This window comes from Nicotiana sylvestris, chromosome 12 (genome assembly GCF_000393655.2).
Source record: "Nicotiana sylvestris chromosome 12, ASM39365v2, whole genome shotgun sequence".
NCBI classification, from domain to species: domain Eukaryota; kingdom Viridiplantae; phylum Streptophyta; class Magnoliopsida; order Solanales; family Solanaceae; genus Nicotiana; species Nicotiana sylvestris.
This window is the reverse complement of record NC_091068.1, coordinates 138,750,103-138,822,191: the sequence shown is the minus strand read 5'-3', so window position 1 is coordinate 138,822,191 and position 72,089 is coordinate 138,750,103. Positions and strand designations below refer to the sequence as shown.

Here is a 72,089-nt window from a genome sequence, read left to right as displayed (position 1 = left end):
CAGAAATTTTGTTGGCCGATCCTGTATCGAAAATCTGGTAGACCCAAGGACCTTTGTCATCAGCGGTCTCTATGAAAGGTACAATGGCTCCGCCCATGGTGCACGTTGTATCCTCGCCGTGTAACACGACCTCTTGTCTTTCCCACTCGAACTTCACTATCTGATGTAGGGTGGAGGGCACTGCCTTGGCTGCATGAATCCATGGTCGTCCTAACAGCAGGTTGTAAGATACTGCGGCGTCTAATACCTGGAATTCCATGGTAAACAGGACTGGACCGATGATCAGTTCAAGTACAACATCCCCTACAGTGGCTGTTCCGTTTCCGTCAAACCCTCGGACATAGATAATGTTCTTGTGGATCCTTCCGTGGTCGATCTTTAACTGGTTCAAGGTAGATAGTGGGCAAATATTGGCGCTTGAGCCGTTATCCACCAATACTCGAGTTACCACTGAGTCTTCACATTTGACGGCTAGGTATAGAGCTTTGTTATGCTCCGTACCTTCCACTGGCAGGTCATCATCTGAGAATGTTACCCTGTTCACCTCGAAAATCTTGCTGGCAATGGTTTCTAGGTGGTTTACAGCAATCTCACTGGGTACGTGAGCTTCGTTCAATATCTTTAGCAGGGCCCGACGATGCTCCTCAAAATGGATCAGTAACGACAACAATGAGATCTGGGCCGGTGTTTTTCTCAGCTGTTCGACCACAGAATAGTCATGTACTTTCATCTTCCTCAGGAACTCTTCAGCCTCTTCTTCGGACACAGGTTTCTTGGTTGCAACTGGGTTGGTTCTTCTTAGCTCCACCGGAGCAAAACATCGACCTGATCGAGTCAGCCCTTGCGCTTCACAACTGACTTCTTCCACCTGTTTTCCTTTGTACATCACCACCGCCTTTTCATATTTCCAAGGCACAACCCTGCTGTCAATCATCGGCAGCTGGACCACAGGCTTTATGGTCACCCGTTCTCTACATACCCCTTTCAACACGACCGCCGGTGTGGGCGGGATCCCTGGTATTACCAACTTGCTTGGCTCGGGTTTGCTTGTTATGGCGGACGGGCTCTTTCCCAATATCACTACCGGCTTGACGCCTTCTCCCTGCGACTGTACACTCGTTCCTCCACTGGTTGAGACTTCTTTCGGGGCGGCTTGGATCATCATCACTGTTTGTGAGGGTTTTCTCACTTCTCCTCCTTCACACACCAACTCAATCATGTGAGTTTCGTGGTGCGCTGGCAGTGGGTTTTGGTTGATGTTAGGAGCTTCTGGTGTCTGGACCTCGATCTTATTGGTGTCAATAAGATCTTGTATGGCATGCCTTAATTTCCAGCACTTCTCGGTATCATGCCCGAGCATCCCTGAACAGTATTCACAACTGATTGATCGATCCAAGTTCTGAGGTGGGGGATTTGGTTCTCGAGTCTGGACAGGACTAACCAAACCCAATTGCCTCAGTTTGTGGAACAAAGCGGTGTAGGTTTCTCCCAGCTCCGTGAAAGTTCTCTGCTTCCGCAACCTGTCATTCCTAGCATCTGAATTTCCCCGAAAGCCTGCCCCTGAAGGGTTTCTATACGCCCTTGGTGGAGGGTAGGTGTTTTGTGGTGGTGCATATATGTTCTGGGGAGCCGGTGCGCGCCATTGTGGGCGAACCGGAGGCTGAGTGTATGCTTGGGCTTGGTGTACGGAACAATGTGGTTCTCAAGGCGGATAGAAATTTTGTGGTGGGTTGTATGGGTAGTTTGACCTGTGAGGTCTGGGTTGGTTGTAGTACGGCCTGCCAGCCCTGGACCAACTGCCTGCCTCGATCGTGGCAACCTCTTCTTTCTTTCTTCTCAACGCACCTCCCGTGCCGTTTTGAATAGCCTGGGTTGTGGCCTTGAGTGCCGAATAGTTCAAGATCTTGTCAGACCTCAAACCCTCTTCTATCATGACCCCTATCTTGACCACCTCGTTGAAAGATTTTCCAACCGTTGTCACCAAGTGACCAAAGTAGGTTGGATCCAATGTCTGCAAAAAATAGTCCACCATCTCTCCCTCTCTCATGGGAGGATCGACTCTAGCTGCTTGTTCTCTCCAGCGGAACCCGAACTCGCGAAAACTTTCCCCGGGTTTCTTCCCAGTTCTCAATAATGTGAGACGGTCAGGGACTATCTCTAGATTGTACTGGAAATGACCTGCAAAAGCCTGCGCCAGATCATCCCATGTGTACCACCTGCTGAAATCCTGCCTGGTATACCATTCTAGTGCAGATCCGCTCAGACTTTGGCCGAAATAAGCTATCAACAGCTCATCCTTGCCGCCTGCCCCTCTCATTTTGCTACAGAATCCCCGCAAATGTGCCATGGGATCACCGTGCCCTTCATATAAATCAAACTTAGGCATCTTAAAACCAGCCGGGAGTTGGACGTCTGGGAAAGGACACAGATCTTTGTATGCTACACTGATTTGATTGCCCAATCCGTGCAAGTTCCTGAAGGACTGCTCCAGGCTTTTGAACTTTCTCAACACTTCATCCTGTTCAGGAGCCTTAACTGGCTTCTCAACCTCTGCCGGAACTTCTAAATGTGGATTGTAAGCTTGAGGCTCGGGTGCATGGAATGTAGGCTCAGGGGGATAGTATTGTGTATCGTGAGCCTGAAACAATGGCTCACTGGTCGTTCTCTGCAAAGGGGCTGATGTAGGTCCCACAAAAATGGGAATATTGGGTGTTGGGAGAGGTTGGTGGGGTGGTGGAGCTTGGGAATCATGAGGGCTTCTTTCTTGATGATAAAGGGGATTTGGGCGGCTTGTGGAAGGGCCGGAGTGAGGGTATTCTGGCATGTGTCCCAGTGTTTCAGGGCTCTTTTGTGTTTTGGCTATGGCTAGCTGCATTGCATTCATCTCTAGTCCCATCCTTTCAATCTTTTCCATCGCTTCTTTTAACAACTGGCTCATCGGCCTCTCTTCCTCATTACTATTCTCTGAAGTAGTCATGCTTGTTGCTATCGGTCCTTTGGATCTGGTTTGATAGGAGTGTGTTGCCAGAGTTCTTTAACAACTAACTTGTCTGGTATCAGACAACAACAAACTTTGTTAGCGTTAGAGCTTTAACATATTTGATCATAACACATATAGGATGCAATGCTCCTAGGCAGTTAACCGTTTCTACATGCTTTGCTTCAAACAACATGCGTCATCCCGGCTTGCTCAGTTATCCCTTTTTTATTCTTATTTTGTATTTTCTTTTCTTTCTTTATTAAAAGCGGTCGAATCTTATGGGGATTGCCTACGTATCACGTCCCCGCGTGAATCAGACCAGGCGTAGTTCTGCCTCAAAGTAAAGACACATAGAAATTCTTCCGGAGTCACTTAATTTCATTATCAAAATTTGCTATTACACATTGCTTCAAACAAAATAGCAACAGTACAGACTCCACGGTTCTTTGACCCTATTTGATTGAAGGAAAAATAGAAAACAACATATGGGAAAACATCAAAGCTCAACTAAAACAAGACTCGACCAGAGGTTAATTTTCCAACTTAGGGACCCGCGAGGCATCATTCGGCCTTTTCGCGGTTCTAGGTGCGAGATCCCTTTCGAGCTGCTCCAACTCGTGCATGGTCTGTTTGACATAACCCATCACTGCTGGGAGAACGGTAACGCAGGTCATGTTTTCGCACCGCCGACACCGTCTAATGATGGCATGAGCAATGGCCCTGATCTTATCTCTGGTTTGTTTCTTCTCTATGAGTAGGTGTCTTATCTGATCACTGCACGTCTTGAATACCTGTGAGTCTTGTATATGCTGATTCTTCAACTGCCGTACTTCTGTCTTCATTTGGGCCAACAGGTCGTAACAACATCTACTCTCCAATTGGAAATCCCTGGCCCGCTTAACTGCTTTAAACTCAAGTGTTGCCATCTCTCTCTTTATTTTGGCAACAGTCTTCTCGTGGTCATGTTTCAATTGGTTCAAGCATCGGCGATGCTTATCTACTCTTGTATCCCACTGTGCCCTGAGCTCTGCTATGACGTTTTCGGATTTCTCCAAACCATCTTGCCATTCCCTGATTTCACTTTTTAGCCTTTTTATCAGCTGCTCGTCTGATCGACGCCTTGGCTGTTCATCCGCATCCATCCTTATCTGTTTGATCTGGGCTCTGAGCATTTCGTTTTCCTGAATTAATCTGTTCCGCTCTCCCAGATTGGCAGCAACCTGCACATTGTGCTCATATTTCAAGCTTTCCACTTGTTGTTTCAACCTGCTGATTTCGGCGCAATAGCCTCTTTCTTTTGCTAGCCAATCCCATTGTTTTTGCGATGTTTCAGCGAAATTCAGGATGTGGGGTCTCTTAGCCGGCCTTTCATGCTCAAGTTCCCTTCTATACCACGCGAGGTAACCTGGTGCCGTCTCACCTTTGGCTCGATCCCGTACGCAAGTATCTGATTTCAAATATTGACACTCACTCCAGATTTGGCGAATCTTCGCTTCTGGGAATTGTCCGTTAGGACTTATCTCAACTGCTTGAGTGCTAAGATCTTCCTCATGAGGTACTGTCTGGCATCTTCCGAACTGTCTCAAAACTCGGCAGGGTGCGTAAGGTTGAATGCTCTTAAGCCCCATCAGTAAGAAATGAGTTTTAGCTGCCGACATATATAGGATCTCATCAACAGGCAGCCATCCTAGTGTCCATTGTATTTGGCCGACAGTAAGAGCTTGAAAGAACGAGGTCCATGCCAGGACTCCTTTGGGCAAACTGATCTCTTTAGTTCTCGTGTAAGATTCTTCTATGCAAGTTTTTTTTGGAGAACCATGGCTCAAAATCTCGGAATGACGGCAAAGGTGCTCAGTCATCCATATCTGTAGGAGCAAGTTACAACCTTCGAAGAAATGTCCCCCAGCTTTACAAGTCGTAAGAGCTCGAAAGATGTCAGATACCACCATTGGCGCGAGAGTACTGTCACTTTGCGTGAGTAAAGTGCTGACAACCCCGGATATCTTCAAATCAATGTTTCCGTCTTTCCTTGGAAATACCAGAAGGCCCAAGAACATCATCATGAAAGCTACCCGTCTGTGTTTGTCCCACTTCTGACGAACACCTTTGCTGCACAGTTTGTTGATGGGATTATTGAATCCCCCCTCATGACCGTACCTATCATATATGAAGCTTGGAGTGCAAAATCCGGCTGCCAGATCTGGGTTGTGGACCGTTCTGGGTATCTTCAATGAATCTAGGAACCGATGTACCGTGACAACTCTTGGGGCGACCAAGTATTTTTGCCTCAACGGAAGTTCAGCATTCCCGATGTACCCGGCCATTTCTTCCAAAGTCGGGGTGAGTTCAAAATCAGAGAAATGGAAAACATTGTGCGCCGGGTCCCAGTAGGTAACCAAAGCTCTTATGATATCTCCCCGAGGCTGGATTTCCAACAAACCCACAAGACCTTTCAAATATTTCTTGACCTCATTCTGTTCTTCAACACCTAGATCATTCCACCATAGCCGTAACTTGGCAGGGATTTTGGTCATTATTGAAAAATGTTCATTTTGCATCGTGCTCATCCTGCACATTTATTAAGGTGATTTTAACAAAAAACGACTTGACTCCAAAATATTTTACAAAGGGGATCAAGTTTTGAACACGGCCTGTCAACGTCTCGGGGACGAAGATTTTTAAGGCTGTGTGGGTCAACTGGACCAAATCTTAAAATGACCCAAAGGTGGCTGTTTATGCAAAGTCAGCCTTCCGGCGTCCCTTTCGGGAACATTCGGCTATGTCTTGATAAAACAGCGTCACCCGACTTCTTTATGACAAAAACTAAAATTTGACATGTATTTTTTTGTTATTATTATTATTATTTGTTTTTTTGTCTTTTTAGCAAAAGGTGGGGTTGGACCCGATGAGGGTTGCCTACGTATCTCACATCCGGTGAGAATCAAACCCGCGTAGTTCGGGCTATCGTGAATAGAGAAAATCAAATAAACCTAGAAATCAAGAACACGTATTTTTATCATTTTTTGAAAAGAGACAAAGACTAAAGAAAATATTTATATTTTTTAGGAAATATTTGGACTATTAGTCTGAATTTATAAAAGGGGTACTATGAAAGAAGCAACATTTTTTGAATTATGAATTTTTTCAAAATAAATACCCCTTTTTTGATTTTGAAAGTGATAAAAGAAAAATTTTATATTTTTTTTTTTTAATAACTCTCAATACGAAGACAAATTTTGTCTTCATTTTTTTTTTTTTAGAAAAATTCCTGCGAGGTTTTGACACTACTTGGACATTGGTTTTATTTTTCCAACATAAGTAATTATCTCCCCTACGCTGCTATTTTTTCCTTTTTAGGAACCGGTCGACATGCGGAAACGAAGCAAATAGATGCACAACACAGATAGGAATGCAGCATGATGGTCCTTTCATTTCAAGTTGCCTGTCCTAGACGGACTCAACCCCTGTGTTGAGTCCCCTAAGTCAAATGCAACATGATGCAAATAAGCGTTCCTACTAGGGATCCGGCATGAAGTCAAGTTATTCTAGGTTCGTAACCTGGGTATTTATTCTAGACTGTGTACCCGAGCGGACAACTCGAGTCGAGGGGGGGCTACGTACCGGGGACCCGCGGGATCGTCCGGCTTTGTAACTTGTCCGACCTCTTTCTTATTTCAGGTATTGACATTAACAGAATAGGGAGTCTCGACCAGCGAGCTTCTCCCCGGAGGTAAGAAGTGAATGGTTTCGGCACAGTTTATATGTACAGTTCAAATAATATCAAAGCGGTAAAGACAGCACTTAGCACATTAGGCTCAAACACGTGAAAAAAAAACAGATAATAAATAAAGCCAAATGATAACAATTATTTCAAGCTCGAATTCTTAACCCTGAACCAGTGGTTCTGGGTTACAAATCCCCAGCAGAGTCGCCAGAGCTGTCACACCTCCTTTTTCCGCACCCGCTAGGGGGGCGCAGGGGAGTTTTTTCCAATTAAAGGACAATCGAAAAGGGATTTGCTTATTTATTTCAGAGTCGCCACTTGGGAGGTTTAGGGTGTCCCAAGTCACCAATTTTAATCCCGAATCGAGGAAAATAATGACTCTATATTACAGTCTGCGTACCAGAAATCCGGATAAGGAATTCTGTTAACCCGGGAGAAGGTGTTAGGCATTCCCGAGTTCCGTGGTTCTAGCACGGTCGCTCAACTGTTATATTCGGCTTGATTATCTGATTTTATACAAGTGTGAACTTATGTGCAAAATTTAACTTTTAACCGCTTTTATCATTTACTGTTTTTATCAAGAATTGCAACGTTGTGAAAATGTATCTCGAACCGCGTTACAATCAATGTACCCGTGGTCGTCGACACACTTTGACTCCGTTGAGATTTGGATTTGGGTCACATCAATGTGCACCCGAGTTTAAGGAAATTAAATTATTAAAGGCGCGCCTAAAGCGACTAGCGTATTTATTTTGGGTAGGACCGTGGAATTTTACTAAACGGTCCATCCCGAAGCCTAAACAATTTTTAAAGCAATATTTATTGAGGGCCCCGCAATTTGTATTTTTATTTGGCGAGGCTCACCTCGTTCTTTATTTCTAGGAATTTGCGACGTCATGGACATACATTTCGAACCACGTCACAATCAATGTACCCGTGATTAGAAACGCATTTCGAATCCGTCGAGATTCGGATTTGGGTCGCATAAATGCGCACCCGAATTTAAGAAGGTAAAATTATTAGATACGCGCTTAAAGAGACTATCGCGTTATTATTCTGGGAGGGCCGTGAGATTTGCTAAACGACCCATCCTGGAAACTGAATGCTTCGATACCATACGTTTAACGAGGGCCCCGCAGCCTGCGTGTTTTGTTTATTTTCGTTGAGGCTCATCTCGTTCTTATTTTAAAAGGATATCCTATAGCCACTACGTTTCTTGTCGTGTTTGTCTCTATCAATTGAAAACAGTAGATAGTCCTAATTAATTACATGCTTGCAAGTTATTTATAACAGAATTCGGAAATGCTTAAAAATCAGGAACGAGGCTGCGTGCACAGTCAGTCGAATAAATAATCACGGGCCCAAATCCAACCCATGCGTGATGGGCCAAACCTGGGCCACTGCTTGCTCGAAGCAGGCCTGCTTGGCCTGTTTTGACCTGAACTCGACCTTCATGAGGTTGATATTGCAAGTTTGTGTTCTTTGTCTTAACATGTGGTTTACTAGTTATATGAGACCATTAATCAGAAAAGGAAGAACTTAACCCATGATGTACAGTTTTCATGCTTGGCATACATTACAGCATATACTGCAAAGTAAACTAAATCTGAGATGCAACCTAATTCATTGAGAATACTTTTATCTAACAGCATACATATACAACTATCATTCGATCCCCTACATTGACATCAGCTAGGCTTGTAAGCTACCTTCGGTATCCAAAAAATGTGAGCTATTAGACACTACATGACATTCAACACAACATTACATGTATATAAACAACATCTGCAGATCTTCTCTTTTACACTCATTGCTCAAACTTTCGAGTTACATTGGTAGTGTAATTGTGTACCTGGTATAGAGGACAAAGAAGAAAGGAATGATCAGCTGGGCAGTGTGCAGTAAACACAGCAACAGCAGATACACAGCAACAGCACAACAACAAACCAACAACCAAATGTTTTCCACAGCCCACAGACAACCAACAATATTTCCCAGAACAAAGAGAACCAGCAGATAGTCGAGTACCAAACCAGCAATCCCAGGAAAGAGTAAGGAAACAACAGCAATAACAGAGTGTTCAATGCAGCAACACCAACAGTTCGACAACCACAACAACTCAGTCAATGCAAACAACCGAACTCGGCCAAGACAGCTCGACCAATATAAATTCTTATGCAACTTTCAGACAGTGTTTGGTTACAATGTTTACTGGAAACTACCTTATGTTTTTCAGTTTTCTTTTAAACTCACTAGACCTCTCTCAAGACTAAAAATTCCAGCCCTTTTAAGTTCTGAAATGGCCTATTTGTAAGCCAAACGACCCAGTGCAGCTAAGCTGCCTGGATCCTTCCACTTGGAGACTGCCCATACTCTTTAAACCCATGCTTAAGCATCTTTTGATGCCAGCCATTGGTTCCCCACGCCTGGTTTTCTTTAATCAAGAGTTATGGGCTCATTTTATTATCCATTTTAAGCCTCATACCCTTGTGTCTTGTTCCCCATTGGTATTAGTTTAATCCCAAATTAGTACCCTACTTGTCAGCTCATTTAAACTAATCGTTTTGTCCTTTTCAACACCCCAGAATACCCTTGTTAACCCTTGATTATTACTGCCCTGCCCATTGCAGTATCAGGGCATTTTTGAACTTCTGAAAGTTCAATTTTAGAATTGCCCTAGCCTGATTCTTTTAATTGTTTTTTACAATGTAGTTACAAACTAGCATTCATAGATAGTGTCCAACACTCAAATCACAATACAGGTCCATTCAGTCAAGTGAGGTTGTACATATTAGAATATTTGAACATTCAGTCGCAGGAAGTTAATCGACGACATTTATCAGGTCGACTATACTAATTATAACAGGTAGTAATCAGTCGCTCATATAAACAATACGTTCAGGGACCTAAAGGGCTTCAGACAACTTTGGTCAATCACTGGGAACCTATATAAGTCAACTTATTTGACGATTAATCTAATCGACGAACATGTATATCACAGAGTACATTCAGAACACACACATAGAAAATCAATCGACCAAATAAAAGGTCTTTGCTAGAGATGGAAGAAAACAGAAAAAGTAACAGACAATAACAAATACTCACAACAAAGCATGATGCTGACAACTTAATTAGAACTAAACAAAGGGACATGAAAACTTACCGAAAAATGTTTAAACCAAACAGACCCAAATCAGACTCAACTTTGACCATTTGAGGCCGAACAAATTTTAACCAGGGTGTTCTCACATGAGAACACCTTGGTTAAGATCCATTAAACCTCAAACCCCTTTCAAGACCGGCCGGATTCCCCAGGTGCATGTGTTCTAAGGTCTGGATTTTCAGATCTGGTTTTTAGGAGTTGTGGGTAGATTCGGACTAAACCAAGTCTGGTTTGGTCACGAGGAGGGTACGGGGAGTGTCTGGTACAAAGATGGTGAGGTTTGGTATAGATCCAGTTTTGTCTCGAATCTTCAAATCCAGATTCGAGACGATAGGAGGTGATTCGAGGTTCATGGTTAGTGGATTCGTGTTCAGGGTGGTTGGATGCTTCAGGGGTGTGAAGGGGGTGGTCATCGGCGTTCATGCCGCCGGGTTCTGGTGGAAGGGAAACTAGGGCGGCTTGCTAGGGTTTGGGGGTTTCAGGTTTGAGCTTGGGGACGATGGGATGGGGTGTTGGTATAGGGGGCGTGGGGTGTAAGGGAAGGCTTATATACGGAGTAGGGATTGGATCTGAGCCGTTATATCAGATGATCTCAACGGCTTGGATCTGATGGTGAGAAATGAGACGGGGTCGTTTGGGTTTTGGTAGTGGGTGAGGCCGGGTAAGGCTGGATCGGGTCAAAACTGGGTGGGTTTAGGGGGGAAAACCTGGGTCCGTTGGATCAAGTGGTTGGACGGCTCAGATCCATTGCCTAAAGCGACGTCGTTTGGGGTTGAATGAGTGGCTTGATCAGGACCGTTTGTTTGAGTCAGATCAACGGCTCCAATAAGGGAGCTGATACGGCGTCGTTTGAATCAGCGTTTGGGCAGGCCTGACTTGGGCTGGATCAGTGCTTTGGTTTTGGGCCTCGTTTTGGGGCCCAATCAGATTTTCCTTTCCCTTTTTATTTCAACCAATTAACCAAAAATTCCTAAAAAACAAGGTAAATAATTAAAATAAAATTTACACACATATTGTGTAACACCTACAACAATAAACACACATAAATAAAAATAAAAAAAAATGGTTAGATCACAGCCTAGAACGCACGATGTACACATACATATATTTTTTAATTTTCTTTTAACGACATATATTTTTGTATTTTGTTTGATAATGACTAGATGCGAAATGGACAGACCCACAAATGACTAACAACACATGTCACGGAAAAATCGAAAAATTGTACAGCGAAGTCATTTGTCATTATTTTTATTTTCTTTTGGAGCGATTGTCCGTGAAGCAAAAATCACGTGCTTACAGACAGAACGCAGAATGGGTAGTATACTATATGTGAATTATTCTCTTTTTTGCTTAGCTCCGGTGAATTGTCTTCTCTTTTTTGCTTAACTCTAGATTGGGTTATCTTATCGGGTAAACTGATAACTGAACTGATAATGTTCGATAATCGATTAACCAATAACCGATATCTTATTGGTTCGGTTATCGGTTTATCAAATTTATAAATCGATAATCGATATGCTAAACCGATAATATTTATAACCGAACCGAACCGACTGATGTCCACCCCTAATCGCAAAAGTAAAATGGTTAAAACTTCAAAAATCATTCTGCAAAAGGAAGCTGTTTCCTCGTCCCGGCTGGTCTGCGAGCAACCAGCGGCAGAGCCACGCCCTGAAGAGTTTGTTCCCAGAGAGTGCGTCCTTGAATCTGAAGTCAAGGTTGAAAAGACCCCCTCGGTCGTGGGTCTATGCAAGCCAATGTCGAGGTACATATGCACGATCACCAGTGATCTCCTCGACCAAGTAAAAGAGGACTGCAACTGGGTTGATAAGCATGTGGTGGTGCCCTCGCCTGAGGAGTCAATTACTACCCATGTGGAAGAGTTTCTAAGTGTTTACACTTACCCTTTCATATTGGGTCCTTTGGACCCCGTCATTGTAGACTTCTGCAAGAAGTACGAAGTGACCCTTGGTCAGATTCACCCCTCTTTCTGGAGTACAGTGATATTGCTCCGCTTCTTTGTAAGCCAAGTCGATGGGCTTCCCTTTACCCTCAATCACCTTGTACGCCTATATAGCCCCCGACTCTATCGAGGGGGACTACTAAAGCTTCAATGTCGGGCCTCCAAGGCGCCTTTCTCGAGCATAGATGAGGACAAGGACTAGGGCTGGATGGGCCGATTTGTCCGAGTGAAGACCTCAGACTTGATCCCAGCTGAGAGTATGCCATTTTCGTAGAAATAGAATATGAGACGTAAGTATAACTCCATCTTTAATTTCTGCTTATTTTCTTCATTTTTTCATCCTTTCTTATCGGTGCTTTACTTGGTGCAGTCGTTGCTTGGATGCTGGGTGTGATTCCCCAACTTGAGAACTGGGTCAGGAGCCTAGTATCAAAGTTGACACATGTTGAGCGCACATGGTGTGATTTGGCAAAGGGTCGATGGGAGGGCCGAAACCATGGTAAGTCTTCATTTTCCTTTATGACTCGACAGTTTTGACTATTGTTCAAATTTTTTCTCGATCTTACTCATCTTTCATCTGCAGATCTCGGGAAGGACGTGCCGATGAGACCCCTATCTGGCGATAAAGAAAATCTTCCCCAACCATCGGCTCCGAACCAGAAGAAATAGAGGAAGAGGAGAGGGGCTCCGAGCTCCACGAAGTTGGATGAGGAGAAGCCCAAAAAGAGGCGAACCCGTAAGGGAAATGTCATTCCCCTAACAATGAAATCAGTCTGTTGGCTACTAGATTAGCCCAAAGAGGATGAAGAAAAAATCGGGCTGGTGACCCGATCAGGGCCGACGCTGATGTTCCAAAAATCTCTGAGCGATAGGAGCTGAGACTGCTCTGCCTCAATTTGGTGAGCCTGAAGGGAAAGCCTCAGCTGAAGTCCTCGAGCCAGAAAGAACCAAAATTGCTTCCCCTCGAGGTGAGAAGGATATCGAAGAGGCGGCGGATGCTGATGTAGAAACCACATTTGTGGCTGCCCAAGATGAAGGTGGCGCATCAAAAGATCTACTTGGGGCGATAGAGATTGTAGATTCCCCTTCATTGCCTTCATTATTTGAATCAACGATCAAGAATGCTCAAGCTATGGAGAGTTTCCACAATGAAGGGGTCCATGGGGTCGAAGACCCTTTTCGTAGTTACTTTGTCGGAGTGGAGGACATTACCGGTCTGGGTAACTTGGAAGTACCGAGGAAGGGCTCGAATGAAGCCTCCTCGAGTTTTAAACTAACTGGCCAGTTCCCAACCCCTAACGTCGATCCCGAGCGTAAGCGATCAATCGTCATCTCAATCACGGAGGATGCTCAGGTTCTCTCTGCCCCGTAGTTGTGGCTAGCTACCTCCGATGCTTGATCATTGAAGAATACCAAGCCAAGATGGATGAGGTGGAGACACGTTGTCTTTTCAACGAGGCCCAACAAGCTCTGAATCGGGTGATCCCAGATCTCCCTGCCGATGTCAATTTTCATGTTTAGATTTTTCTCCTTTTATATAACTTCCATTTATGTTTTTGTAGGCTTCGTGCTTCATCATGAGGCTTTCCTCCGATTCCGAGGGGAGCTGAGCTAGTATGAGGCCGAGGTCCGAGGGCTTACTAAGGAAAATGATGCCTTCAAGCTTCTCATAGAACAAAGGGAAGTGGAAGCTAAAGGCCTCCGTGCTGAGCTAGAAACAGCTCAGAAAGACCACGCCGACTGGTCGAGCAGGTAAGAAGAATATTTGAAGTTAGTAACGGTGATTTTGTTGTGGTATCTAATGGTTCGAACCCATAGGTCCAACAAAAAGCTCAACGTGATCAGGCAACTCCGTGAAGAGGCTGATGTACTAAAAATCGAGGCCGAAGGCTGGAGGGAGAAAACGTACTGCCTAGCCTCAGAGAAGGAGGCTGCTCGGGCTCAGCTGGCCTCAACTAAAAAGTAGCTCCGGGGTATGAGAGAGGAAATCACTGTGCGGGCTAAGAAAGTCGAGGAGCTCTAGTCCCAGTTGGATTCAACAGTTTCTGCTCGGGAGAATCTGGTCGCGAAGCTCGAAGGGGCCAAATCTGAAGTTAAGGCAGCCAAGATCGATGATTATACAGTGGTGGCTATTTACCGGGCCGAAGCCACTCAAATTCAAGCAAAGGAGGTTGTCGAGGCTGCTCAAGTTCGAGCATAGAAAGTCGCAGAGCACGCCAAATGATAATCTCGAAGGGAGACCCTCGAGGAAATCTATGCTTGGGGCTTTGATCTCACAACCGAGATCGAGAATGCTAAGGAGCTTGAAGATTAGCTTTCCCCGACGATGATGATGAGTTTGGGAGCTTGAGCGAATCCGAAAGCGTAAAAGACCCCGAGGTTGGAGATGTCTCTCCTGGAGACGACTAGGCCACTTAAGCTTTTAGATAGTTTTTTGAACTTTTGTTGAGGTCGTTTCGGCCTTTGTAAAGAATTTCCTTCAGGCTGTGTTGCCTTTGTAAAAAGTTTTTTATGGATATATAATACTTATTCCTTTCCATGTCTTATGAATATGTTGTCTTTTTTGTTATTTCGTGTAAGGGTCAAAATGCCTTAGCAAGATCATGAAGTCGTATTTGAGGGTCCAAGGTTTGGGGAAGGTAAGGACCGATAATAAGCCTTGCCTTCAACCTTTTCTAATCGATTGACCCCGAATGATAACTCGAACTTGAGTTTATGTAGACCTTAAGCTTAATGATTGAGTGAGGACATGCTCGAACTCGGAATTAGGTAGCCCTCAGGCTTTCTAGGCGAGTGAGAAGGATCTCTTGAACTCGAAGTGAAAGTAGCCCTTAGGCCTTTGTAAATTTTGTATTTGGCCGATCTGGCCTTTGTAAAACAATCGTTTAATCATATATATAAGGCTTTTCTACCCTTTTCGGCTTTCAAAGTTTTCCCTTTGTTTATCATTCATGTTCACAAAGGTTGTAATGCCTTAACATGAAATAAGGAACTTGTTCGAGAGTTTGAAGAATTTTGTACTCATTAGAGTTTTCGAGGCTTGATATTATCGAAGCCTTAAGATTTTGCCGGGGTAGCCCTTTTAACCGGTTTATGAAATAATTCGAAGGCATGTTTTGTTACAAATTTGGACGTCTCCAAGCCGTGTTAAATTGGTCGTAGCCTCTTTAGTTCAGGATTTACCCCTTGGGCTTATTTTCCCATTTTACTCTGAGCTTGCCCGAAGTGTCAGCCCCCGAGTGGGGTGGTCGTGGCCTATAAAAATCGAGGGTTGCCTAAAATGTCTTATGATCTTGAAGTTTTAATAATTCAATCTCGTTTATTTTTCGGACGACATTCCTCGAGCGTGGGGGTAATTATTCGAACTCTGGTTATGGTCGGCCCTTAAGCTTGTTTACATAATAGATCAAGAGTACAAAATTGTAAATTAGAGAAATTTTTCTAAGGCATGAGATATTGCCAAGGAAAAAAACTTCTTTTTTGTTATTAATTATACATGCGTACATGTTTTGTGCCAGGGCTCGAGCAAACTACGCGGACACGGTTTGTTTGATTGTTTGGCCCTTACAAATTTTTTTGTCGAGACCCTAATGCCATAAAGTAATTTCCTCGCAACAAAGTTAACATTCAAGGGTAATGCCCCCAGTATCAAGGTTGATTTTAAATAAGCCTCGGATACTGTTGAATTGTTCTAAGTTAGTACGATCAATGGTTGCCTCATTAAAACCCTCACCGGAAAACCTATTTGGGACAAAACCCGTCTAAGAAAAAAGAGTGCAATACGTGCTTTTAGACCTAAAAACTTTGCGTTGAGGAGTCCATTGTCGCTTCTGATCGAACACCTACAAGAGTTAGTTTAAAATATAAATGAAAATGAATGGGGTCGTACCTCAACAGTAGTACCGTTTTAGGTGTGATACGTTCCAATTGCTCGATTGTTGTTCGTCGTTTATCGTGTCGAGCTTGTAGGATCCTTTTTCGATAATTTTGAGAACCCTGATCATTCCCAGTTCGTACCTAATTTCCCTTCATTCGAATTTTGGATGTTGAGGGTGACTTTTCTTAGCACCAAGTTCCCGATGTTAAAATGTCGAAGATTGTCTCTTCGATTGTAGTACCTTTTGATCCGCTATTTTTGGACGGCCAATCGGACGAGGGAATCTTTGCATCTTTTGTCCAATAATTCTAGGCTCGTATTCATGGCCTCGTTATTTGACTCCTCTGTTGCATATCGAAATTTGATGCTAGGTTCTCCGACTTCGATCGGGATTAGGGCTTCAACGCCATAAACTAACGAGAACGGTGTTGCTCCGGTACTGGATTTCGATGTTGTGCAATATGCCCATAGAACTTCGGGCAATATCTCTCTCCACTTCTCTTTGGCATTGGTCAATCTCTTCTTAAGGTTCTGATTGATGGTTTTGTTGGTTGATTCGGCTTGTCCGTTCCCGCTGGGATTAGAAGGCGTCGATAGGATTCTTTTGATCTTGTGATCCTTGAGAAATTTAATCACTTTGTTGCCGATGAATTGCTTTCCATTATCGCATACGATCTCGGAGGACATCCTGAATCAGCATATGATGTGGTCCCAAATGAAGTCTATGACTTCTTTTTCTCTGACTTTCTCGAAAGCCTGTGCTTCAACCCACTTGGAAAAATAATCAGTCATAATAAAATAAACTGAGCTTTACCTGGGGCCGATGGAAGAGGGCCGACGATGTCCATTCCCCATTTCACGGACGACCATGAGGATTAGACCGAATGGAGCTGCTTTTTGGGCCGGTGAATCATTGGCGCATACCTTTGGCATTGGTCGCATTTTCGAATGAACTCCTTTGCTTCCTTCTCCATATCGGTCCAGTAGTACCCTACTCTGATTACTTTGCAGATGAATTATTCGGCACCAGAATGATTTTCGCAAGTGCCTTCGTGAACTTCCCGTAAGATGTAGGGATGTAGTTGGTATCTCCTGGTCCCAAACATATAGCCAACGGTCCATCGAACATCCTTCTAAATAGTGTTCCATCTTCGGACAAAGTGAATCGTGTTGCCTTTATGCACAGAGCTCTCGACTCCTTTGGGTTTAACGAAAACTTCCTGCTCTTTGAGTACTCTATGTACTTGTTTCTCCAATCCCATGTCAAAATCGTAGAGTTTATTTCGGCATGGCCTTCTTCGATTACCGATATCAAAAGTTGTACGACAGTCCCCGAGTTGAGTTCGTTGTCTTCGACTGACGAACCTAGATTGGCAAGAGCCTCGGCCTTGCTGTTCTGTTCTCGAGGTACATGTTGCAACGTCCATTCCTTTAATCGATGTAGAGTCGTCTGTAGTTTGTCTAAGTACCTCTACATTCAGTCTTCTCGGATTCCAAAAGTCATGTTAACTTGGTTTACCACGAGGAATGAATCACACATGGCCTCTATGACCTCCGCTCCCAAACTTTTAGCTAGTTTATGACCTGCAATCATGGCCTCATACTCGGCCTCATTGTTAGTCAATTTTGTAGTTCTGATAGATTGTCTAACTATATTACTTGTGGGTGATTTTAGCACGATGCCTAGTCTGGACCCCTTCACGTTCGAAGCATCATTCGTAAAGAGGGTACAGACTCCCGAAGATGTACCTAATTTCATCAGCAATTCTTTTTCAACCTCGGGTCGGAGGGTCGGTGAGAAGTCATCCACGAAGTCTACCAGGATTTGAGACTTGATGGTGGTTCAAGGTCGATACTCAATATCGTACCCACTGATTTCGATGACCCATTTGGCCAATCGACTAGAAAGCTCGAGTTTGTGCAAAATATTTCGAAGAGAGTAAGTCGTCACAACACATATTGGATGACATTGGAAATATGGTTTTAGTTTCCTAGAGGTGCTTATTAAAGCAAGCACTAATTTTTCTAAGTGTTGATATCTAGTTTCGGCCTCACCTAAGGTCCGACTAACATAATAAATAGTGAATTGCATACCTTGTTCTTCTCGAACCAGGACTCCACTTACCGCTATCTCCGAGACTGCCAAGTATAAGTAAAGTTGTTCGTCCACTTTCGGGGTATGAAGCAACGTCGGGCTCGATAAATACCACTTTAGTTCCTCCAAGGCCTACTGGCATTCCGGAGTCCATGCAAAATTGTTCTTCTTCTTAAGCAGTGAGAAGAATTGGTAACTCCTATATGAGGATCTCAAAATGAATCGCCCTAGGGCGGCTATGCGCCCCGTTAGCCTCTGTACGACCTTTACAATATCCACGACTGTGATATCCTCGATAGCTTTGATTTTATCAGGGTTGATTTCGACTCCCCGATTAGACACCATTAACCCAGAAACTTGCTTGAGCCAACCCCGAGCGTGCACTTTTCTAGGTTGAGCTTCATATTGTACTTCCTCAGTATATAGAAAGTTTCTTGCAAATGATTCAAATGGTCCTCTGCTCGGAGGGACTTAACTAGCATGTCATCAATATAAACTTCTATAGATTTCCCTATTTGTTCTTCGAACATTCGATTTACTAGGCGTTGGTAGGTTACACCAGCATTTTTTATTCCGAATGGCATTATATTATAACAGTAGGTGCCATACTTAGTGATAAATGAGGTCCTTTCCTGGTCCTCTAGGTTCATCTGTATTTGGTTGTACCCGAAGTATGCATCGAGAAAACTGAAAGTCTCACGGCCGGCCGTGGCATCGGTCATACGATCGATGTTAGGAAAAGAAAAATAATCTTTGGGACATGCTTTATTCATGTCTTTATAATTTACACACATTCTAAATTTGTTTCTCTTCATAGGGACTACCACCACATTTGCTAACCATTCAGGATACTTTACTTCCCGAATGGATCCTATTTTAAGAAGTTTGGTTACCTCGTCCTTGATGAAGGCATGTTTAATCTCGGATTAGGGCCTTCTTTTTGCTTCACCAGGCGGAATTTAGGGTCCAGGCTCAGTTTGAGAGTGGTAATTTTCGGCGGGATCCCTGTCATATCGAGGTGGGACCAAGCAAAGCAATCTATGTTAGCTTTAACGAAATGAATAAGTTTTTTCCTGAGCTCGGGGGTTAGCCCCATGCGTAGGTATAACTTTTGTTCGGGATGATGTTCGATCAGTGTGACTTGTTCCAGCTCTCGATCGTTGTCTTGATGGCGTCATAGTCATTATGAATTATGAAGGATCGAGGGATCCAATAGTCGTTGTCCTTGTCGATCCCCTGCTTCTCCAATTGGGTCGAGGCTGGTGTCAGTGGTTGTTATTTGGCCTCTTGTTTTCCCTTCGAATCTGATCCCTTTGCTGATGAAAGTGCCGACACCGGTATCACTTCATCGATTGCAAACATCTCTTTAGCGACGGGCTGCTCCCCGTACATTATTTTGACTCCCTCAGATGTCAAGAACTTCAGAACTTGGTGAAGGGTCGAGGGTATGGATCCAAGGCCTTCCGAACAGGACGTTGTACCTCATGTCACCCTCGATCACATGGAATTTTGTTACTTGGATGGTTCCGATCACGTTCACTAGCAAAATAATTTCACCTTTGGTGGTTTCGCTTGCCATTTTGAAGTCGTTATGTACTAAGGTTGCGGGTACAATTTGATCTTGTAGGCTGAGTTGTTCTACGACCCTCGATTGAATAATGTTGGTCGAGTTATCTGGATCAATCAAAACACGTTTAGCTTGAATTTTACTCATAAAGACAGATATTACCAGTGTGTCGTTGTGAGGTTGTTCGATCCCTTTTACTTCCTCGTCATTGAAAGACAAGGTCTCTTCCGGTAAGTAGTCCCGAGTTTGCTTTTCCCTTGTGATCGTCACCTTGGTGCGTTTAAATACCGGTCTTTGAGGAATATCGGCCCCTCTAATGATTATGTGAATCATGTTCTATGGCTCTTCTTGCTCGTTCTGTCTGTTTGAATCTCTGTTTTAGAATGGTTCTTGGCCCGATCATTTAGAATTCCCGAAGGTGGCCCTCGTTGAACAATTGGGCTACTTCCTCCCTCAGCCATCTATAATCATTTGTTTTGTGGCCATGGGTACCATGATACTTGCATATTTGGTTTGGATATCTCTTGGACGGATCGGTCTGCAGAGGTCGAGGCCATCTGGTATCTTTGATGCGCCCGATGGCCGATAAGATGGCAGATGCATCTACGTTGAAGTTATATTCTGATAATCGAGGTGATTCTTTGGGCCCGACATCCCCGTCGAAACCACTCTTGCTCATGAGTCCTCGGGAGATCTATCCTTGATTATTCCTTTTATCATTCCGAACGAGTTGCATCCAGGACCATTGTTTCTTTGATCTCCACCGTATTGCTGATATCGATCTCTGTTCGATTGTGGTTGCCAGTCGATATCCCTTTTAACTCCGTCGACGGACCTATTTGGATAAACGAAACCGGAAGGAGCCCCTAGTTGATCATCCTCGACCCTAATCTTCGACTGATACTTATTATGTACATCGGCCCAAGTGACAGCTAGATATTCGATCAAATTCTGCTTCAACTATTGTGAAGCTATGGAACTCCCAGTGTTGAGACCTTGAGTAAAAGCTTGAACAACCCAATCGTAGGTGACCGGTGGCAAATCTATTCATTCCATTTGGAATCGAGATACGAATTCCCTGAGCATTTCGTTGTCTTTCCACCTTACCTTGAAAAGGTTCAAATTTCTTGTAGCGACCTTTATGGCTCTAGTGTGTGCCTTTACAAAAGAATCTGTAAGCATAGCAAATGAATCAATAGAATGAGGTGGTAAGTTATGATACCATATCATAACACCATTCGATAGAGTCTCCTCGAATTTCTTCAGCAATACGGATTCAATCCCGTCATCTTCCAAGTAATTTCCCTTGATGGCGCACGTGTATGAGGTGACGTGTTTGCTTGGATCTGCCATCCCGTTATACTTCGGAATCTCGGGCATACGGAACTTCTTAGGGGTTGGTTTCGGAGCCGCACTTGGGGGAGAAGGTTTTTGCTCAAACTTTTTGGAATCTAGTCCTTTCAATATCAGTGGTGTCCCCGGGATTTGGTCGACCCCGGAACTGACAAAGTGAATCTAGTACTTTTCGGAATATCGAGCATATTTACGATAGCAAGATTGGTTTCCGTTTCTCCTCAATTTGATCTCTTTGGCACCAATTCAGCCCTATGAAAAATTTCTTGTGATGGCTCGAGCTCGATCCTGCTTGGTGCACAATTCTGATTTTGGAGTTGTGCTATTGCAGCTTGTTGAGTCTGCAACATTTCGAATATCACTCGAAGGCTACTCCCGCCTTCTTCACTGCCCTGTACGTTCCGATCGGCTGGTTAAGCATCTCTGGGGATGCTACTTTTAGGATCGACGGCCAAATTCCCATTAATAGCAATATGGGAACTGATGCCGATTGGGTCTGCGGACGAGGCTCCATCGTGGTTGACTGGAGGTACTCCATTTCCTGTGGCGGCTATGTTGTCATTTTCACCATGGAGACCAAGGCCATTGTCTGTGTGTGGGGCTGCTGTTTGAGAGTTTGACATGTTGATCCTGAAACCAAAGACACTTCAAAGAACAAGCGTAAAATAGTGTGTGTTACAAAAATTGTACCAGACAATCACTATTATCCTTAGCCCCACGGTGGGTACTAAACTGTTTACCCTTAAAATTAGATAACAATTAAACTTATAAATGGTTTTAAGGATATGTGATTACTTGGCAGAAATCGAGAAATATGAGAATTAATTGTAAAATTAAGCAAACTAATATAATGAGCGGTTATGGCCCTCGAGCTAGATCGCCCTCGAACGAAATGAGTATGCTAACGAAAAGTATGAACTGAACAACAGAGCTTAAGAGAGAAAATGTAATGTATTGCTTTGTTATGCGTGAATATCATGATTAAAAAATGATTAGAACCCCCTTTATATAGTAGAGGAATTCCACTTATGGTACAATTCTAAATATATAAGCAAATCCCATGATTGACTAAATAATCGGTCTTGAATTGATACGTGCCGAAATTTCCGCCACGATCCTTGTCGATCATGGATATCTCGACTTTCTATTATTCGACTTAGCTGGCTTCCTTTGGTCTCGCTCGATCTCTATCCTGCTTCCGTCTCGATCACGGCTGGTTTCGATCTTGATCAATCTTGATAGGTCATTGATTCATGAGCTTAGCAATCCATCTCTGTGCCATGGTCCGATACAAATCAAAGTCTATCGCTGACTTATTATGCTCCAGCCTCAATCAGTCTCACAAAAAAGGCAAGCCCGATTTTAATTGTATACAATGATGAGCTTTCGAATATCTAATTGTATTTAATATGGTTGTTTTCTAGAAGATGCTGTCAAAAGTGAAAAATGATTTTTATGATTTGTTTGTAATTCTGATGATTGGAAAAGACAAATGTTTTCAAGTTCAGGACAATGATCTGCAATTTTGAACTAATTTTTTTTAACTTCAGAACACAATCCTGAAATTCAAGAATCGAGTCTTTGCTGTTGTGATTATTTTCAAATACAAATAATTGCATAAATACAATTTTTAATAGGTGGTCTTTTTTCCAAACCCCTGCATGCCACATGAGTAGAATTTCAAGGTCAAACGTTACAAGCGTTGCTTATGGAGAAAGCGAAGGGCAATATTTGTAAACCTGAAGTTCTGCCCATGAGGCAATCGGGGACAAAAATTCAAGACCTTCCACTTTGAGTGCTATTTGTGTACTTCAACCTTTCATATATATATTGCAAACGCTGGTTATATTTGAAATAGTAACCGTAAAAACCTGTGAAAATCATCGAACTTGAAGGCTTTAAGGCCTACTTGGATTGAAGGGTTAGGTCCTCTGGATTTCAAACATGGAAATAACACCAGGTAGCCACTTTTAAGCATGATATCTAAAATATATTCACAGTTTACAATATATTTAAATATTAGTCAATTTTGCCTAAACTTCAGGACACAACATCCTAAAGTTTAAACCTCAAAATTCAAACTTCAGGACATCGTGTCTTAAAGTTTGAAAATTATGTCCAGAAGTTCGAATCTTATGTCTTGAATTTTAAATTAGTAGTTCAAAAATTCAGGACACTTAGTCGTGAACAGTGTTTCAAAAGGCGAAGGCGTGAGGCGAGGCGTTTTACCCAACATGGGGGAGTAAGCCCCGAGACACGGGGCGTAAGTCCCAAAGATCTTTAATTTATAATTAATAAAATAAAATAAAAATTATTTTTAAATCTAAAAATTACATAATTCTTTTAGAAAATCCATAGAAATCACAAAAAATAGATAATTATTATAATTATATGAACTAACACTAAACAATATACTAATAAATGAGATACATCTTAACAATAAGTCAATAATGTTCTAACCGAAATAAGAATCCATATTCCAAACAAGATAAGCAAAATGTGTCATTGATTATTTGTAAGAAAATACAAAAATGAAATAAAATCAAACAAGTTCATGGCAATGATATGCAGTTCTAAACTATAAAGACAAACATTATAGATGCCTTAGAATATAATATTTCAAAATATGAGTGAGGATAACTTTCTAGTAGTTTAATATTAGAGAAAATTTTGTTGCAAACAAATTAATTTGGTCAGAGATATATTGATATCATTGCTAAGAGCACAAATGACACTCATTTTCAACAAAAAAGCAGAAATGCATGTTAGTGCTTTTTCACTATCTACCGAGGAGAAAGCTCAAGGTTCTATTGAGTATGGAGTGTGGACGATTATAACGAGGTTAATGCTATTTTTAATGGGGTGGAGACAGATTTGGGGTAAAACAAAAAAAGGGTTTTAAAAATATAAGGGCAATTGTCAAAATTATCCTTCAATTGGTTAAGTTCCCTGGGGCGTGAGTCTTAGTTCTGAGGCGAGTCTTGCGCCTAAGCGTGCGCCTCATCTCTTGGGGCGTGCACCCAAAGGATCTATGCCTCTCATTAACGCCCAGATGCATTTTATATACGCCCCGAATTTTAAATTAACAGCTAAAAAATTCAAGATATTAAGTTAGGAGTTTTCAAATTCAGAATACTTAGTCCTGAATTTTGGGTGAATTGATTAATCTTTAAATATGTTATGAACAATAAAAGAAGAAGAATAGTATTGCAGAGAAAAGCAGAGAGAGAATTCTTATTGATATTGGGATGAATTACAATGGAATAGAACCCTTTATTTATAGGGAGAGATTGGCTTAGCCACCAAGCAATAAACCCTAGAATCTCTCTAAATATAGACATTCACCTTAAATAGAATTCTATTTATAACACTCCTCCTTGAATGTCTATTCAACAGATAATGTGCCTCGTTAAAACCTTAACTAAAACAAAACCCAATGGAAAAAAAATCTAGAGAAGGAAAAAGAGTACACATATCTAACAATACGCCTTTTGGTTGCCTCATTAAAAACCTTGCAAGGAAAACCCAGTGGGACAAAACCTTGTAAGGGAAAAAGAGTGCAACGCGCATTAACTCCCCTGATGAGAGCATCAATTTACATCCTTGAGTCTTCACATTCCAATCTTGTGCACCATCTTCAAGAGATCGTTGGTAGAGATTTGATAAATAAATCAGCCATATTAACTTGAATGAATATATTGCATCTTGAAATCATCATTCTTGATAGAGATGTAATGTCTTCATAAACTTTCGTAGAATGGCCTTTTCGATATCTCCATAGAGGTATTCTCGCTATCACATTATCATGCTTATAGTTATAGCAAGATACATATGTGCACAAATTGCACTTAGGATGTGGTACTTCAAGACCAAGAATTGTATATGCTTTAAGCGACTTAAATCCTTCATGGATTGTCATATAAGTTAAGTCATATAAGCCATATAATAGACTTTAGATGCATATCAAGTTTTTATGTCATGCTAGACATATAAGATAAATAAAAGTGATTGCACACACCATTGACTTTATACTTTCAAGTGTTTGAACTGCAAGTCCAAATACTTGTCTTTCATATGAAACCAATTCTATTTGAATTGCGTCTCTTCTATTTGGCCAAAATTTTTGTGTCTATATTCGATAGACTTAAGATCCTCATCTATACTTTTCGCTATGATAGATGTCATCGACGAACATTTTATATCGATTCCAACATTTTTTCATAAAGACATAACATAGAGATCTCTTCATTCATATTTTCAGGTACCTAAATCTCTCATGAGATTTTATGAAGTGTTATGTCATGTGATCTTCTAGATCACTTACCTCCTTATTATGATCACTTTGATCATTTGCTCATCTTCTTTATCAAGAAATTTTATTTGAAATCGATTTGTCTATATGGTTTAAGCGTACCATAGACTTTGTCCTTCTAGGACTTAATAGGAGCATTTGCAATGAGAACATAGTTACTTTCTTTGGGTCAGCAAATACGTCTAGCATACTTTGCAATATATTGCAGATGAATTATCTTTTATGAACTTCAAGTTCATATTATCGTATTTGAGGATCTAGATATACAAATGATAATCAATTCCAAGTAACTTTTTCTCAACTGTTTATCATGTCTCCCCCTCATGTTAGAAAAACTAACTTGTTTCCTCAACTTTGAAAGTCCATCTTTGTGTGTCATGATGTTAATCAAAATATACAACGCACATCAATAATAATAAGATGGAATTATTTGGTTCCTGACCCCGAACCACTTGTGAGGGGATAATATAATATATTTTCGTATATGACCTATATCAAACTGATATAGATAACTTTGTTCTCATCAACAACAATTTAGCTATTAAGTGGAGGCACTCAATAAATTATTTTGCTAAACCAGCTGTGATGTAAACCAACTTATCAAGATGAACTTCGTGAATAAAAAATCTGGAAATTATGCTCTAAATCAAATTATTGAGCAAGTTACCTCGCAAACACCATGTTGCAGGTTAATAATAATTGCACATGTAATTATGTGGTATACATGGCAGGTGAATGGACCCATATTCACCTTTGATATTTCCAGAATTCATGGGATTCAATCCCAACTTTAGTTGGTCAATTAATTGATGAGAATAATCAATATAAGAGAATTTGTAAAGAACTTTCTAGTTCTTTAATATTTACCCATGTGAATTCTCTATTATTTTTGCACATCATACTTAAATTGATATGGCTAAACCAGCTATGCCAACTGGATATCAATAAACTCCAAATTTATTATGATATGGGTTTTATATCAATAAAGTTCTACTTTATTATGGTATTCTTTTATTTGTGTAGTACAAACTGAAGAATAAAACGGGTAACTTTTAGCATATAAATCGATTAATTATGAAAAAAAAAATGACTCTTTTATTTCTAGATTACCCTTTCAAGTAAATAAGAACCTCGAAATTTCTTCTAATTCCAACACGTCCAAACACAACCTTTTTGATATGCTCGGCAATCTTCATATCAATAATTATCTAAGAAAAGGCAATATTCTATATATAGAAAGAAATCTCGATAGAAAATATTTTGATTGGAAAATTATCCATTTTTCTCTTAGACAAAAAGAAGATATTGAGGCCTGGGTTAAGATCGATACCAACAGTAATCCAAATACTAAAATTGGTATTAATAATTATCAAATAATTGATAAAATTGATAAAAAAGGCTTTTTTTATCTTACGATTCATCAAAATCCAGAAAACAATCAAAAAAATTCGAAAAAAGCCTTTTTTGATTGGATGGGAATGAATGAAAAAATATTAAATCGTCCCATATTGAATCTGGAATTTTGGTTCTTCCCAGAATTTGTACCACTTTATAATGTATATAAAATAAAACCGTGGATTATACCAAGCAAATTACTTCTTTTAAATTTGAATACAAATGAAAATGTTAGTCAAAATAAAAACATCAATAAAAACCAAAAACAAAACTTTTTTCTACGATCAAATAAAAAAATAAAGAATCGAATTCAAGAAGCAAAAGAACCCGCAAGTCAAGGAGAAAAAGAGCGTGGATCAGATATAGAAAACAAAGGAAATCTGGGCCCTGTTCTCTCAAAACATCAAAACGCTCTTAAAAAAGATTACGCGGAATTTTGGAAAAGGAAGAAGGCGCTATTTCAATATTCTTTGATTTCAAAGGAACATTATCAATCATCTAAAAAATGGAATAAAAAAAAAAGAATAGGGAAAAGCCGGCTATCGGAATCGAACCGATGACCATCGCATTACAAATGCGATGCTCTAACCTCTGAGCTAAGCGGGCCCACATAACAGAAATCTTATATGCATAGTAATTGACTAAACTATTGGAATTGGAATCTTAGTTATTAACTATTCAATATTATATTGAATATTCTAGAACATAAGGATTAATATAGCGATATAGAATTTCGATTTATCACAATTCTAATAACAATTCTAATACTAATATTATTAAATAGTGATTGTAAATATTGTTAATATTCTTTTTTTTTCATTTTCCATTTGAATGGTAAATGTTCTTTTTCATTTCTTTTTTTGTCATTTGAAATCCTTTTGATTTTTTATTACAGTTCTATATTTTATTCTATATCATATATATCTCTCATTCTATATTTATTTCAAATTCTAATTGTTTAATGGAATGGTTAGTTATAACTAATGAGACATTCCTCCGCTTTCAGGCGAAAGTGAAGATAAAAAAAAAGAATCGACCGTTCAAGTATTCCAAATTGAATGGCAAAATGGCAGGAAGAGAGACATATAGATGGGGTATATATCCATCTATATTGAATTGCGGATTCCGAAATGATAAAATCATTTTTGATTGGACAAAAAAAGGTCTCCTATAGAAGATAGTTAAGAAAATCAAAGAGGAGAAAACACGTTTTCGAGATAGGAATCGGTATCTAATGAATTCAATGGTTCCAGTATAAATGAAAGAAAAAGAAAAAGGAATGACATCACAACGAGATCCTAATCTCAAAAAGAAAGGGGATTTACTATGACTTTGCTTTACTATTACTTTATTTTCTTGATTTTAATCTTTTACTTTTAGAATTGGATTTCAAGTTAGTAACTTCTATTTTATCCTTTCTTCGTTTTGAATCGAAAATAGAAGAGTTGAGTAAATCAAAAATCCAAAGGAGGTTCATGGCCAAGGGGAAAGATGTCCGAGTAACGGTGATTTTGGAATGTACTAGTTGTGTCCGAAACAGTGTTGATAAGGTATCAAGAGGTATTTCCAGATATATTACTCAAAAGAACCGGCACAATACGCCTAATCGATTAGAATTGAAAAAATTCTGTCCCTATTGTTACAAACATACGATTCATGGGGAGATAAAGAAATAGAGCGAACCAAGTACCTGTGTCTTACCCTTTCAAGGAAGGGGAAAAAATGACATTATATATATAACATATTTAAATAGAAAATAAACAAATCTTATTTTTTAAAAATCCTATTTTGGGTGGATTTAAACTGAATTAGAATTAAGAAATAGGATTTTAGGGATAAGGAATAAATTAAACAAACAAACCATGGATAAATCCAAGCGACCTTTTCTTAAATTCAAGCGATCTTTTCGTAGGCGTTTGCCCCCGATTCAATCGGGGGATCGAATTGATTATAGAAACATGAGTTTAATTAGTCGATTTATTAGTGAACAAGGAAAAATATTATCAAGACGAGTGAATAGATTGACCTTGAAACAACAACGATTAATTACTCTTGCTATAAAACAAGCTCGTATTTTATCTTTGTTACCCTTTCTCAATAATGAGAAACAATTTGAAAGAACCGAGTCGACCGCTAGAACTACTGGTTTTAAAGCCCGAAATAAATAGGCTTACTTTTTCTTCACTTGAATCATAATTACAAGAATCTAGATTTGAGTATCGTGTCGTAAGAAAAAAAATGAATCGGAAAAAAAGATTTCTTTTTTTATTGAATTGAACGTGTTCATTCATTTTGACTACTTTAGCATATTTTCTCATAGAAATTTCTACTCTACCTTCCCGGAGTTCATTCTCCGGGGAACTCCATTTAAATTATTCTGGTGGATTCTTTCCAATCTACTTCCTTTATGATTTCGTTCGAAATCATATAAAGACAATTCCTATTTGATATAGCTATTTGTGCAAGTATTTTACGGTTAAGAAGCAACTGTCTCTTGTACAGATCGATGACAAACATTACTTTCACAGAGTGAAGGATCATTTTGAGAATCCTTATTATTCTAATTACTCAATGATGACGATTATAATTTATTCGTCTATTGCCACGTCCACATCCATTGATACATTCATAGTAGTAATTTTGTCTTCTTTCAGACTTATCACATTCTCTAAAGGGAATGAGAATGGAGCAAATTCAATGGGACGAGTTTTCAATTCTTTGCCCACAATCATACATGAATTTGATCATGGCAAGACACATAAATTTTACCACTTTGGGTGGTTATAATTTCTTTCAAACTCCATTAGAGTTGCAATCAAAATTTATCGTCTTTGCTTGTATTTAAAATCAAAGTATAGAATGTCAAGAATTTGAAAGAGAAAAGTAAAATACTTACCTTAAATCCAGAATTTAATCATGAAGGAAGTTCAAAGAACAATTGACAATCATTATGCTCAATCCCAAAGCTTCTACTCAATTGGTTAGAGCCTCGTGCTGATAACGTGTTATGAACAATAAAAGAAGAAGAATAGTATTGCAGAGAAAAGCAGAGAGAGAATTCTTATTGATATTGAGATGAATTACAATGGAATAAAACCCTTTATTTATAGGGAGAGATTGGCTTAGCCACCAAGTAATAAACCCTAAAATCTCTCTAAATATAAACATTCACTTTAAATAGAATTCTATTTATAACAAAATATATATTTTAAATCGCGGGCTTAAAAGTGATTCTTGCTGCACTTCGCCCATTGCAAACACAGGCCCGAGTCGTTTCTTTAATGGACTCCTCTAAATAATGGCCCAAATTCAATTTTCTTCGGTCCGGTTGACACCACCCATTCATTCGGATCCGAGCTTGCCATTCATTTCTTTCGCCGTTGGAGATCGAGTTGCGCTCCTGTCATCCTCGTCCAAAGCCCTAAACCCCAGTGCTGTGTTTCCCAGTTAAAAACTCAGTAAGCTCAACAAAGAGAGAAAATGAGAATGCACAAACTGAAAGTTTTACTATCACTGACTCAACCATTGCGGAGACATGATTCCCGATTCCTCTCTAATCACCATTGTAGACACTTCTCTGCTCAACCCAGCTACGCCCAAGTGGATTATCTTCAAGAACAGGTTCATTCGCATATTTCTACTAAGCTGTTCAGTGAATTGAAAAAGTACGTCAAAAACCTCATTTACTGTGTTAAAATACTGAAGTGTTATTGTTTCATGTGTTGTTGTCACAGGTTTTGGTTGAAGGAAGGGCTAAATCAAGAGCAGCTATTCTCAATAGACCATCTGCACTTAATGCTATTACACCTTCTATGGTTTGGCATTTTCCCTTTTCCTTTTCGCAGAATATGTTACATGGTTTTTGTATGTCTTTAGTTGACTATATTTTAAATACTAGGCTGCTCGTTTAAGTAGATTGTACGAGTCTTGGGAGGAAAACTCAGATATTGGATTTGTCATGATGAAGGTAATGTGTTGTACTGCAAGCTTTTTTTTCACCTTCCTGTTCTTTTAATTTTTGTTTTGAAGTATTATCGGAGTTGAGCAACTTGCACGTACCATCAAATGTTTAAGTTTTTGATTGAATATATTGCAGGGGAATGGCAGAGCATTTTGCTCTGGAGCAGACGTCGTCACTCTTTATGAGTTGATTAATGAAGGTGTGTCTGCTTTTCGTTCTGTTTCCTACCCTTTATTGCAATGATCAAGTATTCCCTGCTTAATATTATGCTATGATCAAGTTTATTCCCAGCTTAAATTTCTGTACTCCGGCTTAAAATTCTGCCATGATCAAGTATTCCCATCTTAAATTTCTGATTAAAACAAAGATGTAAACTTGTTTGTAATATAGTTTCAAGGATTTCAAGGTTTTCCAAACATTTTTGGTTTGCTATCGTTATGCTTGATGCTTTTGTGAACATAAGGGTTGCTGCTTCGGAAGTTCTTCATGTGATTATCGACTGTAATTTTGTGTATTCCTCCTCAATGTTATAATAATTGCTCCCTTTCTGTTTCTCCTTTCTTGGGTGTAAATATCACTCAAAGTTAATGAATTATAATGTGTTATAGGCACTCAAATTTGTGGCTTAGTGGTCAATGAAACTGAAATGGCTCATGGAACATCAGGTTTCAAATTCCAACATAGGCAAAATAACACTTTTGATGCCTCTATTGGAATTTGTACCCAAAGGTGTGCCTTAGTGTTGGATTGAGTTATCTGGTACCTGTACTTGAGAGAGGTAGTAGGTATCTAGTAGATTAGTCAATGTGCGTCTAAGCTGGCCCGACACGACCTTTATGAAAAAATATTACTCCCTTGGTACTAGTGGTGTTCGTCGGACGATATTTAGACATTTCGGTTCGGTATTTTCGGTATTCGGTTTCTTAAAATGCTATACCAATACCGTACCTAATTAAATTCGGTATGGTTCAGTTTTTCTCCTTTCAGTTTCGGTTTATCCGGTTTGGTAACTTCAGTTTATTCGGTTTGAATACTAACTAGTGCATAGAGTCATAGACTGTAATATTCTTAACTAAAGTACTCAAAACTACAAAACTAAAAATGTTTGTCAACAAAAGTTTTGTCCAAAAACGGCAAATATCAACCTAGAGAGAGAAAACTGTACATAAAGGAATAAATTTGATCATTAGAAATGTCTTGTTACTTGCTTAGAGTTAATTGATAAACTTAGAGAATAAAGGAAAGTAAAATTTTAGATCTTTTGTACTTATATTATAATTAATAATATGTGTATTGTGTAATAAGATATATGTTTCGGTACGGTATCGGTATTTCATTTTAAAATACCAAATACCATACCTAATACTCCCTCTGTTCCAGTTTATGTGAACCTATTTCCTTTTTGGTCCGTTCCAAAAAGAATGAACCCTTTCTAAATTTGGTAACAATTTAGCTTAAAGTTACAACTTTACCCTTAATGAGAAGTTTTTATAACCACACAAATACTCTGGGCCCCATTTGAACTTGTTTAGGACCACAAATTCCAAAAGTCTTCATTTTTTACTTAAATTTCGTGCCCAGTCAAACAGGTTCACATAAATTGGAACGGAGGGAGTACCATTTTATGTGGCACTATTACTATTTGGGGAGTGGAATTGATCTTTTTAACAACAATTTACTTAAATATTTTTTAAATAATTAGAATTATTAACTGTTAGACATATGGTACTTTATCTAGTTCTAAATATGTAAATTTATAAAAAACTTTTTGAAGTTTATGTCCGACTTCACGCCAAAAAATTGACTAGCTTGGCACTCAGCTCTGAACCCTGCCGCATAAGATGGAACTGGTATTGTGTTAGAGAAATGCTTATCTGTGTAATCAGTAATCAAGGCGATGTGGCATTTGCAAATTGTGAAAATAAGGAGCCCTATAAGGAACAAATTGAATGCCTAAGTGGAACAGTTCTTTCTCACAACCTAGTAAGTGAGAATGGATCATCATTAATCCTTCTGTCCGAAATGTTGATCAATGAATTTGTTTGATTTCCTCGCTACATAAGAGGGAACTGTCTTGTAAAGCTGCCATGTTTGTGAAGCTCTCCTTGTCTACATCAAACGAGTCTAACTCAGAAATATAATCATCACATTTTATCAACTTAGCTTCTTCTTATGGCTGGTGTTATACTTTACAGTTTACATTGCAACTGAAGTCTTAGATGGACTTAGCATTTCCTATAGTTAGAGGATAATAGTAGATCATATAATAGATGAGTACGCTTGCTCACAACATTCTCTTCTCTGGAGGATAATAGTTAGTTTTGCAATTTATTGCCTACAAACTATTGGCAAACATTTTCATGGTTTCCTTTATCTGCAGGGAAGGTTGAGGAGTGCAAGAAGTTCTTCGAAACATTATATAAATTTGTTTACTTGTTAGGAACATATCTCAAGCCAAATGTGAGTATGCCTCGTTCTTTTTCTCTTTCTGCATATTTCATTGTCAGTGAGGTTGTGCATTGAGTTTTGTCATCAAATTGTTGTATCTCTCTTCTCTTATTGGCATATCTCTGCAGAAAGTTCCCTTGCCTCACCGCTTGTATCAATCTTAGGGATTTAAAATGCCTGTTTTAACTGTCACGTCATTAATCTCTATCTGCACAATTCAATAATTTAACTTGGCATATAATCCATGAAATCAAAAGCCGAATTGGGTAGAAATATGTCAAATCTGCCCAGTGAAATATATTGTTACCATAAGTACTTGGAAGACATCAAAGCTGTATGGGAGGTTTCACTGCATCAAAAAGCCGAATTGGGATTGATGCTTATATAGTCAAAGGGCTAAAACATAATTAAAAAACCCATAAATAACCTTGCTACCATGTACTGGAAAGCTACTGCATCGCGGTAAATTTATTTTCTGCTTTCAGTGCACTCCAGTAACTTAATTTGTGCATCTTGCTGCTGACTTCTTTTCTCAACTAAGCGCATGATCATTAAAAGTTTATAAGATGCTTTAAGTCATAGCTAAGACATGCTTGGAAAGTACCGGGTGTTACATTATAGGCCATTGTATCATCTTACAGTTTGACTTCTGATTTAACTTCGTGACAAACTGTAGCAAACATGTTTAAGTCAACAAGTATTATTGATCATTATGTGCAGGTGGCAATTTTGGATGGTGTCACAATGGGAAGTGGGGCAGGTATTTCGCTTCCAGGAATGTTTCGCGTTGTAACTGATAGAACTGTACGTACCTTCTTCGATGGTGCTGACTCTAACACCTGATTTCCCTGTCTAGCGAAAAAACTTCTATATCCTTGTTGATTTGTGTGGTTCATTGTTCCTACATGCCCAACTTGTATTCTCTTTAATGAATGGGCTACATTTTTTTTGATAACCGTGGTGTCTGGGTCAGCTTGCATGCACCTAGACTAATTCCACGGGATACCTGCTACCTCTCACCAGCAACAAGTACCAGGTAAATATGTCCATCCTGACTTGAACAAATGGGAAGAAATTCTCTACTAGAATTTGACCCTGAGACCTTATGGTTCTCAACCCAATTCATTGACCACTAGGCCACACCCTTGGGTGCTGAATGGGCTACACTTTATGTTGTGTGAGACATGCAATTCTCAATAAACTTTAGCTGACATGATATTGTGGTATATGTGATAATTGTAATACTCACCATAGGACATTGCTCAAACTTTGAACCATGACATGATTTCTACCTGAAGAAAGCATTTTGTATGATATGCTGGCTTATTAAATTTTCTGACATGATGTTCCCATAATACTGATGATGCCCTAAACTTACAAAGTGAAATGGCAAAATCATTGCAGGTTTATTCTACCCCTGAGGCTCAAATTGGTTTTCATCCTGATGCAGGGGCTTCTTATTATCTATCTCGTCTTCCTGGCTACTTAGGCAAGTTTGAACAAAATATTACTGATAAGTAGATTTGTGTGTGGGGCTGCACTGGTTGATACACGGACCAGAAAAAGTGCCACATTGTTCTGTTATTATCTTATTGTTTTCCTACTTTGATGTCATTTCTTTCAAATCTTTTTGTGCCTGCTGAACTGATGATGCGTCTCTCTGATGATGAGGTGCATTGATATCTGCATTGACCATTTAAGTCATCCATAAATATGGATTTCCCGGGGGGGCTCAAATCATCATTTTTTGAGGGGTTAATACTTAATACTGGCCCAGACTCCCAGTTGCCCCTTTGATTTTTATTTTTATTTTTTTGGGAATCATGCGCATTTACTGTCTTTGGTATTCCTCTTTTTGCAATTTTCCCTTTTTTTATGTTGATGTGTTAGATCACTTTTCTCATACCACTAAATGACAGTGATTTCTCTGATGAATTCTCTTTATTCCTTTTGTTAGTTTAGTACTGCTGAAAACATGCTGATTGTTAAAGCAATTTACATATCAATGTATTTGACTACTTTGACTGTTATTGAAACTTTGATGCTAGAGTTTAATAGCGGCATCTCTTTGCAGGGGAGTATTTGGCTTTAACAGGAGAAAAGCTTAATGGTGTAGAAATGATTGCGTGTGGTCTTGCTACCCACTATTCACTCAAAGAAGTTAGTAATAAGTTAATCTTTAACTATATTCTCAACTCCTATTCTTCCTTTTTAGTAGCTTTGATGTTTGCTGTTTCAACAGAGGCTTCCTTGGATGGAAGAACGTCTCGGTAAATTGATCACAGATGATCGTCTTGTCATTGAAAATTCTCTAGCCCAGTATGGTGACCTTGTTTACCCAGATAGCAAGAGTGTTCTGCACAAGTAATGTTTTATCTTTGTTAACCTTCTTCCATCATTTTATTTTCTACGACATGCTCATTGTGAATGCTGCGGGGCCTGCTCAAGTCTATGGAGTTGGAGGGGACGAGAGTAGATTACTGTAGGATTCAGTTAAATGATTCTTTTAAGAAGTTTTAAGCTATGTTGCTTGGACTCTCCAAAAGTGCTGCTGCACCCGTGTCGGATCCTCCAAAAATGCACTAAATTTGGAGGATCCGACACACACCCAATAACATTTTTGAAGAGTTCGAGTAACATAGGTTTTACGACAGTGACATGTTTTAGAAACTCATGGTGGTACGATATATCAGTACTTTAAATTAATGTAGGTATGAACATGCAATATCTTTTGGATGTTCTACGTCCCCCCCCCCCCCCCACACACACACACACTCACAGAGTTTTTGTTAATAATAATGCAAATTAAGAAAAGGGAAAGGAGAGATTTCAGAGAACGCAAGCCGCCCAAAAAAAAAAAGAGGGAAAGAAAAGGTAGTGGCAGAAAAATGACACGAAGATTAAATGAGATGGAATTGGAGGGAGAGGAGAATATGGGTAACAATGTGGTGAACTTATGTGATCTAGTAAGCATTGGCCATAGCATCAATATTCTATTAATGAGTGTTCTAGCTATAACAATAAATACGAGTTAATATATGTGCTATATCCAGTGCAAACTCAAACTGAAAACATGGAATTTTTAAAAGTTAGGTGACTATGATACAAAATAAACACTATTCCTTGTCCAACATTCATACATACCTCTAAAGAATCTCCACGTTCTCGTCATAATCCCCTTCCACAAACTTTACTCCAGAAATATTGGCCCCTTAACCAGAAAGCCATCCATTATCTACTATCCCGTATTTAACAGATATTATCTCTCCATGAAGTGTTTGGTCCATTTCCCAAGAAATGCTGCACTGGAATGGATATCTCCTGATACCCAACCTCCCTCTAATCCTGAGACTGTTTTCCACTAAATGGTGTCCCGGATCCATCTGATTCTTGTATACTCTCATATTCCAACAGCTCCATAAACTGAAGTACCATTTTGGGGTTTGAGAAGTTACCCACTATACTCCAGCTAAGTTCAAAAACAGACACCAGATTTGTCATGTCTTTTTGCTGTGTAAGAACGGGTGTCCCATGGTGTCATTTGATTCAAACAAAAAAGCATCTACTCCAGATCTTGATGCCTCTTTTCTGCAGGTTTTCATGAATTAAACAGTTCTATATGTGATTTAGCCATCAGAAAAAAGCTATACTGTTTGTGTTTGGGGGGGGGGGGGGTCTTTGGTCTTCCGTATCATCTTCCAAGTCCACAGGTGCCTTTCTGAACCACTAGTCGAAAAAGTTCTCTTTAACCCTTTTTGGTCTTCGGTGAAATTTTGGATGAATCTTTACATCCATTAAAGATGCCAATGTTGTCTTTTCTTTTGCTTGCAAGAAAATTCGTTTTTTTTCTATCACATTTCATTTTTGTCTGCCCTCTTTCTCTTTTCCTTTTTCTTAACCCCTTTTTGTGATCCAGGTTTGAGAAAATCGATAAGTGCTTTAGCCAGGATACAATTGAGGAAATTATAGAAGTTCTGGTAAGTGCTCTCTCTCTCTCTCTCTCACACACACACACACACACACTCTCTCTCTCTCTTTCTTATTGTCCTATCTTTCTCTATGTACAAATGCAGACACATAACTTGTACTGATCTATAATATCAAGAATTATGTTTTTCAGCATTCTGGTAAAGCTAATATGTACAAAGGTTTGGGTTTGTGGCATAACAAGGTCTACTATAAATTCCCAGAGAAAAGTTAAATCTCTGAATTATCAGAATGTTGTGTCAAGCGTTTAAGTGTTGAACCCTGAGAAGCACGTATTGAAACACTAGAAACCAAATTGGATAGCACCATTTCCTATCAGTATTATTCAAGTCCATTTGAAAGGGTAGTCCCAAGGATGCTATTTTTGTTATTTAAGTTATATTCATCCTGGTATTACTTTGCATCTTCTTGATGCCAGCTGTATAATACCTTACTTCATAAAACCAAGTTATATTCATCCTGTTCCAGAAGATTTGCCATCTATGTTATGGAAGGTCCCAAATAGTGGGTATTTTGAAGATTTTAATCAACCGAAGTTTTCCATCTTAATCTTGCTCTTTAGTTGTACCATTATTCAACAACAGTTAACAGTCTGGAGCAGCTTATCAAATTTAGTGCTTGCATATATTAAATTGAGAAATACTAGAGCTGCCTATGAATTATGACCTAGAAATCTCAGTCAGCCATACATAGGTTATTGCTATACGCTACACCAAATGCTTTGACAAGTATTTAGCCGAGATCATGTCCAATAAGAAGATTGAAGCTGAAATATATTGAAAAACTAGAAAAAATTAGTCCAAAAACTTCATAAAGAAAAAGTCCAAAAAGGGTTAAAAATTGTCTTTTCCAACAAAGTATTGAACAATAGGTGATTTTGGTAGACTATATTGACTAGCCAATGCTGTAAAGATAATTGTGAAGCAATTCTGGCTATGGATCGGCCTTATTTAGTTTCTACGTCTTTTTTTCCCTCTCTTTTTCTTGCTTCTTTTTGTATGCCTTAAAGCATGGTAATAGAAATTAGGACATTATTTTAAGACCTTTCCTCCTGGATATTGATCTTCGGATTTGTTCAGCTGGCGCTTTTGATTGGTTTAATGTGTTGCCTTAAAAGGGTATGTGTATTCTGATCTCAGTATGAGAAATCTGGTTTAGCTGTTGTTAAAGTTCTGGTTGATTTCTGTTGCTAGGGGTTGTGGAGGATGGTTTTGCTAGACATGCTTTATGGACTTTACTATTCTTATAACATTTGCTTATTTCTCCTTTTTAATTGCACTGAGTTCCTTCACTTGGTTTACTCTGTCGTGAAACGCAGGAAAGAGAGGCAGCAGAATCTCATGATGAATGGTGTAATGCAGCTCTTAATAAAATAAAAGAAGCCTCTCCATTGAGTTTGAAAGTGGCTTTGAAATCAGTAAGCTGCTAACCATTTCCTTTGCTTTTGCATTCCAGATTTTTCATGGTTTAAACTTCATTTTTGCTGCCAAAATGTAGATTAGAGAAGGCAGATTTCAACCCCTTGATCAGTGTCTAGTTCGTGAATATCGCATATCCGTTAATTGGGTGTCCAAACGGATGTCCGGTGATTTCTGTGAGGTATGTCTTCCTCTAACACTTGACTGTACAAGTTTGTGTGCACCATATTCGTTATAGAATGTGGAGGGAGAGGGAAGGAGGAAAAAATTCTGAGTGCTGGAAGTAAATCATTGTACCTTAAATGTGAGGTTATATACACACACACAAAAAACATTGGTGTCCGGCCAGCTTACGCGTGCTTTGACTATTTCAATGTATACTTGCTACCTCCCACCAACAACTACCAGGTAACTCTGTCACCAAGGCTTAGGCAGATGGGAAGAAATCACTTAGCATTTTTTGCATTGTACCTCCCTATCTTTTGCCAAAGTAAAAACTGGAATAAAAAGGGTAATCTAGTGATTTGCAATCTTAAGAATAAACATATTGGCAATAACTGGATTAGAACTGAAGATGATTCACATCTTATTCCGCTTAAAATCATTCATAAATTCCGTAATCATGAAAGATCACCCATGCAGATTATGCAGAGTTTTTATCGGAAACCATCTTTTGTATTAGCAATACAGGGTTGCATTAAGTAATGTAGGTTTCATGGTGGAATGTAAACGATCTATTAATTAGTATTGCAGAGTTTTTTATGACAGTATTATATTTTCTTATAACTCAAACAAATGGAAGGGGAGCCTCAGAGCAATGGTAAAATTGTATCCGTGTGACCTATAGGTCATGGGTTCGAGCCGTGGAATCAGCCACATGTGCTTGCATCAAGGTAGACTTCCTACATTACTCCCCTTTGGGGTGCAGGCCTTTCCCGCGCCCGACATGAACGCGGGATGCTTTGTGCACTGGGCTGCCCTTTTTTGTAACTCAAACCAATGAGCTCTTGAAAACTAAATTTCATATACCAGCAAATGTAGCATTTTTTCCATTGAGATTTTTTATGTTAAGGTAGGATATTTATCCTCAAAAACATTTTCAGGGTGTTCGTGCTCGATTGGTTGACAAGGACTTTGCTCCAAAGGTAATGGACAGTCTTCCATGAATGCTTAATTTCCCACCCTCTCCCCTCTCTCTTATTTTAGCTAAGAGAAGAAAAGGAAACTTATTCGTTCTTGTACTGAACATTCAGTGGGGTCCAACGCGGCTGGAAGAAGTTACCACCGACATGGTTGACTGCTTCTTCACCCCATTAGGTGAATTAGAACCCGAACTGAATTTGGCCACTGCACTACGAGAGCCTTCTATGTGATTGATATCCTGCTTTGCTCTACCTATGGGAAGTTTTATGTTCCCGGGTTCATTATAATACGAGGGACTGACTGGAAAATCAGGACTGCTAGACATTCCTATCAATATGTTGGATATATTTCGGTTCCCTTGGAGCATAGGTAAAATGCTTAACTGCTAATGTCTCAGGTACTAGATGGTGGGTAAACAAGAAAATGATAGGGCTGGCTACGCATTGATTTTATCACCTTTGACTTTTTCAAATATATTTCTGATGTTTCGAGACCTCTCAGGAGTTGATGTTTCGAGGCTCTCAGATTTGACCGTTTAGGTGTGTACATCATGAGAAGAATGTTTTGTGAAATAAATTACCATGGTACCTTCAGATTTTTTTGCACATCCTGTTTGGCCCATGGATAAGTATAAACGATAATTTTGCGCGAGTAATACTACTAGCAAGAGTTATAGTTGAACCCTGAGTCACCTTGTGTTGTTGCAATCTGACTTGCTGAACTTCTTTAGATATATGCACATTAAGTACAGGATCACAGAAATTTTTGTAATGAAACTGAAAGGAGCTTGTGCTTTACTTGCTCAAAAGGAATTTCGATTAATATTGTAGTCTTGGCTAAATAACATATTATTTTAATGAATTACCATTCAAGACATGCCTTCAAGAGTTAATATAACAAAAACTATGGTTCCTTCAATTGCCTTATTGCTTCTGAATTCCTGATTTTAATTGGTGAGAAATGATCCTGATAAAAAATAGAAAACATAACGGGAACAAGTTATTTTCGAAAGAAAAAACTGCAGCACTTTGACTATATTTCAAATAATCTTGGATGATAATGTAGTATGTCAAATATTTAATGAACATGTAGCCTATTTTCTATATGTTAGTAGTGGTGCTAGCGTTATTCTTTATGTTGTTATTACATGGTGTGTATATTGCTCTTTATCGAGAAATCGAAGAAGCTATACAGGGGTTTTCTCGGGCCTATTCATCTGGTACCTAACGTAATTCTATGATACCCGTGGGACTTCGGGGCTCTCCGGTTCAGCTAGGTCCATAGTTCCGGAATTTATACGCGAATCAAGATCGATAAAAGGAAGTTTTACAATCACCGACTCAAACCCATTGTCGAATTCTACTCAGCGGAATATGGAGGTACTTATGGCAGAACGGGCCAATCTGGTCTTTCACAATAAAGCGATAAACGGAACTGCCATGAAACGACTTATTAGTAGATTAATAGATCACTTCGGAATGGCATATACATCACATATCCTGGATCAAGTAAAAACTCTGGGGTTCCAACAAGCTACTGCTACATCCATTTCATTAGGAATTGATGATCTTTTAACAATACCTTCTAAGGGATGGCTAGTTCAAGATGCTGAACAACAAAGTTTGATTTTGGAAAAACACCATCATTATGGGAATGTACACGCGGTAGAAAAATTACGTCAATCCATTGAAATATGGTATGCTACAAGTGAATATTTGCGACACCGGGCTATTTTTTTTTTTTTTTTTTTACTGTTTGGTGAAAAAGCAACGGAAGTGGAGACAACTACCCTCTATAGCCCCTCAAAAAGTTTAATAGCCCATGTTTTTTTCACTTACAAGAAATGGCCTTCGGCCCAAACTTATTGCATCCAATAGCTCGAAATATCTACTTTATATATTTTTTGTATAGTGACGGTCTGTTTTGTATATTTTTTTGTGTATTGATAATCTATTTTGTATATTCTTTGTATAGTGACACTCTATTTTATATATTTTTTTGTATAATGACAGTTTAATGTATATAAATTATATAGTGACAATCTATTTTGTATATAAATTGTATAGTTATAATCTATGTTGTATATTTTTTGTATAATGACAGTCTATTTTGTATATATTTTGTATAATCATAGTCTATTTTTTATATTTTTTGTATAGTGATAGTTTTGTTTAGTATGTATTTTGTTTCCAATTATCACTTTCAGAAACATGTTTCAATACGTAAAATATGTTTGATTCATCTTCCAATGAAGAGAAAATCAAAAATTATCATAGCCTCATTGTATATAAAATGAAACAGAGAGTAACAATAAATTGAGGATCAGATTTGTGTTTAACCTCAGGCAAAAAAAGAGAATCCAACGACGCCATGGTTGCAAAAACCCACTGGGAGCATGCCCCGCCAAGATATGGGTCGAGTTATCTCAAAATTCCCCGATTGATTAATAAGCTCAGAAGGGAATGACAAAATCATCATCGCCTTTTTTAGCCGCCGATTATACTCACCGACACCGCTTCCACCAGCTCCACCGGCAAACATAGATTGCTCCGGCGAAAGCATTAAAGAAAGAAAAAGAAAAAAAAAAGTGGAAGGGTTGTTACTAATGCTATTCTTATACACTCTACCAAACGACCCCTTAATAAAATTGATAAAAAAGGCTGTTGTTTGGGTTCTTACAGTATATGGAGAAATCAATGGCTAATTACAGAGAGAGAGGCAACCGATCGAGATGATAGAAGAGAACGGGGAAAGGATAGGGATCGGGATAGCAGATTGAGCCTCTTAGTTAATTACTTTTGAGCTAGCCCCTAGAATTACTTTTGGGCTATAAAATGTATATTGCAATTTTTGGACTAGCGGGTGATATATGTTTGGGCCGATGAGCTATAAATGATCTTCTCTCGCGGAAGTGTATATGCAATGATATGACAGTCTGAAAAAAGAGAGAATATTTTTGAGCAAAGATCAATTTTAGCCCGAAACTATTTATAATCAGTAGCCGTAAAAGTATATAATTTTTTATTTTTATTTTTTGTGTACAACATACAGAAAAATAAAATATATATATATATAAAAGTTATACATGCGACTATTTTTTTGAGGTGAAAAGATTAGCTACTGTAAAATTAGCTCCATTAATTCTCAATGGAGCAATGGATGTATGCCACGTGTGAAATAGAAGTACTAATGGCCTAGATCAATTTCTATGATACTCATTCCATTTTTTTATTTCACCATTAAATTATATTTTAAAGCCCATGGTTCTTGCATAAAAATACTTCTCAATTTTGCTTTAGTTGTCCTATACATTCAAAATTGTTTATAAACAAGAAGTAGTGGAATTTATCCACTTTTCGGAAGGAAAAAAGAGAGGAAAAGAAAAAGAATTTGTCCTCTTTTATTAATATATACTTCTTATAATCACAAATAAAAATCAATGGAGTACGAAAACAAATAAAAAACAAGTGCAGTAAAATTGAAGAAGTATGCCTTTTTGTTAAATAAATACAAAAGTAAATACGTATATTTTTCTTCTGTGAACACTGACAATGATTTTTAAAATCTAGGTGTCCTTTTTTTTATTTAAAAATTTGTTAAAATACTTATCTAGTACATAGAATAGGTAAAGTAAAACTGAAAGAGTATTCTGTATAAATATCTTGTGTTATTAAATTCTCCTATTATTTAAAGCTGAAATAAAAAAAAAAAAAAGAGACTTGAAGAGTATCATAAAAATTCATCCTGGCCATTAATATTTTACTTGCAAACGTGGCTTATATCCACCGCTCCATTGAAAATTATTGGAGCTAATTTTACTGGAGCTAATCCTAATCCTTTCCATTGATTTAGTATGAATTTGGAATGGATATGCAGAATCTCCAAAGTTTTGACCAAATGAATGTTCCAACTTACTAGAAAATGAACTAATCCAAACCAAGCAAGAATGCTATTGCCGTCAAATCTCTATATAACAGTTTCATTTTCCCGGATATTTTTGATTGTTATAGCAAAATGCTGCTATAAAGAATATATATTATAATATGTAAATTGATTCCAATAAAAACTTGACTTTTATAGTAAAGTATTGTTATATAAGAATGTTGTTGTAGACATGTCTGACTATATTCGCTAGACGCAAATCAAATCGAATTATTTTTATCTGAAACTTAGAAATTAGAGATTCACTTATCACTTCTTAGACATGAAACCTAAGAATTCGGAAGGTGTATTAGAGAAGTAAATCCTCTAAATTATTTACTGCTAATGAGATAGTATTAACGTAAAATTATTGCTTTCGGAAATAAATTTGTGCCACATAAAATTGATCCAAAAGTGTTTCAGTTATAAAATTTAGAGATTACATTAAAATATTACGTGGCAATAACATCTCCTGGGCCTCGAAAATCAATGCATGTTAAGCAAATTTGCAGAATTGAAGTACTCCTCTGGTTTAATATTTTGGCACAACTATTAAGAAAAATATTTAATAAAACTAATTGTAATAAAGTTGACTAAATTATCTTTATCTCTTACTTAAATGAGAAAATAATGACCGTATATCTTTTGGAGTCTTACAATTAATAGGAGTATTTTTTTTTGTTTCTTAAAATAATAATTATTCTAGACCAAATTTACTTGCTTGGAGCGACAAATAATTGACTTTTTCACAAATAGCCGGTCAACTTCACGGTTTACTTTTTATAGTCGGTATGAATAACCTATAAATTCATTATACACAATTATACACATAGTATACATAATTCATGAATTATACATATATTATATATTCACCGACTATTTCTAATTTAAACATTTAGTGAGCGACTATTAAAATTAATTCTTCACAAATTTTTAAAAAGAGCTGATGAAGTATAAAAATATATATATACAGTCATACCTCTGTATAATAATATCCTTATATAACAACACTTCACTATAAAAACTAAATTTTTCCGGAACCAATTTTATGTTTTGTTATAATATATATATTTTTATAACAACAATTAGCTAAAACATCCAAAAATATGTGAAGAAATATAATCCAGTGAGAGTCAAATCTATATATATATATATTAAAGCAAGAAAGTTACCATATATAATTGACATTATGGTTGCCAAGTGACAAGCTAATAATGTCAATAGTATATGGTAACTTTATTCTATATTTGACTATTTTAGTTAAATATAAATATGATAATATATATATATATATATATATATATATATATATATATATATATATAATTAAAGATAATTTTGAATTTATAGATAAAGTTCTAAAATTCAAATTTAAATTAAAAATAATTTTTTTTTTTTTTATCATGTTATCATAATTAATTCTGTTAATGATCATATGCAATCATATTAGGAACTTTTGTTATTTTTTTTTATAATTATTTAAATACTACTTCGCCTCTAGCAAAAAACAAAACTCGACATATAACTCTTTCACATTTAAAATCCTATAAGTATAGTTCTTTGAAACATTGTAGCTAGATTTGAATAAAATAAAATTCTTTTAAAATAAATGTAATATATAGGGTACACGTCTATGTTTATCTAAATAACAAAAAAGAGTTTACAAAACCAAATAAAAGTTTACTTACATATATAATAAAGTAAACATACATGCTAGAGAAAAATATCACAAAATCAGTCAATATTAAAAAAAATTATTTCTTTTTTCTTCTTGAAGAATATTTGTTTAAAGAGTCAATTTGCATAAATGGACATCAAACAAATAACAAAACTATTGATATACAATTGCTATCATTAATGTCAATTTAGTACATTCAAGGAATTGAAGGGTATAAGCTAAAACCCAAACGTTTAGCTGTAGTCAAGCCAATATTTGCAAGGGCATAATATTTTTTTCGTTGAAGAATATTATATTGAATCATTAGATTATGTGAAAGATTTTTTTTTTCAAACTCAACAAGAGATAAATTGGTTTCTAATTGATAGTTTCTATAGCGACTTTTAAGTGTAACAAAGAGCATATATAAAGAAAAAATTGGTATGACGTAAAATATTTTTTTTTTAAATGCAAACAAATTATTTCAAAAAATCTCTTTACTTTTTTTTTAATTCAAAGATAATAAAAAGATAAGATATTTTTGAGCATTAGTAGAGAGTTTTAAAATTATTATAATAGAAGTTATATCATGGATAAATTCAAAAAACCGAAATCTTATGGAATATTTACATAATATCCGGCCATATTTATTGTTTACTTTTTACAGCTAATATCAATAGATGATATACCGACAACACACGAGTATACAAATATTATATATGTAGGGTATAAAAAATTCAAATTTTGGGGCTAGAGATATCGATAAACTTAAAGTTAAAGTGGAGTCATTAAAGTGAATTTTAAATTAAGGATAATATCTTCACTTGCATCATATATATATATATATATATATATATATATATATATATATATATATATATATATAATGATTATCTTAGAAATTGAAATTTCAAAATAGAAATATTTTTTGAAAGATAAAAATCATATCAAATAAGAGTTCAAGTTGTAGTATAAGAGTCACGTCGTAATCAAAAAATCATTTATATCGTGTCAACCTTTGTGCTTTACCATAAATATGAGTTATTATTTCACTTTGTGACTATTTTTAGGTTCCAATGACACATATGAGAATATTGCAAAAATAAATTATCACTACGAGAATTGAGAAAATGTTAGTCCTTTTTTATGTAGTGTTTCTTAATTAATATCTGACGATTATCTATAATTACTTAGAAGGTTTAAATGTGGTTATTTACATATAATTCAAATAATTTTTAACATGGTTAATGTCAAATATCAAAACGGAGTAAAACAAATTCACTAGCTAAAGAATTTTTTATATTTTTAACATGGTTAATTTTTTTAACTAAAATGAGTTTTGAATTAAGAATAATATTTTCAATTACATTATTATAAAAATAATTATTATTGAAAAATAATATTTTAGAAATTGAAATTTTAAGAAAGAAATATTTTTTAACAGATATTAACACACCAAATAAGAGTTCAAGTAGTAGTAAAAGAGTTAAGCCGTATCCAAAGAGTCATTTATTGTCTCAACATTTGATTGTTTTGCCATAAATATGAGTTATTATTTTGTTTCATGATTATTTTTAAGATTCAATGACACCGGCAAGAATGGTATCAAAAAAGAAAAATAGAATAAATGGTTAATTTTTTTCATTGAGTTAACATCCAATGATTATCTATATTTACTGAGAAAGTATAAATTTTAAAATCATTTACATACAATCCAAATAATTTAATTATCTGACATGACTAGTGTCCACGCATCCGCACGGGTACTAATACTAGTTAAGAAAAAAAAAAACACGCACAGAGAAAGATTGGCAAATGGCAAGAGAATCGTGGGAGAAAAATCCGGCAAACGAATTTTGCCAAAACAGACGCTCCGTATTAAACATAACTTTTAATGAAAAGTTTATCCAAATTTAATTCCTATTCCTATCCATTTAATAGATAAATCCGCGATTAAGTTTCCATTCCTAAATCTTATTATAATAATCTCAGCCTTTTTTTCCTTCTATTTGTTTGGTTGACTCATCTCTTTCTATTGTTTCTCTATAAATACTCTTCACACCCTTTCTTCTTCCTCCTCAGTTTCTTTCTCTCTAATATTATTATTATTATTTTTAAAAAGGAAGAAAACTCTTTGTCAAAATCATAAAGGAAAATGGAGTTTTTACGGAAGTTTTCTCTTTGGTCTTTGCCAGTTTTTTTGATGTTTTTTGTGGTAGTTTTTACCAATAATAATGGGGTTAATGCTTCACATGAAGTGTTAATGGAATTGCAATCTTCAAGTGCTGTGAGTGTAAGAAAAATCCATAGAACTGGTTACCATTTTCAACCCCCTAAACATTGGATCAATGGTATGTTTTTCTCCACAAGTCTCTTCTTTGTTTGTTTATATTCATATAAATATATAGTTTTACATTGAGAATTTTACGTATATCGTCCTATGGATATAATTTATCTTGTACATGTATTAATTAGGGATGATGTGGTGGTTTTAAGGTTTTATCTTACATCTCAAATTGATATTTTCTTTGTATTATTTTTAAGAGGTCGAGTGTATATATTAATATTGATTTTAAAAAAAATATTATTATTCGCACTCATGTATAAGAAAAGGGTGTTTGTATTGATATGTTCTTCTATCTAATGTTTTATGTATGTGTGGTGCGATGTCTTATGATTTTTGTTTTCTTCTATATCACTTTTTCCTCGTACATTTTTATGCAAATGTGATGATATCACTGAATTGTATAGAGCAGATGAGACTTTAGAAAATTAATATAATTTTTTTTGTAAATTATACTCTTCCCATCCTTTTCATTCGTAGATTAAGTTTTTGGTACACTACAATTAATAATCATTTAATATCATGTGTTATATATGATATTTGACTAAGTTATCATTATCTCTTCCTAGAAAATAGTAGTTGAATAGCATTAATTATAAATGATTATTAATGATACTCCCTGCGGTTTATATTAATGGTGTGTCTCTTGTACACGCTCCTTAAGAAAAATTAATCTTTCTTTATTGGTATTTGAATAAAGTTATCCATAATTAAGGTATTTGTAATCTTCAAGGATAATTATTACTAAGGGTAAAAAAAGAAAAAAGAAAATTAATTTTGTCTTGAACTTTTAAAGTGACAAATAATTTGATACAACTATTTTTAGTATCCACGATTAATAATATGAGATGGAGAGAGTATTACCTGCTTGAAATAGTAAAGATGGAATTGGAAAAAATAATTAATGTTGCTTGATTTTTTAAAGCTACACAAATGGGAAGGGCCTTAGGGAATAATCATGTCATTATTGTTTTGTTGTTCTTATCATTGTAGTACTCAATTTTTATGGTCAATTGGACATAGATTATGTGAAATTATTGGGTTTTGTTTTAGCTATATATCCTGCATAATAAACAGAAGAAAAAGCACAATTCCATTTTCTGCTAATCACCCAACCTTTTTATAGTGTTTACAAAAATAATAAACCTTTTTTTTTAATTAATATTACTACACTGGTAGTCTGGTATACATCCTGTCCATTCTAAATGTCGTTTTAGACAAATAAATTTTTTTCTGAAGCAAGTGTAGACCCTTGTTTTAATAAATAATCTATGCACTTTATTTTTTTTCCAAATTTTCTCAACAGATATTACTAAAATTTGAGAGGAGATAAATGGTAGTTTAGTCAAATAATCCTTATTATAAATTCTAGGAGGTAGTACTTGCTTATCCAAAACGAGACATTAATTTTTCAGTCGATCAAAAAAGAATTTTTGCTAACCTTCTTAGTTCCTCATCAATTGCTGTGGCTGATTACATTATGTGGTTTCTTTTGAATTTTACTATGCCATTATTCAATCCACAAATTGACTAATTTATTATTTATTATATTGAGATTTTCATGTTGCATTAGGGGTGTCAAATGAGCGAGTTGGATTGATGTTGGGCAATTCAAAATGGATTGAGTCAATAAATGAGTGGGTTATTGACCCGCCTGAAAGTTACTTAGATTGATATGAGTTGGGTTAAGATGGATTAAACTTTGTGTCATATCCCAACTCGCTCAACTTTTATCAAGTTTTAATTGATATGTGTTATTTTCTTCTGAATTATTTAATTATCTAATAAGAATTTTTTTCTTTTGTAATTGTCATATATAACATATCAAACAAAAAAAAATATTTTAAAGATATTTTAATAAAGTTATTCATGGATCAACTTGGACCAAAATTAGTCCAACTTTAGATGAGCTAAGATGGATTGAGCCAAAATAAGCTGATTCAATAAATGAGCTGATCAATGACCAGCCCAACTATGAATTGATTGAACGAGTTAAATGAGTTTGGGCTCAAATTGCATGCATGAGACTGACATCTCTCCCCACCTGGAAAACAATGAATGTTCTTTTCATGTTGCAGATAAATAAATAATTAAATAAATAAATAATTGAATAGAATCAGAATTAATTGAAGGATGAGAAATTAACAATTTATCAGTATTCTTGTCTTTTTTACCTTAAATATTTCTCGTTTGAAACACAATAGTGGAAGAGTTTCTGCTATTTGAACTAACATAGTGGGGCTTGCATGAGTTGGTTCCCATAACTAGCTTCAACACCAAATAGGAGTAGTAGATTTCTCCGTTTAAATGCTGAAAAAGACAAATAATCTTTTTGTATTTCCTAGATTTCTGTATCTGTTCAGTGACAGTGAAATTTACTTCCCAAAATTTCAAACTATGTGCTTTTAGCTACTTATTTTCATTAGATACACTCAAATATCTATAGATATTTAGTAGATTTCTTAATACAGAATTACGGCAAAAGTTATTGATTCATGTGAACTCATAACTTCTAAATTAGGCCCGCCTTTGTTGATAGATACTTTTTTGATCTTAACATTATTGTGGCTGTATCATTTTATTAAGAGCTAAATAAACTATAAAAAAATAAGCTTTTCTTTTAAAATTTAGTATTCGATTTGATCCTTAAAGGAAATGAAAGATTAAGTTAAATTGTATTCGGATGACCTATAAGTTACAGATTAATCAGCCACTAATGCATGCATTAGGGCATCCTACCTATATCACACCACCTCACGTTTTCGATGTGCGACCCTTCCACGAACTCTATGTGAATGCCGGATGCTTCATGCACCGGGCTTAATCTTGCATAAAATGTTTATAGCAACTCACTAAGTTCTGTAATTGGTTTCCGTGTTTTTTTTTTTATGAGATTGATCTGAATATTCTATTCAATAATTTTCTTGTTATACAATTTTTTTCAATTGCATTCAAATGTTTTTACTAATCATTTTCAATTTACTCCTTTTTATGGTCTTGGCTCGGATGCTTCCAAACAACAAACATTAGATCCCAACGGTGAGATCAAGTTTCATAATTACTGTTTTTACTAAATTTTAGCTAAAATCATAATCATTTACATTAATCTGTTTTTTTTTCCAACAGGTCCAATGTATTACAATGGAGTCTATCATCTATTTTATCAGTATAATCCTAAAGGTGCAGTATGGGGCAATATTGTTTGGGCCCATTCAGTATCCACAGACTTGATTAATTGGGCCCGTTTAGAGCCTGCAATTTATCCGTCCAAAGTGTTCGACAAATACGGTACATGGTCCGGGTCAGCCACTATTCTTCCTGGTAAAAAGCCCAAGCCCATTATCCTCTACACTGGAATAGTAGATGCCAAAAATACCCAAGTCCAAAACTACGCCATACCAGCTAATTTATCCGATCCATTTCTCCGTAAGTGGATCAAGCCCGATAACAACCCGTTAATCGTTGCGGACAAGAGCATCAACAAAACCCAATTTCGCGACCCAACAACCGCTTGGTTGGGCCGTGACGGGCATTGGAGAATTTTGGTTGGTAGTGTTAGAAAACATAGAGGAAAAGCAATATTGTATAGGAGTAAGGACTTTATGAAATGGACCAAAGCCCAACATCCACTTCATACATCAGCCAATACTGGAAATTGGGAGTGTCCTGATTTTTTTCCAGTGTCATTGGAACATTCAAATGGTTTGGACACATCATTTGATGGTGACAACATTAAACATGTTCTTAAGGTTAGTCTTGATTTGACTAGGTTTGAGTACTACACAGTCGGTACGTATGACACAAAAAAAGATAGGTACATTCCGGATAATACATCGATCGATGGATGGAAGGGATTGAGACTCGACTATGGTAATTTTTATGCATCAAAAACATTTTATGACCCAAGCAAAAATCGAAGAATTTTGTGGGGTTGGGCTAATGAATCGGATGCTTTCCCTATTGATGATGTCAAGAAAGGATGGGCTGGAATTCAGGCTATTCCGCGTAAAATATGGCTTGATCCTAGTGGCAAACAGTTGGTTCAATGGCCCGTTGAAGAATTAAAAACCTTGAGAAAGAATGAGGTGCAATTAAGAAATCAAAAATTGAACAAGGGAGAAAAGGTTGAAGTTAAAGGAATCACACCTGCACAGGTTTGAACTTTTTTTATTGTTAGTTCCAAATAAATTTATCCATTTCATTTATTTATGAAATTAGTGACAAGAAAGGAAACCTTGGCATAACTGGTAAAGTTATTGCCATGTGATCAGGAGGTCATGGGTTCAAGCTGTGGAAACAGCCTCTGCAGAAATGTAGGATAAGGTTGCGTACAATAGACCCTTGTGGTCTGGCCCTTCCCCGGATTCTGCACATAGCGAGAGCTTAGTACACCGGGCTGCCCTCTTAATGTGACAAGACAAAGTTAAGGCTAATTTCTGAGTGTTAATTTAATTGGCAGGCTGATGTTGAAGTGACATTTTCCTTTTCAAGTTTGGACAATGTAGAAGAATTTGATTCTAGTTGGGATGATCTTTATGCACAAGATGTATGTGCTATTAGGGGTTCAAATGTTCAAGGTGGACTTGGCCCATTTGGGCTTCTAACTTTGTCTTCTGAAAATTTGGAAGAGTATACACCTGTTTTCTTTAGAGTGTTCAAAGTTCAAGATAAATACAAAGTTCTCATGTGTTCTGATGCCTCAAGGTTTGTTTTCTTACTATGTAGACATCTATTAAACCCCCCCACCCCCACCCCCCACCCCAAAAAAAAAGAAAAAAAACTCACCTTATGTCTCATACATAAATTGTTATTAAAATGTTATTGTTTTTAAGCTTTTGCTATTTGTTAACCTTGTTGTTCTATTTGTTTTTTCCCCCTTTTTGGTGACAGGTCAACTCTTAAGGATAGTAAGAAAATGTACAAACCTTCCTTTGCTGGATACGTTGATGTAGATTTAACAGACAAAAAGCTGTCTCTAAGGAGTTTGGTAAGCTTTCTTTTTTTTTTTTTTCCTAAAAAATGTATTTAAGTGACGTTTGGACATAAGAATTGTGAAATTCCAGAAAAAGTGAAATTTCTTTCAAGTTGAAAATAGTATTTGAAAATTGGAATTGTGTTTGGATATGAATACAACTTGAAGTTGTTTTTGAATTTTTGTGAGTAATTTGGAGTGAAGATTGTGAAAAATAGCTTTCCGGAATTCAACTTCAAATTGAATTTGGAATTTCATGGTCAAACGCTGATTTTAGAAAAAAAAAAAACAATCCCAGAAAAAAGTAAATAATTTTTATGGCCAAACGGGCCCTAAACTTAGATTCTCACTTTCTTTTATTTGTCTTTTTTGTGGCGTGGATAATTTGTTGACATTTTTTTCTCTTTTGCAGATTGATCACTCGGTAGTAGAAAGTTTTGGTGCTGGTGGGAAAACATGCATAACATCAAGGGTATATCCGACATTAGCCATCCATGACAAAGCACATTTATTTGCTTTCAACAATGGCACTGAAACAATTACAATTGAGACTCTTGATGCCTGGAGCATGGCTAAATCTAAGAGATAATGAATTAAAATGTTAAGGAAGCTGAAAGGAGAAACAGAGAAAAAAAGTTATAATTGATCTTCACTTTTCTGTTTTTTAGTTTTATTGGCCTCTTTCGTTTTGGAGAGAACTTGTACAGATTTACTACTTCCTGTTAATCAGGAATAGTTTCATGATATTACAACTAAATAATCTTTTTATTAAAAAATGGATGATCTTTCGTTGCTTATTTCGTATCAAAATACAAATGTTTTCTTATTCCTTGTGTATCTGAGGTGCAGACAAATAAGGAACTTGTTCCTTGTGTATCAAAAGACACAAAAATTTACTTATTTCTTGCGTATCAAAGATACAAAAGTTGCCCGTCAAGGTTGGGTGAGTGGTTTCCTATATGAGAGATTTGAGATCGATTCCTCTCACCAGCAGTCTCCACAATCAGAGCTCGCCGCATCGGGATTGTCTAGTGCGATTTATATCTCCAGTGTGGTTTGCGAGCTATTGCACACGCAAAAATAGCCACTTTTTAGTCCGATATTTAAATATATATCTACAATTTGTAATGTATTTAAAGATTAGTCAATTCATCCAAACCCCAGGACTAAAATATCCTGAATTTCAAATTCAAGATGCTGCTAATATGAAATTCAGGACTAAGTGTCCTGAATTTCTGAACTACTAATTTAAATTTCAGGACATAAGATTCGAACTTCTGGACACAATTTTCGAACTTTAGGACACGATGTCCAGAAGTTTAAACTTTGTGGTTTAAGCTCTAGGACGTCGTGTCTGAAATTTGAGCGAAATTGGCTAATCTTTAAATATATTATATTAACTATGGAAATATTTTAAACAACATGCTTAAAACTAGATAAATTTTTAGAAACCACTATTGTTTAGTGGTTATTAGCTAGTTATAGCTACCATTTACTATATTACTTCCTATAGCTATGTTTTCAGTTTTGCTAGAGTATATTCGATGCATTTAAGCTACTGTATTCATGAATACAGTAGCAAAATTAGGCGTGAAACAAAGGAATACATCTAGAACTTTTGGCCCCCTTGAATTTTTGTAAAACTCGCGCTAGAACCCCTATTTTTACATATTGTCTTAATTAATTCCTATACCTAATAAAATTAAAAACAACTAAAGGCTATCAAAAGGGATTTCACCCAGAACGACGACTCTGTAACAACCATCGAAAGGCAGCCATCAATCGCTGACTCTGCCACCATCCCGCCGTCTAACGTCCGTAGTAGAACCTTCGACTATGTAACAGCTATGGCCGTCAACAACCACCTCCTTCTATGGCCGTCAACAACAACCACCATCCCTCCGTCAACAAAATCGTTCCAGCTCTTTGACTAGTTCCAAGATTTAATTTTCTTTTTTCTTCACCCATAAACTTTATCTCTTCCACCTGAAACAACTACCTCCTTCTATTAATCCAAGCTCCACATTTTCAAATAGCCCCAAAATTTTAGGGTTTTTTCTCGACTAAGCTCGACCACCTCCTTTTGCAATTTCTCAATAGTTGAGCCATAATTTGTAGATTCCATTAGTGAGGAAGAAATTGCAACTGATAGCCGTGGGATAAATCGCGGTAAGTTTTTTTAATATCTTTTTAATTTAAATTTTAGATAACCGCATTTGACAGTTGTGTTTTTGAATGAATATTTTAGTATTAATATTCGTTATTATCCGATTCAACTGATTTTTATTTTTGGGAGTATTTGAGCGGCATAGTATAATTGAATGGAGATTAAACACACTGGTGCATGTCTTCTTATTGTGCTTGAAATTATTAATTTCATTAAAATTATGCTTTACGTAGTACAATTGATAGGGTTTGATTCTATATTTTGTTAGATATATCACTGTTTGATTTAGTTGTCTTTGTTAAATTTTTGTTTCTTGTTCAACTTAACAACTTTAAAGCTGTGAGTTTTTTCTACTGAAGCTTTTAATCTAAGTTAGAGTTCTATTAGGATTTTGTTGTACTATAATTTCTCCCTTTTTGTTCTTGTTATATATGAGTTCGTAGCATATATGTGACCTTACTTAGCACAGTTTAATATCTTTTCATTATATACTGAAGTTAAAAGGTGAGCAAAAACCCGAATATGCTTGCTTGTTACAAGTAGATATCCATATCCCTTATTTTGCCACGCTAATGATTTTTCTCATTGTTAGCAACCATAAGCCAGAAACTAAAGGATATAGTTTCTCATTGTTAGCAACCATAAGCCAGAAACTCCAGTTTATGTGTTTGTCGTTGTAACTTACCTTCAATTGATATATTACAATGTTGTCTGAATAAGTCGTGTTAACTGAAAAATGGTAAGGGCTTTCAATCGTGAAATCTTTTTTTGATATAATGTTGACTTGGAATTTGCTAAGGAGCAGATATATGCTGCTGCAACTTTCTTTTCTTTCAGAACACTCTGAACTCATAGCTGATATGATTTCTTATTGTCGAAGTCACCATTAAAATTGTATACACAAAGTGATACATATCTCTACGTAGGTTAAACTGATCATATGTTTTCTTCTCAATGTGGAAAGTACTAACACTATTTGGAAATCATAAGCTTCTTGATCAGTTTTAGATTCCATCCGGAGCTATTTTTGGGCTAAATTTTATAGGCGAATTGTGGTTATTTATATTACATGAACTCACTTATAGATGAGTATCTGATATAAGCACATCTAATTGCTATCTAGTACATCAAAGTAAATAAAGAATCCATGTAATCAGGTGGCTATTTAGATTTTTTCATTATACTTAATTTGAGCCTAATATGGATAAGAGTTAACTTTGCTTACCTTGAATATCAATTTTGGTGATTTGAATATGTTATATAGAATAATTATGGATTACGGTGGCAAAAGTTGGATGAATCTCCTAAGATGGACAGATGAGTATATCTGTGGAGTGAATAAAATTAACTAATAATAGTGATTGGTGATTATCTTTGCTTTGTACTATTATGGAGTGAAAGAGCGCAAGCAAATTATGCTAAATCAGAACAATCAACCCATAGGTCCTACGGATGAAGAGGTAAATGAGTTGGGTAGCTTCCTCGGTACATTGGCAAGGAATGCAACCTTTTGTTTTCTTAATGTGTTTAATTGGAGGAAACTTGAGACAAAAGAAGATTTGTGGAAATATATCAAGGTTTGAAGTTCACAATATTTAATAGGTGTGTGTGGATATTTCATATTGTTTATACTAACCTAAATGCATTATATTTGTAGGGAAAATATGACATTCATGAAGATGCAAAAACGTGGGTTTTTTAATCAATTCAAAATGCTTGGAGAAAGTATAAAAATCAGTTAAAGAAAGACCATTTTGAACCCTATGAGAATGATGAGCTTCGAATGGAGAATGAATCCAGGATTACGGGTTGATCCTAACATGCTAACTTTCAATGCTCGTTCACCTGGAGAAGCTTCCTTTGCACAACAAGCTGCTATGCAACTAATCAATCGTCTATATCTACTGGGACTAACAATCAAGGTCAGTACATACTCCAAATGTTACACCCCTTCTGTTGTTTTTCTACCACTGCTCTCTCTTCTATTTTTTTTAGAGGAAAGTTAGTAAGATGGCTAAGTCTGGTTAGTTTAGTCATTTTTTAACTTCGCCTCCGATCCTTTATCATTGCGTAATTCTGAGGTTGCCTTGACGGCTCTTTGTTGTTGTATACTTGCAAAGAAAGATGCCACCTTTCTCATTCTACTTTAGCTGTCAATCCTACTTAGCCAAAAGAAACAGAGGATGTTAGCTTGAAGAAGTATCAGAATGATCAGTCCTAGTGTTTTGAATTTTTTTTTAAAATATGATCTTTCAAAGTAAAACAAAATCAAATGCAAATGTCATGATGCCTTAACTCTTGCTTCCTTCAAATTATAGAACGTGCGGGTTCATAATGTAGTTTCTTCCCAATCTATTAGGGAGAATTCTACTTCTAGAACTAAAGAATTAAAATATTAAATTAATATTAGGAACTCAAAAGTAAATGTCTATGAGAACAATTTTTGTATCCATAAAGTTATCAGATTAGAATATTGGAAAATACATTTTATATTTATCAAAATTTCTCCTCCCGTATATTTGAATTTTGGTAGTTTTCCATGAAAGCTGAAGTGTTCTACTTTAAATAAGTATTTACAATTCCAATTTACTAAAATTCTCTAAAAGACTAGTTGTATCCGGTAGTAAGTATAATGTATCAAGATTTAGGCTTCAACCACTCTCCTTCAAGGAGATTTTACTCTGTATACATGTTCTTCTCCTATGCATTTATCTACCTTAACAATCCAATGTCCTCTTTTTTCTATTACCTGAGCCGTAACCTTTTTCGCCTTTGCACCAATTCTGGTCAGCATCAGCCCTTCTCCTACGACGCATCCTCTTGTTTATTGAGTTGCTGCCACCAGTGCAAGGGTGGTGGAGTCTGCAACATTTGCACAAGCAACTACCATAAGTTGTACATTATTTCCTGCTGCGAGCGCGGAGATGAACTCTGCTCCGTTTGGTTCTGTAGCTCTCTTTCCCTGAATCAGATCAACATAACATTAGTAACAACTTGAGGAGAAAAAATTATTTGAATTGTATATCAGATTGCAGATATGATAAGTTCATAATTGTACTTACCATGTTCATGGTTTTGAGAAAAGCTTTAGTGGCATTTTCAGCAGACCAACAACCCATTTTCTTTTCTTTTATAATTTTCTCTTGATATTTTTTTCCAATTTTTGAAAGAAGCAGAGAGCTAGAGATGTATTTAAGCCTGCTTGAGTTAGTTTGGTAAGGCATCTACATTTATATATAGGGTAGGTAGAACCTATGTCCATGTGGAATTTAATTAGTAAAAATTCTCAAGTTGGTGTTACAAAATAAAATATACTGAATATTAATAAGAAAGGACGGCTTTTTCTTTAAATTCATGGAATTAAGATTGCCATAGGAGAATTGCATAATGTCAAAATGTCATATTTCTTGCTGATACTGTCTTGTTTCTTCCTGTTTAAAAACCTAATACTGTCTTGTTTCTTGCTGAGCTGCAACTTAACAGCAGAATTGCAGCAATTAAAAGTTGAAATCTAGGTTGTTTCTGATCGGTTTTCTGCAGTAATTTTGGCAGCAAATCTGTACGGGTGAGCTCTCAAGTTAGCTATTTTTTGGTTTAAGTCAAATCTGCACGGGTGGATATGGTAATATCCTTTTTTCTTTCTATTGATGTTCCTATTTCAATATTATTGGTATCCAACTTCTCTGTGACCGACTGAGAGTCAATGGTTGAGGTTGTAGTTGTGGTTGGGACTTGGTACTTATGTGTCAAACTTGATTGTCTTGTTTAGGGTTCCTGCGTTTTCGGGCATTGTACATTGCTAAGAAGTAGCTCTAAGGTTCATTCTTGTAGCAATTTTGGATTAGTACTGCATTATATGTTTAGAATTGGACAGTGATATAGATATGTGTTTAAGTTTGCTGAGGACTTCACTGACTTGGTTAGAATGCGTATCAAAATCACACCTTCTAATTGGTCTGTATATTAATAACCCTATCCAATATCCTTATCTCCACCACATATATCTGAATAACAAAACGTTTGAACATTAACATTAATTGACTGAAACACTAAGTTCTTAACAAATTAAAAACTACAACATGTAGCAGACTTTCTGTATAAAATTAAAAGTCAGAGTATAAATGTGTTTTTGCACTTAAATAGTCTCCAACACATAGGAATTACTTCACTTGGAGAAAAAATATACCTTTGACCTTTCCCAAGCTCCTTTTCTTATCCCCTTTGTGAGGTTGGTCACCACAATAGATCCCACAATCGTGGCTTGACCACCAGAGTGGCCTGCAATTCATAACAACAAGAATGGTAATAATGCTAGGATAGATAAAGAACAACATCCAAAGAAAGCCATTACCCAAAATTTAAAGCTTACTCTTAACATTGTCTGCAAGCTTTTCAGCCTCAGCTTTTAATAAGTACTACTATAAAGTTGCTAGTTGTTGCTTCATTTTTCAAAATATTTTAAGTCCAAAAGTTGTTGCCTTTACATATTTAAGTGGGTAAGTGTAATAATCTTGATTTCTTGCTACATGTTTTAACTTGTTTTAGAGGTTTCTGACTTTGTCAAATGTAATCTTGGAATAATATTGGAAGAAATTGAATTTTAAGTTGCTTCTTCTATTGTCTAATATATATACTCCAATGACTTGATGTCTTTACATATTTACCTGGGTAAGTTCAAAGATCTTGATTTCTTGCTTCATATGTGCCCTTTCTAGATGTTTATTACTTAGTCAATATACTCTGTATCAGATTGGAAGACTTGATTTCTGAAGTTATTTTTTTTTATATTTTTTTTAATATATAGTTCATAAAAGTTAGCCTCTTTTACAACTTAGTTGGGTGTAAGTGTAATGATCTTGATTTCTTGCTTCAAATGGAAGAAATGTACAATCAGATCATGTTGTTTTATTCATAAAAGTTAGCTGAAGCTATTCCATTACTTTTATTCCTTTGAAAAAGTAATGGAAGTACAATCAGATCATGTTGTTTCATTCAGAAGTTTAAAACTGTTAATAACTTTATTTATCCTCTTTTGTAGGTGGAGTAGATCAAGAAATGGATGATGAAGAAGAACTAGACCTTACTTGAGATAGAATTTTGAATTGTTATAGATGAATGTTCTAGGAATCTTTTGTTATCAACATTTTTGAAACTTACTTACTCTCTTGAAATGTACTAAACTTATGCACTTGAGGTACAACATTTGCTTTATGGATATTATTTGCTTGAAGGATAATTTTATATTATTAATAGTTTCATTTTATGATGTATTTAAAAATAGTGTTATTATTATTTTGTTGTATATATAAATATTTATTTATAACAGGTGCTATATTTTGGTTTTAATTGAACTGATACAATAGCCTACCAGAACCGTTGCAATAAGACAAAAATGACGTTCCAGTAGACAATGTAAACCGTTGCAATAGATCCTATAAAATATTCCAAATTGATCTATAAACCGTTCCAAATACAAATATAATCGTTGCGATAGCTTACAGAAACTGTTGCTATATCCATACATAACCGTAACAATAGCTTACATAAGTGTTGCTTTAAATAATATGGTAACGGTTAAAAACCGTTGTGTAAACAATATAGTAACGGTTTTAAACCGTTCCAATATACCTATGGCAACAGTTTGACAGTCTATGGGAACAGTTGTAAAACCGTTACCGTAGACCAATTTTTCAGTAGTGTAGGCTACTAAATTAACTCAACAAACTCAATTATAAATCTGAATATATTAATACATTTGAATACATAAATTATACTAATTAAAAAAACATATGAATACATTCAAGGAATATAGCGAGACAGTGAATACAATGAAATACATGGAATACAATGAGATACATTGAAAATACAATGAAAAAAAAGACAATGAATACAATGAAATACATAGAATACAACGAGATACATTGAAATACAATGAAAAAAAGGTAACAAACTCTTCAAGTTGCTCAGCCCCAAATTCCGTCGTCTTTGTTCAAGAATAATCCTAAATGTCGTCTCGTTGATAGCAGATTTCGAACCTTCATTGTCAGCCCCAATTCACCCTATGTCAGAATTCCCCATTAAAACCCCCCTAAACCCTCACTCATGCACATTGCATTTTGCATGTTGCCGCCACCATACTCACTGCCTCGTCTCCACTTTAGATCCTCGCCGCGTGCGACGCCGTTGAGTCGTTCTTACACAAGCATACACCTGATCAGTCCCGATGGTTCTTCTCCATCACTTTCCCAACCCTAATTTCACTACAAGAAAAATGACATTTAAGGAAGGAAAATCTCGTCCCTAAAGATCCAAATTTGGTCCTAATACACCAATTGCGACAGGAAAACGTTGGTCGCAACCCATCGCAATAGCGTCCGCCGCTAAAGGTCAACAATGACGAGTTCAGAAACATGGTCGCTAAATGTTTTTAGAGACGGACAAAAAATCTAGGCGTTAAATACCTTTAGAGACTACATATCTCGTCCCAATAGTCGATTAATATATTATTAAAAATACATATTTTCCCGTCGTTAAACAGTTTTAGCGACCACTCTTCTCTTCCCTAATAGACAACAAATATATTATGGAAAAAATATATTTCCGGTCCTTTATTAGTTTTAGCGACCAACATTTAACTGGCCGTAATTTATCTTTTAGAGACGAGCAACACAAATCCCTATTTAAAATAATTGTAGTAACTATAACGACTGTATATCTGATATCTTATTACCCACAAGAAGTCTTAAAAATCAATATCTTAAAAAAGTTATTTTATCAGTAAATATCAAATTGCTATTGAAAATTTTAAATATAAAAAAAGTAATATATATAATATATAATAAAGTTATTAATTACAACGTTAACCTCCCATGATGTTAGTTTCAATATTTTCTCAACACCTTAACAAAAAAACATAGTTAATATCTTGAGCTAGACTATGATATCAAGTTTTACATAACATTCCCTGTAAGTATAAAATTTTAAAAAGACGATAAATAACTATTGGTAAAAAAATATATGTAAATTTACACTAGCAATGGTTAAATCGCTTACCCCACAAGCAGTCTAAATTCATCAGGTGTTATCCAGCAATATCAACAAGGCTACAGGAATATAAGAAAATTAGTTAGAAAATTTCTGGAGACTTGGATTTCAAATTGCACAACAAAGCAATGTGCAAAAGAGAAAGAAGAATCAGAGAATCAAAGTGAATCTTTAAATCGAGAACAAGGAAAGTTTGAAGCTTGAAGTTGAGCTCACTATAGCTACTTTCCTCACAGTAGCCATTTCCATATTCAAGTAAGGATACATCATTTTTAGAGTGATGGAAAATTAAGGATATTTTCTTTTTTGTCTTCTATCAAATATTTAATATATCAAACCCCCCCAAACTCTTACCCCTCTCATAACCCCCCCCCCCTTTGTCTCTCTTCAAAGACACCTCTGTCTCCCACCGCCTCACACCACCGCCCTCCGCCCACCAGAAATCGCCTCATGGCGGTTCCGGTGGTCGAAACAACCCCAAATTAACACCATCGATTCCCCTTTATCTCCTCATGCCAAATACCTACTCCCTTTTCCTCGAATCACCCCATAACTCTTCGAATCTTGGATCGAAGATCGAAGATCGAACCCCGAACCCTAGCCTACCCAACCAGCCCCAAATCGATACCCCAGGATCATCTCACTGCCCTCTTTCCAAATCCCCACTTCACACCCTTCGAATGACACCAGAATTGTTCGAATCTTAAAGGAACCCTAAAATCCCAAATTTCAAATCGGTTAAATATTGGAAGGTTTGAGGTCGAAATCGACCTTAGTTGTGTGTTCTCAGTCGAGAACACTCGATTAAGGTATATTTCGGCTTCATATTCAAAAATTGAAGATCTAATTCAAGATGGGGTTCAATCATTTGGAGGTAGGTGTCATGATTTTAGTTTTTCTAATTCTTTTTTATTATCTTCCTCTACTCCTTTCTTTTATTTTTAGAATGGTTATTTGGTCGGATTCGACTTGTTTTTTTAGTTTAGTTTCTGTGTCGAACTAAAAATTGTTCGTCGATTAGGTCTAGTTTATTCATGAGCTTCTTTAGCTATTATTCATGTCATCTGAATTCTTGATTTCTTCTGTTAATTATGGTAACCTCTGAGTCCTTCGTATTCTAGGTTTAGTCAGAATAATTAGGATTAGTTTAATAATTCGGTTTAAATTCTTGTTTAATTGTGTTGATAAGAATTGATTATTATAAGTTTATTGCAAGTGGTCACTAATTGAGAAGCTTCTAATAGTGGTAGGGTAGTATTTGCATTATTGAATTAACTAAAAGCACTAATTTGAGTGAATAATTTAAAATGGAGAAGATAAGTTGTAGTGGAAAATGCACTAATTGAATGCCCATTTAAGGGAGCTGAAAATCAGAAAAAGAAAGGGGAGATAGAGCTTAAGATATAGAAGAGAGAGACTGGTAGTTAAGAATACAAAGAAAATAACTCTGAAAATACTGGGGGGAAAAACTGGAAATTACTGTTTCATTGATTTCTATTTTCTGGTTTTCAATTTCGAATTGGCTGAAACCATCTTCCATATATTGTTTCGTTGAACTATATGGGGTTAATAGCTGTTTTTCTTAGATTAAAACTAGGACTGTTTTGTCGCTGTTGTTGATTTCTGTTGTTTATGTTTTGATCTCAACTCAGTTTTTCTCTTTTTTTGTTGCTGTTTGTTACCAGGTATTCATCTCACCTTCCAAAGTATGAGAATGAATAAATATGAAGATTGGTTCCTTTAAATAGAGATTTATACTAATGCAGTTGGTTATTCAATGTTTCTACACTTTCAGAGCTGTTTAGCTTAGCTTGATCTTCTTATATTTCTTTCTGTTTGATCTGAGTATGGACTGTTGTAGTAGTATTAGCTGGGTAGTTCATTGTGGGGCGTCAAAGGTGCATAAAAGGTCATGTTAAATGTTTGGCAATGTTTGAAAGTCGTAGGTATCTATGAGATTGGATAATTAGTACATTTGGTGATCAGCATGTAGGCGTGCTTCTATATTTATATTGTTGAAAGGAGTGTGTTCAAAGTTAAGTTGTAAATGTGATTCAGTATAGAATCCGTGCTAGAAAGGAGAGATGTGATTATATAGTTAGTTGTTTCAATGGTGTTTCAATTCTTAATATGTGAATAACATCTTGTGAATGTGTTTCATGGATGTGGATTGCATGATATTCATTCCAATCCATCTCTGCAGTAGTTTAGTGAGTTTGATCTAAATGTACCTTCCATTAAACATGTATTAAGTAAGAGCTTCTTAGTTTGCCGTAATATATTTGGATCTGCTATGCATAATGGATGTGTAATTACTAAAAATGGAATTTGGTTTATTAATTTCAGGGGTGTTTCTAGTTTAGTGGTATCTATGTTTATACAATGTTGCAATTGTTTTTGACTTTTATATGTTCAAAGGGCCGTTGGTGTAATTTGGAAAACCTATGAGTCGATCATGTTGTTGCAGAGATTCGACCTTGAATCCCTGCGTGGCCATTACACTGTGTCATTGAATTGGGCTGGCATTGGTAACATGATACTGGGCTCCCTTTGGGCCCAGGATTTAGATAGTATCTGGACTCATTAGTAATTAAAATAAGGTAGGTTGATGGGCTCAGGTTTGAACCTAAACTGGGCAGCCTTGTGTTAATTAAACCAACGGTCCGTTAATTGAAGAAGTATAAAAGAATAGTCATTAGTTGGGTTGTTGGGATTACTGTTGAATGAGACAGGAATCCGGGTAATCGGAAGAATGAACGGTTTGAGTTTTGGTCATGTTATGCATTGAGCTTAATATCAACTTCATTTTTTTCTTCATTTATACTAGTAGTATATTTATTTAAGGTAAATTGCTTGCATTAGAATATTGAATATTGTTTGGTTTATTAATTATGCGAGTTTGCTTTAAGTGGTTTAGGCTAGTCCATGTAATAAAATCTGGGTGTTGTAGTGCCATGATAAAAGTCATTTAATTGTTGGAATTTCACATTTCAAGCCTAAGGCTCAAGAATGCAAAAGGTGGTTATTCTCGTAAATGTCTCTACTTTAGTGTAAGGCTAGTTATTCTTGCAAATGGCTTTTTAATTAATGAGTAATTAAGGCTGGAAATTAGAATAGTAAGCGCAGTTTCATAGGTGGGAGCGAATTAACTAATTAATGTAAGAATTTAATTGAGTCATGCCGAACAAAAATGACAATTGCGTGACCCTCGCTTTAATTAATTTTCAACTCAACTTTAGAATTCGAGGCGTGCCATTTAGCAAAACTCCATGGAACTCGCAAAGTTAAAACGCGTATTTTAATCCTAATTGCGTATTTTAATCCTAAACTCGGGTGCACATTTATGTGACCCAAATCCAAATCTTAACAACGTTAAATAAAATATGTCGCGAATCGCGGGTGCATTTCATGTGGCATGATTACGGGTTCCAGAATTAAGACCAACGTATGCGTTCGCGCAACATCGGGCGAAACAATCTTAATCTTAATAAAATACTATCGTGGTTGTGTACATGTTCGCGTGACATAATTACGATTCTAAAAGCAAAATCGGAGTATGCGCAATTTTGGCCCAATTTTCTTAACATTAATAAAGCGTTATTAATCGTGGACACGTACGCGTGACATGATTTTTGAAGCGCCAAACAAATGGGTATACGTGCGTGTCACACCTCCTTTTTCCGCACCCGCGAGGGTGCAAGGGAGTTTTTCCAATTAAAGGACAATCGAAACGGGATTGGTTTATTTATTTCAGAGTCGCCACTTGGGAGATTTAGGGTGTCCCAAGTCACCAATTTTAATCCCGAATCGAGGAAAAGAATGACTCTATATTACAGTCTGCGTACCAGAAATCCGGATAAGGAATTCTGTTAACCCGGGAGAAGGTGTTAGGCATTCCCGAGTTCCGTGGTTCTAGCACGGTCGCTCAACTGTTATATTTGGCTTATTTATCTGATTTTAAATACAATATGAACTTATGTGCAAATTTTATCTTTCAACCGCTTTTATCATTTACTGTTATTTTTATCAAGAATTGCAACGTTATAAAAATGTATCTCGAACCACGTTACAATCAATGTACCCGTGGTCGTCGACACACTTTGACTCCGTTGAGATTTGGATTTGGGTCACATCAATGTGCACCCGAGTTTAAGGAAATTAAATTATTAAAGGCGCGCCTAGAGCGACTAGCGTATTTATTTTGGGTAAGACCGTGGAATTTTACTAAACGGTCCATCCCGAAGTCTAAACAATTTTTAAAGCAAATATTTACTGAGGGCCCCGCAATTTGTATTTTATTTGGCGAGGCTCATCTCATTCTTATTTTTTAAAATGAATTTGCAACGTCATGGACACGCATCTCGAACCACGTCACAATCAATGTACCCGTGATTAGAAACACATTTCGACTCCGTTGAGAATTGGATTTGGGTCACATAAATGTGCACCCGAGTTTAAGAAGGTAAGATTTATTAAGGCGCGTCCTAAAGAGTCTAACGTATTGTTATTTTAGGAAGAGGCCGTGAAGGTTCATTAAACGGCCAAATCCAAAGTCTAGTCAATGGTTATGTATTTTATTGAGGGCCCCGGCGGTTTGTGATTTATTTGGCGAGGCTCGTCTCATTTTTATTTTAAAGGATAAACCTATAGTGACTATATTTTCTATTAAGTTCGTCTCTAAAATAAAAGAAAATCTCTTAATTATTTACATGCTGAAAACGTAACTTATTAGTTATTAGTTTACGGCTAATGCGATTGGAAAATTGCGATCGAGTTTGTACAAAGAAAAACTGCTTTCATTTTTATATTCTATTATTTACTAATGCTAGAACATGAGAGGGATACACAATAATATCAAAGCAGATTAACTATTCTTCAAATAATTTAAACTAGCATTATTAGATGAAGAAATCATACATATGCAGCCTCATTACTCATTAATTAATCGACTACATTTTTATACAAAGAGAGGAAAATTAATATTCAAACACAGATCCAAACAAAAGAATTCAACAGGAACAGGAGCCTGATTAATATTTCATTTTTCGCTTCAAGCCAAGAGTGTACAAATGTGTACCTGGAAACAGCAGTACAAGAACAAAGAAGTAGGAGTCAGCAACAGTAATAACGCAGCAACAGCAGGTTCAGCAACACCGCAAACCAGTAACAACCAGTAGAATAACCCAGCAACAGATTGAAAACTCAGCAATGTAAATGTGCAATCGCAGTCAAAGCAGAACAGAGAAAAGATACAAGAAGCAGTAGTTTCGGATTTTTGAATAACACTCGAAGAAAAGCAAACGGAAATTATTCGAGTGAAAGTTCAAATTGCATTTCTCTTTTACTCTCAAAATGTTTCAAGTCTATCCTCTCTCAAGTGTAAAAATCTCTCAATAATAATCTCTAAGTCTTCCAATAATGTTTAAGTTCTAAAACTCTCTTCAAAAAATCCTCTCAAGGTTCAAGTTCTAGTCCCCTTTTCAAGTCAAGAATGACTTTATATATAGCAAAACAAGTCTTCCATTCCCAACCCCAAAATTATTCCCCCAATGGCATGCTTTGTCCCACTACTTAATGTTTTCTTTATTTTAAACTTTGTCCCCCATGCCTACATTAAATAAATACAAGATTCCCAACTCATTACAATATGTCCCCCATGCCTACATTAAACAAATACAAGATTCCTCCCCATTATGTTTTGTCTTGTCCCCCATTATATTAAACAAGTACATCAAAAACCTCACCCCATTATATTTGTCCCCCATGCTTAACATAAAGAATCAAAATAATGTTCAATTACCAAACTACCCCTCCGACCTTATTGCAATTACAAATCTACCCCCGAATGCAATGCAATTTACCAAATTACCCCTCTGCTCTAAACAATCAATTAATCATAACTCAACCAAAATATAGTCAAGATGACCAATTTCTCAACAATCTTCAACAACAATTTACATGAACATGATGAACAACACAAACTCCAAATTAATGGAAATAAATCAACCATATCGGGAACCAATCCTGGTTAATTTAGACCATTAATGGATGAACAAAGAGACAATAATACAAACAACAATATGCATGATTCAAATTAAACTAACAAATCAAAACAAACATAAACTCACATTAAATCGCTGGATTTAAACATGAACTTCAAACAAAGATGAACATGAATTAAATATGTTTTTAAGCAACACACATGACGGATTCTAACGATTCAAACAACATTAATATTTTCTGGAAACAACATGAAACAAATTGAAGAAATAATTAATTAAATTTCAATTTGAATCTAACAAACATAAAACTAACAAATATTCACTTAAACAACAATACAAACATGAAATAAACATGAAAAATAACTAATTAACTTCCATTTGAAATCTGAAAAATTAATTTAACAAACAACACATGAACATGAACTAAAAATTAATTCAAACGATAAACAAAACAAACATTTGCCGATTTTAGATTCGAAAATATCAAAACAAAATACGGACAAACATAAAATTCAAAAACTACTAACCGGATCAACACGACATATGTATGAACTGTTTTGACAAAACTCAAATGGGAATAAATCTGTCCGGACTCAACGACGAACTCACCTCCCTTGTAAACTTGACGAACTCAAAACGACGCTCGACGACCTCGACTAAAACTCAAACGAGCAGCTCGTCTGAAGATACAGCAATTGGACGAAGGAGAAGTGATGAACAGTGGCAGCTCGGAGGAACTGGAAGTCGAGCAGCAGCAGTCTGGCGACAGCCTGGCCATGGTGATGCCCAAGCTCTGAAGAAGACGAAGTGAGGCAGCTGTTCGTGCGTTCGGCTAGCCATGGAGTCAGCAATGACGAGCTGCAGACATGGCATCCATGGGGTTTCAGAAACAAGGGCAGTAGCGAGAGACAAAAGCAGTAGCGCGAGCTTGAAGCGGACGACGCAACAGCAGTTGGGTTCGTTCGAAGAAGGTCGATTTATAGGTAGCAGCTGCGACGAGAAAACAGCAGTACGGAGGAGCTGGAGCAGTTGTTGGCTGCGTCAATGGGGGACGTTCGCGATGGTGAGGTCGAGGAAGAAGAAGGCAGAAGCGTCTGGTTAAGGGCAGCCATGGGAGGTCGTTTGGTGGTTCTTAGTTTTTGGAGAAGATGGAGCGTGGGGGCGGGTAGTTTTCTTTAGGTTTTAGGGTTTTTTTTTTCGTTCTTTTGCAAGATAGGGGTGTTTGGACTTTGGACGGATGTTTTTTGTTAATGGGGCGGACCGGTCGACCCGTGTGAAGTGGACTGGGTCGTGGACAATTGTTTGGGCCTGGGGTTGAAAATTGAAGAAGTGGCCCAATCCGATTTTTATTTGTATTTTTGTTATCTTTTCTTCTTTTATTTTCTAAAACTAAATTATAAAAATACTTAAATTATTATTAAGAACTAAATTAAGTTATAAAAGTGCAAATTAACTACCAATAACAATTAACGCACAATTAAGTAATAATTAAGCATAAAATTGTTCATTTGGACATTAAATGCTAAAAATGCAAAAGATGCATATTTTTTTGTAATTTTTAATTTTTTGTAAAACTAATTTAATTACTAACAATTATAGAATTAAATCCTACATGCAAATACGACATATTTTTGTATTTTTTATTAATTTAGCAAATAAACAAACACAGACAAATACAAATAATAATCCAAAAATGTCACAAAAATACTCAAAATTGCACACCAAGGAAAATCATTTTATTTTGCATTTTTTGGGAGTATTTCTCATATAGGGCAAAAATCACGTGCTTACAGCTGCCCCTCTTTGCCCGGAGACACGAAGGGTTTTCGTGCAAAGATAAAGCGAGCGATTTTTGCCCATCCGAGTACTCCGTGTGAAGCATTTTTTGAAAAAGATTTAACCGAACCTTTGCTTCAAAGGTTTCCTACATATCCCTGGCTAAAGGGGAATCAGGTTAATGTAGTTCGGGAAGCTTTGGTAGCTGGGACTACCGTGGGACTGCAATGTTACTGTTGTTGCATACTGTTATCACTGCTTACCGATCTCCTTGTTACACCGTGCTTAAAAGAAAACAAGAAGCTAGGCTAGACTAAAATTTGTTCTTATTGCCTTGCTTTCTTGTCGGCTTGTGTTTCCTCCGGTGCTTTTCTTTCTTGAATTTGGGCATGATACTGGCCTTTTGCTTTTCTGAATACCAGTTTTCATCATTTTGCTCGGTCCGCTAGGGACATGGATTTCTTCATCAAGCTTTTTGGCGGTTCCTCTGGTGGGTACGACTCTCTTCATCAGACTTGTTATGCTGGGCATGATTTAATGTTCACCAGCTGCTTCTTTCAAGATGCCTCTTTTCTTCCTTTTGACTCATGCGCCTGAATTTGTGCTGGGATCTCTTGTTGCAATCTTCTGCTTCCCGGTGCTGGGGATTTTTATTGTTTCCTGTAGGGGATTCCTGCTGTAACCCTCTGTTTTATTGTCCTCTGACTTGATCTTGAAACCTATGCCTCTGTTGTATGGGCGGGCACCCAACTTTAATACTTGAAAATTAATGCTGAATGTATGCCTCTGTTATCTGGGCGGGCTCCCAACTTCAACTCTGGAGATATAAAGACTGAAATGTATGCCTCTGTTATCTGGGCGGGCTCCCAACTTCAACGCTTGAAATATAAAGACTGAATGTATGCCTCTGTTATTATGGGCGGACTCCCAACTTCAACGCTTGAAATATAAAGACTGAATGTATTCCTCTGTTATTATGGGCGGGCTCCCAACTTCAACACTCGAAAGTAAAGACTGAATGTATTCCTCTGTTATTATGGGCGGGCTCCCAACTTCAACGCTTGAAAGTAAAGACTGAATGTATTCCTCTATTATTATGGGCGGGCTCCCAACTTCAATACTTGAAATATAAAGACTGAATGTATTCCTATGTTATTATGGGTGGGCTCCCAACTTCAACACTCGAAAGTAAAGACTGAATGTATTCCTCTGTTATTATGGGCAGACTCCCAACTTCAACGCTTGAAATATAAAGACTGAATGTATTCCTCTGTTATTATGGGCGGGCTCCCAACTTCAACTCCTGAAAGTAAAGACTGAATGTATTCCTCTGTTATTATGGGCGGGCTCCCAACTTCAACACTTGAAATATAAAGACTGAATGTATTCCTCTGTTATTATGGGCGGGCTCCCAACTTCAACACTCGAAAGTAAAGACTGAATGTATTCATCTGTTATTATGGGCGGGCTCCCAACTTCAACGCTTGAAATATAAAGACTGAAATGTATTCCTCTGTTATATGGGCGGGCTCCCAACTTCAACATTCCTTAAAGTATAACATTCTATTGGCATTATTCTTTCCTGCCTCCTCAGTCATTTTTCCTCTTACTTGAATCATCTCCCTTCAGACTTCTTTCCTCAAAATTAGTGTTTCATTCCTCCGAAAATTGCTCGGGATATCACTTTATCCAGACATGCGTTGCCTTCCATCCTTCCCCAAGTGGGTACCTGATTTTTGAGAAAATTTTCGCGATAAGAAAATTTTCTGCCCCGGTTTGATGATCTTCTTTATGGCATGTCCTTCCGCCATCTATAACATTTCTTTTCCCTGCTTCAAATCAAAGAAAGATTTTGTTAGTTAAAACATGGTGGGTGGTCGTGCCACTCCTGCTGGGGATGTTTTTTTTCTTTTTTTCGGTGTTCCAGTACACTATCAGAACTTGCTGGGGATGGTACTATTTATTGGGGGATGATATTACTGCTGGGGATCACGTCCCTGCTGGTGATCACATTCCCGGTGGGGGTGGTTTTCCCCCTTTTCTTTCCTTGCTCCGCATTGTCCGACCTTTTTGGAATTTGGTCGATGATCGGCCAAGGATGCTCTTGCATCTCGACCCCTTTTTCATTATACCCCCTTGACATTTAGACCAACTCATCATTCGGTCTTGCAACAAATGTTTTTTCCGTTTCATTGCCTTATCTTTGGCATGTCCTGTTCGCCTTTTGCTTCGCAGCATTTTGGCTATTAGTAGTAAGCTCTGAAAAACAAAATTCTTCTAAAAACAAACTACTGGAGAAAAACACTTTAATCCCAAAAAATGAAAAGTGATGACTTTAAAGGGATAAAAGAAAAAGTCTTTCTGAATAAATGTTGGGGAAAGAAAAAGAAAAGAACTTATCTGAATGGTACAATCAATCCCAATGATCATGTCATGCATTTCCGGATTAACCAACTCAGTCTATTTATATCAATCAATTTTTCTGACGGCCTTACTTTGCGGGGGATGCGCAGAAAGCCTAACTTTCGCTGGATGCGGATCATTTTTGCCAATCTTGTCTTGCCAGCCCCCTTTATATCCTTGTCGCCTCATAGTGCCCTTCGAGGGGTTTTTACTGATGAGACTCTCTCATTTCTCTCAATTCTCGTCGCCTTATGGTGCCGATATGACTCTTTGCTGGGGATTCTTTAGGTTATCAATTTGTTGCCGACTTTCTCTGCTTTTATTTGCTTGACTTGTCTTTCCTCGGATTCTGATCGGGAGGTCTTTTTTGGACATCAACATGGGTTTTTTGTTTATGGCTAAAAGAAAAAGAGG

The 72,089-nt window shown here is 36.8% G+C and overlaps 2 protein-coding genes and 1 non-coding gene across 3 annotated transcripts; 2 read left to right on the top strand and 1 right to left on the bottom strand.

Annotated features, from left to right (window-relative positions):
* Positions 1–26,965: 26,965 nt before the first annotated feature.
* Positions 26,966–27,038, bottom strand: TRNAT-UGU (transfer RNA threonine (anticodon UGU)). Its single transcript has one exon. It is a non-coding gene; the product is annotated as a tRNA-Thr (tRNA).
* A 2,715-nt stretch (positions 27,039–29,753) lies between these two features.
* On the top strand, positions 29,754–40,070 carry LOC104210770 (small ribosomal subunit protein mS47). The gene is made up of 14 exons (XM_009759732.2): positions 29,754–30,053; positions 30,167–30,247; positions 30,331–30,399; positions 30,529–30,592; positions 32,774–32,853; positions 33,562–33,645; positions 34,246–34,330; positions 34,916–35,001; positions 35,084–35,205; positions 36,758–36,818; positions 38,147–38,245; positions 38,326–38,427; positions 39,350–39,391; positions 39,500–40,070. Exons 1-14 carry the CDS (start codon positions 29,913–29,915, stop codon positions 39,617–39,619), a joined length of 1,236 nt encoding a protein of 411 aa, XP_009758034.1. The 5' UTR covers positions 29,754–29,912; the 3' UTR covers positions 39,620–40,070.
* Positions 40,071–47,022: 6,952 nt separating this feature from the next.
* Positions 47,023–53,080, top strand: LOC104210769 (beta-fructofuranosidase, insoluble isoenzyme 1-like). The gene is made up of 6 exons (XM_009759730.2): positions 47,023–47,318; positions 50,342–50,350; positions 50,438–51,465; positions 51,771–52,015; positions 52,202–52,298; positions 52,696–53,080. Exons 1-6 carry the CDS (start codon positions 47,123–47,125, stop codon positions 52,870–52,872), a joined length of 1,752 nt encoding a protein of 583 aa, XP_009758032.1. The 5' UTR covers positions 47,023–47,122; the 3' UTR covers positions 52,873–53,080.
* The last annotated feature ends 19,009 nt before the right edge of the window (positions 53,081–72,089 follow it).

Coding starts and splice junctions, on each gene's coding strand:
- LOC104210770 (XM_009759732.2), top strand. CDS start 29,913: ATGAGAATGCACAAACTGAAAGTTTTACTATCACTGACTCAACCATTG. Junction 32,854..33,561: donor GAACATATCTCAAGCCAAAT/GTGAGTATGCCT, acceptor CATTATGTGCAG/GTGGCAATTTTGGATGGTGT. Junction 33,646..34,245: donor GCGTTGTAACTGATAGAACT/GTACGTACCTTC, acceptor AAATCATTGCAG/GTTTATTCTACCCCTGAGGC.
- LOC104210769 (XM_009759730.2), top strand. CDS start 47,123: ATGGAGTTTTTACGGAAGTTTTCTCTTTGGTCTTTGCCAGTTTTTTTG. Junction 51,466..51,770: donor AAGGAATCACACCTGCACAG/GTTTGAACTTTT, acceptor TTTAATTGGCAG/GCTGATGTTGAAGTGACATT. Junction 52,016..52,201: donor ATGTGTTCTGATGCCTCAAG/GTTTGTTTTCTT, acceptor TTTTGGTGACAG/GTCAACTCTTAAGGATAGTA.